The 72089-nt window shown below is 48.6% G+C and overlaps 1 pseudogene; it reads right to left on the minus strand.

Annotated features, from left to right (window-relative positions):
- Window positions 1–27239: 27239 nt before the first annotated feature.
- On the minus strand, window positions 27240–27359 carry LOC124790840 (annotated as a pseudogene).
- Window positions 27360–72089: the final 44730 nt, after the last annotated feature.

The raw sequence follows: 72089 nt of genomic DNA on the forward strand, positions 1-72089 counted from the left end.
CGGACTGGACACTAGTCCGTCCACCGTCGCACTTTTTCCAGGTACTGATGTGCAGACGGGCGCGCCGCCGTCGTTCCCTATGCAAATGATGAAGCGACAAAGGTTCGCCAATCACAACCCCCGCAGGCTGGCTGCGTACGACGACAACGTCACTAACAGCACGCAAATCGGCGAGAAGCTTAAGCTGCAATTGCTTAAAAGCGGGCAGCAAGGCGGGCTGTGACGTCACGCGCAGCGCGAGGTCTTGTAAACACGCCTGATGGAAGCGGGCCGTAGCGCGACGCCACCGAGCCGCCTCGCGGCTAAAATCCGGCTTGGCCTCCCCGACCCACCACTCCAGCCATCTAGCTTAGTCCGGATTAATTTGTGCCACAGATTGGTAAAACGCGTCACAAAATGGGTGTCGTTTAATAAAGCACAATTAAATTTCCACAGATTCTTTTGTCTGGGAACACAAAACCTAGGCAAAAAAAGCTGACAAAGGTAACCGGAATGATCAGAAAACAGCACGGGAAACATTTCCGTGCGGCAAATACGGGCAGAAAGCGGGGCAGAAACGTAAATTCTGTCCAGGCGGCTGTGCCCCGTGGGATAAAAATAAGTAAAGTGCGTAACGTCAGGGTTTAAAACACGCCACGTATCAACGAGCTGAAAACCGCGAATCAAGTCGCCGAGCTTGCGACAAATGTTAGGACGAGGCACCTGATCGACAACATCTAAAACGCAATTAAAATCGCCGCCTACAACTGAAGCATCCACATTCCGGTGTAACAGCGCACACAATTCCTGCCCATAAAAAGCAGCCCTCGCCGGCTTATCGTTCCCAGACGGAGCATAGATATTAACGAATACAACGCCCAGTATAGTGCAACTAACAGCACGGAGCCGGAAGGCTGAGGCGGCCGTAGCTCCACGTCGAGGTCGCGCCGCGCGGCACGGCGTTGCGACGCCCAAGAAGAAGCGGGGGAGCGCCCTACCGGGGACGGACTACGGTCACCTCGCGTTAAATCCCCGTCGTAAGAAGGGGAGCTACTGGCAATGAGGAAGCGTTGCCTACTGGAACTCCGAGAACGAGCTTCATCCCGTTGCGGTTTTGGTTCCACAAAAACATCGCGTGATTCCGCAACAGGAATAGGCTCAGAAACGTCAGAGGTTACAACGACGGGCGCAGGCACAGAAGGAGAGGGTGCCGACGGCGACACGGTAGGTGCAACAGAGTCCGAAATAGGGCGCGAAACAACATCAGTTACCGACTGCGGCACGGAGTCAGAGACTGTCTCCGACACAACAGCACCCACAACCGGTTGAATAACAGCAGGCACGTTTTCCGAAACGGCGGACAATGATTCCTGGCCGGTAGTCGCAAGAGCAGAGACAAGGTCATAAGCAGACACATCCATCGCTTCCGCGGCGGCAGCAAGATGAACATGACCGTAGCGGCGACGGAAGCAAAACTAGCTCCTTGCAAATTGGCCTCAAGTGGTAGCTGAACAGGCCGTTTTCGCTTCGGACAATCCTGCCGATAATGTCCTACACCATTACAACAGGAGCAAGTCTGTGGCTGGCCACTGTACGTGACAAACGCACGGTGACCGTTTACCAAAACGAAAGACGGAATATGCTGCCTAACCACCATCTTGACACTTCGCACACCGTTCTCTACTTGAAAAATGTACGCAGACGACCATTTCTCTTTCACAACAGATAACACAGTGCCATATGGCCGCAAGTGGCGAGAAATAGTGTCGTTGCGAAATTCAAGCGGAAGGTTAAATATCCGTATTTGTCGAACACCAAAACCAGCATGAGACACAGTGACATTACTAATATTTCCGTTAAGGTGTCGAAATTTGCGAACACAGTCATTAACAGAAACAACAGCATCACACAGATCGCAAGATTTGAGTTTTAAGAACACAGAATTTAAAAACGTATCGAACTGAATACCGAGTACATCATTAGTAGACAACAACAAATCCTCAATTAACCAACGATGAATCTCAAAAGCCGGGGTGTGGCAGTGTCGTGCTGTAGGGCGCCTCTGCTGGCGATGTGAGCTTCCTCGCCTCGCCTCACACGAGATGTCAGGTAGAAATACAAGCCACGAGGCAGAGGAAGCAGACGAACGCCGTGGCGCCGCCGGCCCAGTCGCACGAGGTAAACACTGCACGCGAGGCACCGAGGTGTTGCCAGACGGGCAGCCAGCCAAGTACTAACCGGGCCCGATGTTGCTTAACTTCGGTGATCGGACGAGAACCGGTGTTTTTTTTATATATATATTAGGCAATAAGTTCGCCAAGCTTCAAAAAAAAAATGAGTACGTAAGTACCCGGCGTTATCATGCCGCAGAAAAATTAGGTAAACACATATGCAGGATCACCGCCACAAAATATAAAAGTGAAATATTAGGCAATAAGCTCGCCACGCTTAAAAAAAATAAAAAAATAAAAATAAACGAAATTACCTGGCATTATCATGCCACAGAATAATAGTTGAAATGCATATGCAGCATAACCGCCACAAAAAATAAATGTGAAATAATAGGCTGTAAGTTCGCCACGCTTCAAAAAAAAAAGGAAATGAATACGAAAGTACCTGGCATTATTATGCCGCAGAAAAATAGCTAAACACATATGCAGGATCATCAAACAAAAAGTAAAATTAAAATATTGGGCAATAAGCTCGCCACGCTGCAAGAAAAAATGAAAACTAAAGTACCTGGCAATAACATGCAGCAGAAAAACAGCTAAACACATAAGCAGGCGACAATGCACGCCTAAAACAAAGCGACTGAGAAAAACAGGCACGTAAGCTAAACATAATAGTCATGACAGTAATAAGCATTTACACATTGAGGTAACACACGGCCCGAATTGCGTCACCATAAATGGAGAAAGAAAATGTGTATGGCAGTACCACAAACAAGACGCCAACGCGTCCAAAGTTGGAAAAAAATTGATAAAGAATCAAATTCATGAATAAATGAAAGAAAGAAAATTCAAAGTCGCTGAACTTTTGTATAAGCGTGAGAGATCGCTACATTCAAATAGTTCGCGAAATCTGCACGGTATGTCTTTTTACGTTTCGCCCCCCCCCCCCCCCCCTGCAGGTTCGGGGGTTAGAATAGGCCCGCGGTATTCCTGCCTGTCGTAAGAGGCGACTAAAAGGAGTCTCAAACGTTTCGGCCTTATGTGATGGTCCCCTCTCGGGTTTGACCTCCATCTATCTAAATTATTCCGAAGAGCGAGCCAATTGGGGAAGGGCACCTTACATGGTGCACTGTATCCTTCGTGCAATTAGACCTATAGCCGTCTTTCTCGTCGTTGCAATGGTGTCCCGCTCGTTTTCGATCTCTTGGGCGATTACCACGCTGCACTCTGCAGTGTTTCTTTTAACTGTGACGACGACCTTGGCCGTTTTTGCACCTAAGATCCAGCACGGTAGCCAGTCCATTGTGGTGGGGTCGCCATGTACCCTCTTGGTTGTAGCCCCCTGACAACACAGGGATCGCTCTACTGATGCCTGCGCCGTTCACTCCCCACGTATGCCAAGGAGTAGATGCCCATCTCCCTGGGGCATCAGGACTCCCGGCAATGGCCATCCTGCCAGGTGGCCTTTGCTGTGGCTGGGTGGCGCCCGTGGGGAGGGCCCTTGGTCGGAGTAGGTGGCATCAGGGCGGATGACCCGCAATGAAGCGTGGTACATCATCTCTCGCTGGCGGCCAGCCGTCAGCAGTCTCTAAGCGTTCGAGAGCCCATTTTAAAGGTAACGTTCATGACCCCAAATCGTTCCCCTCCCTCGCCACACCATGGGAGGAACGACAGGTATTGCGTGACACTGAGACGTATTCGCCCAGATATCTTGTCTGTACCAGAGCTGATGGGGAATCTTTTCTATCCGTGAAGCCTCAGTTCTTTGTAGAGCATTTAGAGGACAAGTTCGGTGAGGTGGAGGGCTTGTCCAAGATGCGGTCTGGATCGGTGTTGATAAAAACGGCATCCTCTGCCCAGTCACGGAGGTTGCTCAATTGTGACAAGTTGGGGGATGTTTCCGTTAGCATCACGCCGCATAAGAGTCTGAACATGGTCCAGGGTATTATATTCCACCGGGATCTTCTTCTGCAGTCCGACGATGAATTACGCGCCAACCTCGAACGACGAGGTGTTCACTTCGTCCGGCGCGTCCATCGGGGTCCGAGGGATAATCAGGTCGCCACTGGTGCCTTCATCTTGGCCTTTGAGGGTGATGTCTTACCCGAAAAGGTTAAGGTGATGGTTTACCGTTGTGATGTGAAACCATATATCCCTCCTCCGATGCGGTGTTTTAAATGTTGGAAGTTCGGGCACATGTCATCTCGCTGTACTTCCAGCATGACGTGTCGGGATTGCGGACGTCCTTCACATCCCGATATTACATGTGCCCCACCTCCTATCTGTGTTAACTGTGGAGAACACCATTCCCCCTGCTCGCCGGACTGTAGGATATTGCAGAAAGAACGGAAGATAATGGAATATAAGACCTTGGACCGGCTGACCTACCCCGAGGCTAGACGGAAATATGAGAGGCTCCATCCTGTGGCAATGCCGTCAACCTACGCCGCTGCTGCAACGACGGTTCTCCCGTCATCACGAATCGGCTCTAAGATCGGTCAGCATCCACCGGCCCCCTTGCTTGTGGGGGGCACTTCACACCCTGTTGCTCCTGCTCCATCTTCTTCAGGAGCAACACCCTCCCAACCTTCGGGGACATCAGCTCCCCCTTCCCAGCCGGAGAAGCGTAAGACTTCTTCGGCTGCTCTCGCCAGGAAGGGATCAGTTGGGGACCTCCCTTCGCAAGTTCCGACCATTGGAAAAGTGGACGCCCGCAAGTGGTTGAAACAACCGGCAGTCCCTGGTCGTCGGGCCTCGCGGTCGTCGTCTGTCCCTGAGACTGACCCAGTGAAGCCCATGCAGCCTGAAGCGCCGAAGGCACAGCGTGACAAGCAGAAAAAGAAGAAAGTCCCCAAGACCAACGGTAATGCGGTGGCACCGATCCCGCCGCTTCCTACAAGCTCTGCCTCTGAGGAGGAGGTGGAGATTCTGGCGTCCGCTGAGGACCTCGCTCTTGCCGGTCCCGCGGACGCAATGGATGGCATTTGCACGGATGCTCCATCGGAGGCAGCAGGTGACCCAGTGGCGTAATCTGCCTTCCCAGTCCCGTCACGCCTCTCCCAGCCATGGACAACACCATCCTCCAGTGGAACTGCAGCGGTTTCATCCACCATCTAGCTGAGCTCCGCCACCTTATCAGCCTTCACCCTTTCTTCTGCATTGCTCTCCAGGAAACTTGGTTTCCAGCAATGCGAACCCCCGCCCTCCGTGGCTATCGGGGTTATTATAAGAACCGAGCAGCTTATGAAAGGGTGTCTGGTGGCGTCTGCATATATGTCCTTCACACTCTGCACAGCGAGTCTGTCCCTCTCCAGACGCCTTTAGAGGCTGTCGCTGTACGCGTGTGGACACCACAGGCTGTTACCGTCTGCTGTCTTTACATTCCACCGGATGGTGATGTCTCGCAGCATGTCCTGGCTGCGCTGGTCGCCCAATTGCCGCCACCTTTCTTGCTATTGGGCGACTTCAACGCTCATAACCCTCTGTGGGGTGGGTCAGTGGCAACAGGTCGAGGCGCCATCGTTGAACATTTATTGTCACAGCTCGATCTCTCGCTGTTAAATGATGGTGCCTTCACACACTTCAGTGTGGTGCATGGCACCTACTCCGCCATTGACCTTTCAATCTGTAGCCATAGCCGCTTACCGTCTGTCCAATGGAGTGTGCATGACGACCTGTGTGGTAGTGACCATTTTCCGATCATTTTGTCACTACCACAGCGCCACTCTTCTGGGCGCCCTAGCAGAAGGGCTATGAATAAGGCTGACTGGGACTTGTTCTCCTCCACTGCCGCTTTTGAGCCTCTCTCTACCGATGACATTGATGCGGTGGTTCAATCGGTCACCACCGGCATCGTTACTGCCGCCGAATCTGCCATTCCCCATTCCTGTGGGTCCCCTCGGCGGAAGGCTGTGCCTTGGTGGTCGCCTGAGATCGCTGAAGCGATTAAAGATCGCCGGCGGGCGCTCCAGCGTCACAAGCGACATCCCTCCCTCGACCACCTTATCGCCTTCAAACGGCTGCGTGCGCGGGCCCGCCTCCTTATCCGCCAAGGCAAGAAGGAGTGCTGGGAGCGGTATGTGTCCACAATTGGCCTCCATGTCACTCCATCGCAGCTCTGGGCCAAGATTCGACGCGTCTACGGCTATCGGCCACCTGTCAGCGTCCCTGCGCTCTCACTGAATGGAGCAGATTGTACTGACTCCGACGTCATTGCAAATCGCTTAGCAGAGCATTTTGCTATGAGTTCCGCTTCTGCGAATTACCCCCAGGCCTTCCGCTCCATTAACGAGCGGATGGAACGTCGGAGCCTTTCGTTTCGCACCAACCACCCAGAATCTTACAATGCTCCATTTAGTGAGTGGGAATTTCGCAGTGCCCTCGCTGCTTGCCCTGATACCGCTCCTGGGCCAGATGGCATCCACTGTCAGATGCTGAAACACCTTTCAGTGGACTGCCAGCGGCGCCTTCTCGATCTTTACAACCGTCTTTGGGTCGAGGGGGAGTTTCCGTCGCAATGGCGGGAAGGCATTGTCATCCCCGTTTTGAAACCTGGAAATAACCCTCTGGAGGCGGACAGCTACCGTCCCATTAGCCTCACCAACGTTCTTTGCAAGTTGCTTGAACGGATGGTGAGCCGGCGCTTGCATTGGGTACTGGAGTCTCGGGGCCTTCTGGCTCCATCTCAGGGTGGGTTCCGTAAAGGCCGCTCCGCCGCCGACAATCTGGTGAGCCTGGAGTCGGCCATCCGTACTGCCTTTTCCCGCCGTCAGCACCTGGTCGCTGTCTTTTTCGACATGCGGAAGGCGTACGATACGACGTGGCGTCATCACATTCTTTCTACGCTTCATGGATGGGGTCTTCGGGGTCCTCTGCCGATTTTTATCCGCAATTTTCTGTCGTGTCGTACCTTCCGCGTGCAAGTCGCGGCCTCGTATAGTTCCTCCCACGTCCAGGAGAACGGTGTGCCACAGGGTTCCGTTTTGAGTGTCTATCTGTTTTTAATAGCTATTAACGGTCTTGCTGGGGCCGTGGGAAACTCTGTCTCCGCTTCCCTGTATGCTGACGACTTCTGCCTTTATTACAGCTCTCCCGGCATTGCAGCTGTTGAACGTCAGCTACAGGGCGCTATCTGTAGGGCGCAGTCTTGGGCTGTAGCGCATGGGTTTCAGTTTTCGGCAGCCAAGACCTGCGTTATGCATTTCTGCCGGCGACGTACTGTCCACCCGGAGCCGCAGCTTTCTCTTAACGGCGAACTTCTTTCGGTGGTGGAATCACACAGGTTTTTGGGGGTGGTTTTCGATGCCCGGTTGACTTGGCTGCCTCATATCCGGCAGCTCAAACAGACGTGTTGGCGGCATCTCAATTCACTGCTATGTTTGAGCCACACCCGCTGGGGAGCCGACCGCTCTACCCTGTTACGGCTCTACCAGGCGTTAATCCAGTCCCGTCTGGATTATGGGTGCCTGGCATATGGCTCAGCATCCCCGTCTGCGTTGCGGGTGCTGGACCCAATTCTCCACAGCGGGATACGCCTTGCCACTGGTGCTTTCCGCACCAGCCCTGTGGACAGCTTACTCGTGGAGGCAGGTGTCCCTCCACTGCGGTTCCGACGCCAACGTTTGCTAGCCGCTTATGCTGCCCATGTTCTAAGCTCGCCTGGGCATCCTAACTATCGTCTCCTGTTCCCGCCGTCAGTCGTCCATCTGTCGGAACGTCGGCCCCGGTCGGGTTGTCCGATCGCCATTCGCGTCAAGGAGCTTCTCTGCGGGCTTGGATTTTTCCCTATTCCGCCTCCTTTCCAGACGCCTCTGCGTACACCCCCGTGGTGTGTTCCTCGCCCTTGCCTTCGGCTCGACTTGGCACAGGGCTCGAAGGACTCGGTCCCTCCAGAGGCCTTCCGCCGCCGCTTTTATTCCATCCTGGCCACGTATCAGGGCTCTGGCATTGTTTACACCGACGGCTCGATGGTTGCTGGTCGAGTCGGTTATGCGCTCACTCTAGGGGACCATTCCGTCAACGTTCCTTGCCGGCTGGCTGCAGCGTTTACACTGCTGAGCTGGTCGCCATCTTTCGAGCCCTAGAGTATATCCACTCCTGCTCAGGTGAGTCCTTCGTTATCTGTAGCGATTCCCTGAGCAGTTTACGAGCACCCGACCAGTGTTTTCCTCGTTTCCGTCTGGTGATGGCTATCCATGAGTCCCTGCATACTCTTGCGCGTTGCGGCCGCTCTGCGGTCTTCGTGTGGACCCCAGGCCATGTTGGGATCCCCGGCAACGAGAATGTTGACCGGCTGGAGAAAGCGGCGACTAGTGCACCATCTCTGGACGTTGTCCTCCCGGAGACAGATTTGCGAGCGTTCCTACGCCGCAAAATTCTGGACCTTTGGGACACTGAATGGCGCGCCCTGCCTTCACGCAACAAACTTCGGGCCATCAAGGGGGCTACCGGTGTGTGGCGCTCCTCCTTGCGGGTCTCTCGCAAGGAGTCTGTTGTCCTCTGCCGGCTGCGCATTGAGCACACTCGGCTTACGCACGGCCACTTATTGCGCCGTGAGGACGCGCCTCTATGTCGCTGCGGCTCCGTTTTATCCGTGGTTCATGTTTTATTGGAGTGTCCGTTTTTAGCTGCGCTCAGGCAGTCGTTCGCACTGCCTGACTCGCTCCCTGCCCTTTTAACTGATGACTCGGCTATGGCTGACTTAGTTTTACGTTTTATTCGGGCAGGGGGTTTTTATTCTTTAATCTGAGTGTTTCTGTTTTTATCTTCTTGTTTTGTGTTGATTCTGGCCTTTGGCCTCCGGTTTTAAACTGATTTTTTAATGTGTTTCAAGTGGTTGGCTTTTCCTTTTTTATTTCCATGGTCGGCCAACCACCGTCACACTCTGTGTGCTTTTAGTTCGTATTGTCTGGTCTTTGTCTCAGTTTCTCTTGTTCAGTGTCGTCTGTGCTCTATTCTGTTACTCGTATTTTATTCTCTGTGGGTGTTTTTTTTAGTACTTGGACAAAGGGACCGATGACCGTAGCAGTCTGGTCCCTTTAATCCCCCCAAACCAACCTTTACGTTTCGCAGTCACAAAACAATCCCAGATATACGCCAAATATGAAAATCCATCAGACAGTTGCAGATAAATCAGGGCGTAAACCGTATGTCCAAATAACCATAAAGTAGTTGTATGCCTTGCACGTGGAAAATACTTAAAATCAGGGGTAATAACGGAATCGACGGTCACATTTGCCGGTACATTTCTGTGAGTAAGTGCGAGCATGATCTGACAAAGCGACCACACGTCTGCGACAGCCCGACACTGCAGTCGGTGCTCCCTGGTGTCAGGCGCGCCACACCTGCCACAGTTGGGCGAGGCGAGGAGGTGGATGTCGGCGAGGCGTTGGTTGGTCGGTAAGGTGCTGTTCACCAACTTGAACCACAACGCCGAAGTGTCGGTTGGCAACACGCTGTCATTGATGTTCGCCCACATCTGTTTCCAGTTCACAGTAGGGCAGCTAACCTCCAACTTGTGAACCAGCGGCCGTCCCATCAGGTCGGCGTAGAGACGCCGAGCCGTACGGTGTGGATCGGTAGCCGTTCGTAAAACGTAACTGCAAGTGAGATAATATTCTCGCACGAACGACAAACGATACGGGATGTCGGCGACGGAAACGGGGGAGCACTCAGACGCCGGCCGACAGATCTCCAACAAAGCAGCTGTGGTGCCACCCGGACAGCTGGTTTGCAACGCAGCCGTGCGGTTTACAAGCAAAGCCGCACATTTACGTCCAGAATCAACAAGTCCTAGGCCTCCCAAGGATCTGTCAAGGACACAAACCGACGTCCGCACTTTAAACATTTCATGACGCCACAGTAACCAATATACAACACGTGAGATGGAACGTGCAATCAATTTCGGGACGCTGAGCAGCTGCGCAACGTACCATGCCCGCGACAGAATAAACGTGTTAATGAGGTCGACTTTTTGTAGCAAACCGAGCCGTCGGGAAGCATGTGTGCGACAAAGAATGCGAATACCAGTAAGGAGTAACCGCCACTTCCGAGCCTGCATGTTCTGCGGCGACGCAGTAACATCGAGACCCAAAATGGTTTGGTGTGAAACAACGCGGAACCATGGCCTTCGGTCGTCAACACCATGCAATCCCAGTGGAAGGAGCACAGTTCTCCGTGCATTTATCCGGGCTCCAGAAGCCCGTTCGTAACGGTCCAATAAAGCTCGAGTTGCATCAATATCCGCCGTATGCGCCACAAAAACGCCCACATCATCAGCATAAGCTGAACATCGCAACGACACATTGCCAATTCGTACCCCATGGAGTGTACGGTCGAGAGCTCGCAGCAGTGGATCGATGGCAATCACAAAGTAAAACATCGACAACGGGCAACCTTGCCGAACAGAACGACGTATCGGAAGAGGCACGGTCGACCAGCCATTTACTATGACAACCGACCGAGCACTTCCAGAAATTGGAGACCAAAACCCATGCGCGACATGACCTGAAGGAGGTAGTCGTGTCTGACACGATCAAAGGCGTTGGCGAAGTCAATGGATAAGATTCCCGCGGAGGTACCAGGAGCCGCTGCTGAACAGACGACGTCCCTGTATGCAGAAGCCGCAGTAAAGATGTTACGACGCCGTACTCCACACGACTGAGGAGCAGCAATAACCTTATCCATGACAGATTTCAACTTGTCAGCCACGCACCTCGCAACGATCTTATAGTCGGCATTTAATAAGGTGATAGGCCGCAAGCCTTGGACGCGACAATCTCCTTCCTTCTTAGGAATAAGCACCACCCTACCGTCCATAAAACGGCTGGGTACTGCCACACCACGAAGGACTTCGTTAATCAATGAAGTGAACATGCCCCCAATAATGTCCCAGACGGCGAGATAAAATTCCGTCGGTAAACCATCGGGCCCTGGAAACTTCCCTTTGGGACACGCCTTCAACATCGAAAAAACATCGTGTGGCAACAACGCTGCAGTTAAGTCGGCGCGATCGTCGTCCGTTAAAAAACAACGTAGCTCGTCTAAACAGGCGGCAGTGGCGATGCCATCACCATCATAGTTGGAAAACAACTCGGAATAATAAGCAGTGACGTGAGCAACCATATCCCGTCTGCCACTGAGGCGATCACCATCATCCGTTAACAAACTCCGAACTCGTTTCGTAGACGCCAAGCGTCTCTCATTCGCCAAATAAAAGGTCGGATGCTCCTCATCAGCGGCGACCGAAAAACGACTACGGACTACGTGACCTTTCGCCCTTGCGCGATGAATACCCAGAATCTTGCTCTTAATGCGATTGAGCCGCAGACGGAGGTTACCACATTGGTCAATAGGGGCGTCGAAGGCATCCCTAAGACACAGCTGGTAAAAATCGAGCGTACGGTTCCTCCAGTACGACTCCGCGACTGAACGCTTGCGCGGCACGACGTAGCTGAGGCTTAGCTAACGCCAACCACCAATCAAGCGACGACGGGTAATTGCCAACTTTTTGAACGCAAGATTCCCACACAGCCGTAATAGTCAGTCGGAAACCGTCCTTCGGCAAGTGAGTGACATTTAGCTTCCAAACGCGCGGGACAGGAGCTGCAGCTCCACCCTGCAGCCGCACATCACAAACGTAGCTACGGTGATCACCGAACGCCACGGGGAGCACGTCAACACGACGGAGAGCATCCTAGAGGGCGCGAGAAACATAAATACGGTCAGGGCGACTGCCCCCCGGTGTTGTAGATGTGCGTGAATACAGTGCGACGTGGGTGGAAATGTCGCCAAGTATCACACAAATCAGCAGCAGTAATCAGCGCGGCAAGTTCTTGACACAGTGTGGGAGCGGTACTCATATCTGCAGCATCAACAACGCGTATGGCCTGTGCGGGAGGGCGCCACTGCTGGCGATGTGAGCTTCCTCGCCTCGCCTCACACGAGATGTTTGAGTAATTTGCAGTGCATTTGCGCCATTCCTATCCCTGTCCCCGACTTTGCTCGACTGCCGCTCGCTGCCGCTCGGGTCGTGGCCCATATAACAGCGCAAGCACGATAAACGTCTGCAGGAGGAGATGAGACGAGTAAAGAATAAATTTATGATTACATATCGAACTAGGAATTGTACACCACTACAGAGCAACAGGCGCTGACGTATTTCAGAACATATCTGCCGATTCGTACTGTTTTGTCGTTTTCAAAGACTTCCTGGCGAATTTGGTTAGCACATTCTCCCCCAAACTGAGATAATTACTAGAATTTCGTACCTTATGGTCATTACAGTAGTTCAAAACGCTTAACAAAGTATCTTTGTCACAACAGAAAGGTGGTATGGAAACAGGGCTGGCAGGGGTGGCGCCAAAAAAAGAAACAAATGTGAAGGGGAGCCAACAGCACCTTTTTTTTCTTTTTGTTTTTAATGGCCTCCCATCTCCCCTTATAGCCCGGCCTTGCCGCTCTCCACAAAACGCCTTCTATTGGCGAGCTTCATGAGCTATAAAGGTGCTGTTGATTCCATGTCCCACGACGAACGAACGAAAAAGAAACAGTATCCCCCGTTGGTATCCATGAGATTGTCGACGTCCGTCGGGAAAATGCGACAGGGGCAAAGAAAAAAAACCATAATCCATGAAATCCTCTAATTGGAGATAATTATTCGATCAGAAAAAAACAAAGATCCAGTATAGGAAATTATATGAAGAGAAAAAAATCCACTTCCTCAGTTGCACTATTACCGGGAAAGTTCCACACCAGGGAAGCTGAGGAGTAAACTCCATCAAGTGGAGAAGTAAAACTAAAAGGAGAAAGGAAAGTCACTGCATGGCAATACGAGAAAAACACTAAAAATATCACTGCCGCCACATGGGAGACGTACATGAGAAAGGCAGTACTGCTGAAAGGAAATTGCTGACGCCCACAGCAGAAATATAATCAGAAACAAGGAGAAGGTAAACTATACCGGAAATGAAAAAGAACACAAAAAATAAAAAGGAGAGTTCCTCTGACTACACGTACTTCTATAATTGTTCGTTCCTTGAAAACACAGCTTGAGCAGTCAGCGTAGAAAAGTATACCAGAACATCAAAACATGTTAAGTAGCCACCGACATCCGCGTAAAAGCATGAGCAAGGGCAACCTTCAAAAAATTCGCGAAATTAGCACAATAGCCAGGCATAGCTTCAGTTTGTTCATGCTGAGTCCATAAGTAGGTAAGATAGTCCAAATCGGTTGTCAATTTCAGGGTAAATAATGCAAAAACGGTATGACCCAGGAGCCACACTGTGGCATTCTTCTTAGTATTCGGGTAGGCGGCGCACTGAGGGATTAAGGCGTCGGTCGGCAAGACAGAACGCGTATCCACCAGATTGATAAGGCGAACCATATCTCTGGCGGTATTCCAAACACCGCAATAATGGCCACACACAAAACGGTGTTCAAGTGTATCTTCCACAGCACACAATTCACAAGCTCCAGACGAGATGAGGTTAATGGAGTGGAGCTTCGTATTCGTAGGGAAGGTACGATGCACAACCTTGTACCACACGGCGTGTACAGACGGAGGAAGAACATTGCTGGCAAGATTTTTCCATACCGTGACCCAGTTATACCACGGTAGCCGATACTCCCACTTACAAAGCACAGTAGAGCCACGGAGAGCAGAAACGATGTCGCAGACTCGAAGACTGGGAACGTCCCAGAGCTCCAGCTAGCTGTATTCCATATAGTAGCGACGCACATAATTAAGAAAAAAGGTAATGTGCGAGACATTCACCGGCGCCGCCGCAGATGGAGGACGATACATATTGAAGATCGCCGCAGTGGTACCGTTCGGGGCCCTCTCCATAACAACGGTGGTCCGTTTCCAAAGGAGAGCAGAGCACTTCGCGCGAAGATCTACTAGACCCCAAACCACCATCTCTTGGGCTTAGATTACAGATGTCATACGAGACCTTAAAAATGTCACCTCGCCATAAAAACCAATACACCGCCTGCTTGAGGGCACGTTCCAATTGCCGAGGCAGTGGAAGGACCTGCGCGAGATACCACGCCCTGGCCAGAATGTTAGTATTGATCAAGGCCACCTCATCACGAAGCGCCAACGTGCGAGCCGCATAGATCTTGGCAACGGCACGCACCTTATGCAGCGTGGACCGCCAATTAAGCGCTTCCATCCGTTGCGAGTGAGAAGAAAAAAGCACGCCCAGGACTTTTTGCTGTTCGCGGACACAGAGCCAGTTCCGCTGTAAGGACCGTGCGCGGGGCAAACAAACAGTTTTAGCAGGGTTGACAATGGCACCTGTGGCTTTTTCAAAGCGTTGCAGTGCGCCATATAAATTGTCAACGTCATCAGAATGGCCAAGAAAAATACCAAGGTCGTCGGCGTATCGCTTGCAAATGAGGCGGTCCGTTCCTATCTGAATGCCGCGGCATTCGCGGCCGATAATTCGCAGCAATGGATCTAAGGCTACAGAGAAAAGGGCCACCGAAAGGGGACACCCCTGCCGCACCGAGCGCCCAACACGGAAAGCCGGCGTCAAGCGGCCATTGACACTAACTGGTGACGTCGCATTCTGTAAAAGATGCTTTACCACAGTCGTAAACTTAAGACCGAATCCCATCCGCACAACAACATGACGGAGGTATACATGGCTAATGCGATCGAAAGCATTTTTGAAATCAATTAATAATATTGCTGCCATCGGTATTCGCGCACTTTTAACAAAGCCGATACAATCGCGATAGGCGAGAACGGCGTCAAAAATGTTTCTACCCTGCACCGCACATGATTGACTGTCACTGAGAACCGACGGTAAAACAACTTTAAGGCGTTGAGCTACACAGCGCGTCACAATCTTAAAGTCAGCGTAAGTAATGTGATCGGCCGAACAGCTTCAATACACGGCGACGCAGTCGATTTAGGTACTAAGGTCACTACCCCCTCCTCAAACGCAGCAAGGATAACAGCACCATCCCGTATTTCATTTAAAAGAGCCACAAAAACATCACGAAAAAGAGCATTAAATTTCAAATAAAAGTCAGCAGGAATGCCGTCGGCACCAGGCGATTTACACTTAGGGCTTCGTCGGATAGCGTCGTACAGTTCTTCAGGTACATAAGCGGCATTTAAATGCGTCCTATCCGTACGAGTTAAAACACGAGATATGACTAGTAAAAAAATCCCGCAACGCATCACAATCAACATCCAACGCACGGAAAAGGGAACTAAAATGACTGAAAATATCTCGCTCAATGTCGGACTGGACAGTAGTCCGTCCGCCGTCGCACTTTTTCCAGGTACTGATGTGCAGACGGGCGCGCCGCCGTCGTTCCCTATGCAAATGATGAAGCGACAAAGGTTCGCCAATCACAACCCCCGCAGGCTGGCTGCGTACGACGACAACGTCACTAACAGCACGCAAATCGGCGAGAAGCTTAAGCTGCAATTGCTTAAAAGCGGGCAGCAAGGCAGGCTGTGACGTCACGCGCAGCGCGAGGTCTTGTAAACACGCCTGATGGAAGCGGGTCGTAGCGCGACGCCACCGAGCCGCCTCGCGGCTAAAATCCATTAAAAACCGCCTGATCACCGGCTTGGCCTCCCCGACCCACCACTCCAGCACACTACAGTCATCTAGCTTAGTCCGGATTAATTTGTGCCACACATTGGTAAAACACGTCACAAAATGGGCGTCGTTTAATAAAGCACAATTAAATTTCCACAGATTCTTTCGTCTGGGAACACAAAATCTAGGCAAAAAAAGCTGACAAAGGTAACCGGAATGATCAGAAAACAGCACGGGAAACATATCCGTGCGGCAAATACGGGCAGAAAGCGGGGCAGAAACGTAAATTCTGTCCAGGCGGCTGTGCCCCGTGGGATAAAAATAAGTAAAGTGCGTAACGTCAGGGTTTAAAACACGCCACGTATCAACGAGCTGAAAACCGCGAATCAAGTCGCCGAACTTGCGACAAATGTTAGGACGAGGCACCTGATCGACAACATCTAAAACGCAATTAAAATCGCCGCCTACAACTAAAGCGTCCACATTCCAGCGTAACAGCGCACACAATTCCTGACCATAAAAAGCAGCCCTCGCCAGCTTATCGTTCCCAGACGGAGCATAAACGTTAACAAATACAACGCCCAGTATAGTGCAACTAATAGCACGACCATTAGGTAAAATAGCAACATTTGAAATAGCAAGGTCAGAACGTACTAAAATGGCAGTCCCTGTACTGTGATCTGTAAAATATTGTCAATAACAGTAAAGTCACTAAAATCGTGTAGAAAGACAATTGCATCGCGCGTCACCTCTTGTAAAAAGGCAACATGGCAGTGGTGATCTCGTAAAAAGTCCTTAAAAGCCAGTATCTTACAAGGGTGACTCGACCCCAGGGGCTCAGCATTCATTTGCTGAGTACGAGCTTGGCGACCCCGGGGTCCTGAGCTGGGGACTGGTCGGCGCCGCCAGTCTCCTGTTCACCGTAACCCCCGGACATGCTTCAGCGACCACCGTATGGTGCGGCGGTGGAATGTTGTGTGCTGCGGGGAATGGTAATCTTGGCTTGACCGCCTGGATTGCGAGGAAGGCCAACCTCTATAAAATCCCCTCAATCTTCCGGTGTGCTCCGCGCCTATGCGATGCATGGCTGTTGAGGTGGAACAGTCGCAAGCGGGCAACCGCTGGGGCACCTGCCGCACACCAGTTGTACAAGGCTTACTCAGGCACGCGGGGCTCTGTCTGAGCGGACCTTTAGTTCCCTAGCTGCTCGTGGGACCGCAATGGACCCTTCGACCTCTACATTTCCCCCTACCAGTGGCTTGGGTGGGCCACTGGTAGGAAAACACACCCCATCGAAGAAGCGACTTCGTGCTGCGAGTCCTCCAGCGCCTAGTGTTGATCGACATTTATCAGACTGTCATAACAGAGCACATGCTGATAATCAGAATGTGTTTTTGATTATTAAACGGAAGGAGGGTAACTTTGAGAGGGTTTCTCCCTTTTACATCCACAAGGGTCTTGAGGGAATTGCAGGAACACTTAAATCTGTGAAGCGACTGCGCAATGCGACTCTGTTAGTTGAGACATCTAGTTCCCGTCAAGTCGCTTCTCTTCGGAAAGCAACCTGTCTCGGTGAGTACGCTATCGAGACCGAGCTCCACTCCACTCTGAACTACAGTAAGGGTGTTGTGACATGTAGGGACTTGGTGGATATCCCCACAGACGAGTTAAAATCTGAATGGGCTGATGAAGGTATTGTTGATGTGCAGCATATTATGAAACGAGTCGACGGGGACCTAGTCAAATCCGACTCGTTTATTCTCACGTTCAGTTGCCCACGACTCCCAGAGCATGTTTAAGCGGGGTTCTTACGTTTGCCAGTAAGGCCATATTTCCCCAACCCAATGCGCTGTTTTAAATGTCAGTGCTTTGGGCATACTACGTTGGGGTGCAATCGTATAGCCACTTGTGGTAAATGTGGTCAGCCTGCCCATGAAGGAGCTGATTGTTCATCGCCTGTGAAGTGCGTGAATTGCTCTGGGAGTCACCCTGTCCGGAGCCGGGTCTGCTCCATCTGTCTCGACGAACGGAAGATACAGGAGATTAAAACATCTAAGCGCATCCCCTATGGTGAGGCCAAGAAGCTCTTTAAGGCCATGCAACCTCCTGTGTTTACTACAACTTTCGCTTCCGCTGTGAAAAAACCTGTACAACTGGCCACTGTTGCTACGCAAACGGAGGTTGCTAGTGTTAGCACTAATACCTGCGTTTGCCAGTGAACTTGTGCTGCTGCGGTTGTTTTGCAACCTGCGGCTCTCCCCGCAACGTCGGACAAGGCTGTGGTTGCTGACATTGGGGTACTTCCTCCCTCTCCCCATATGGGGCCTTCTGCCCAGGCGAATAATGCTCCACCTGTTGACAAGGCTCTGCATTCTAAGCCCCCCAAGACAAAGACGCCGAAGCTGAAGGTTTTGCCACCTGAGGAGACTAGTCAAGGTTGGTCCAGGAATAAATCTCCGGCCAGTAGGGGCTCTCATCCAAAGCACAGAGGCAGGGTGAGAGTTCAGCCCCCCCTGATCACTGGCTCCCATATTACAGTGGAACCTGAATGGGTTCAGGACGCATGTGGCCGAATTACAACTCCTTGTACGAGAGTGCCGTTTGTGCTTATGTCTCCAAGAGACACATTTTCGGGCTACTGATGCTCCTTCTGTACGGGGCTGTACCGTCTATTGGAAAGATGATCTGACGGGGGAAAGGGCAAAGGGTGGTGTTGAGGTTTTTGTCCGTGACATGCACCCCTCATCTGAGCTCCCTCTCGTAACAGACTTGCAAGCAGTTGCAGTTGCCCTTCTTGTGGGTCGGAGGCTCACAGTCTGTTCACTTACCACCTCACGATGCGATAGACTGAGGCTCTCGCAGACCTTATTAGCTAACTCCCCCACCCATTTATTCTTCTGGGGGACTTCAATTCTCATAATGTCTTATGGGGCTCTTCGACTACTTGCCCCAGGGGTCGCATTCTGGAAAGCCTCATGATGTCTGAAGAACAGTGCATCCTCAACTCTGGTGTTCCCACTCATTTCTGTACTGCTTCTGGGTCGTCATCAGCTATTGACCTTTCCTTTTGCTCTCCAGCACTCACGGATTCTGCTGTGTGGGAGGTTGCTGCTGACCTCCATTCTAGTGCCCCCCCTGCGGGTTCGGGGGTTAGAATAGGCCCGCGGTATTCCTGCCTGTCGTAAGAGGCGACTAAATGGAGTCTCAAACGTTTCGGCCTTCTGTGATGGTCCCCTCTTGGGTTTGACCTATATTTTTCCAAATTTCCGTTGTTAGTGCGTGCCATTTGGGGAAGGACACCTTACGTGGTGTTTTTCTATTGGTCCCTCATGCTCCACCATCTTGGATGTTACCTATTGTCGTGTGGGGGGGGACTACACCCACCATCTTCTGGGTTGTCTCCTTCTCGCCTTGTGCGCACTCTTCTTCTTAGTGCCTACGACAACTGTGGACCCTTTCAACACCTAAAATCCAGCACGGTAGCCAGTCCGTTGTGGTGGGGTCGTCATGTACCCTCTTGGTGGTAGCCCCCTGACCACGCAGGGATCGCACTACAGATGCCAGAGCTGTTTCCTCCCCATGCATGCTAAGGAGGATGTGCCCATCTTGTCTGGGGCACAGGGACTCCAGGCAACGGGATATCGGCCAGGTACCCGTTGCTTTGGCTGGGTGGCGCCCTTGGGGAGAGCCCTCGTTCAGAGTAGGTGGCATCTGGGCGGATGTGGCGCAATGAAGCGCAATAAATCACACCAAGCTGGTGGTCGCACGGCCACCAGCGTCTCTAAGCGTGGTAGAGTCGACTTTGATGCTGCACAATATGACCCTCAGTCGTTCCCCCCGTTGGCTGCGCCATGGGAGGGGCGCCGATCTAGTGCCAAGGGGGAGCCTTACGTACCGCAATACCTTGTTTGCAGCAGGACTGATGGTGACTCCTTTCTTATGACGAAGCCTCTGTTTTTTGTGAAACACCTGGAGCATAAGTTTGGGGAAGTGGCGGGGTTGTCTAAAATGAGGAATGGGTCCATCCTCCTCAAGACGTCCTCCCCAGCCCAGTCACGAGCGTTGCTCTTGTGCGATAAGCTGGGTGACGTCCCTGTTACCGTCACTCCCCACAGTAGCTTAAATATGGTCCAGGGGATTATTTACCATCGTGACCTCTTGTTACAATCCGATGACGAGCTGAGAGCCGACTTGGAACGACGTGGCGTCCATTTTGTCCGTCGTGTGCGTAGAGGGCCCAAGGCTAACAGGGTGGCCACCGGTGCCTTTATCTTGGCCTTCAAGGGAGATGTATTGCCCGAGAAGGTCAAGGTAATGGTTTACCGTTGCGACGTGAAGCCATACATCCCTCCCCCGGTGCGGTGCTTCCAGTGCTGGAAGTTTGGGCATATGTCCTCTCGTTGCCCATCCAGCGCTACATGTCGAGATTGCGGACGCCCCTCTCATCCCGATTCTCCATGTGCGCCTCCGCCTGTATGTGTCAACTGTGGGGAGCACCACTCTCCATGCTCGCCGGATTGCCCCGTTCTTCATAAGGAGCGGAAGATCATGGAATTTATGACCCTGGACCGGCTTACTTATCGAGAAGCAAAACTGAAATATGAAAGGTTGTATCCTGCTTCCCTTCGACCATCTTATGCTGCAGCCATGTTATCGTTGCCCACGCGAGCGACGGTTGTCGCCTCATCTGTGCCGCCTTCAGTGGGCCCTCAGGGCCGTGTATCTCTGTCTGCCCCCTTCGTGCCTGGGGGCAAGCCTTCCTCTGTTGCCCCCTTAGCAGTTGGGGGCAAACCCTCTTCTGTCGCTCCCCCCAAGCTTACTTCGGGAGTGACATCTGCTCCACAACCGGGAGGGTCGATTCCTCCCCCTCCTACTCCGGCGGCGTTGCCTCCGCCGGTTCCTCTCTCGCGGAAGGGGTCCCTTGGGGCTCTCCCTTCCTCCGCTTCTTCTCCTTCCCAGCCAGATGTCAGCCAGTGGCTGAAGGTTCCGCCACCTGCTGGTCGTAGGGCTTCTGCGTCGTCGTCAGCCTCCGACGCTCCTTCAGAGAAGCTCTCCCAGCCCTCTCACCCTAAGGGCAGACGCGAGAAGAAGGAACGGAATGTGTCCAAGAAGAAGGATGTTCCGGCGGTTTCAGCACCGCCTGCTGTACATAGTCCTGGCTCCGGGGATGAGGTGGAGATCCTCGCCTCTGCCGCGGATCTCGCCCTCACGGAACCCTTGGGGGCCTCTCCTATGGACTCAGTTGACTCTCGCCCAGTGGCGGCAGTTGGCTCTGAAGCGCTGTCTGCCTCTTAGTCGCATTCACGCCCTCCCAGTCCCTTCCTGCTTCCATTCTCCAATGGAACTGCGGCGGTTATTTCCGCCACCTGCCTGAGCTCCGGATGCTTCTGAGTGATTCCCCTGATCTCTGCATTGCTCTGCAGGAAACTTGGTTTCCGGCACTGCGGACCCCCGCCCTTCGCGGTTATCGGGGATACTATAAGAACCGTGCTGCCTGTCATCGAGCATCAGGTGGGGTTTGCCTCTTTGTTCACCACTCTGTCTGTAGTTCGCCAGTACTCCTTCAGACGCCTTTAGAGGCAGTTGCTGCCAGGGTTGAGCTCTCGCCGGCTATTACTGTTTGCTCTGTTTACATTACTCCGGATGGGGAGCTCCCCCGACATGTCTTGGCTGCGCTGCTGGCTCAACTCCCGCCACCATTGCTGCTTCTGGGCGATTTCAATGCCCACAACCCTCTATGGGGTGGGACTGTCTCTGATGACCGCGGTCGGGCCGTGGGGCATTTGTTGGCTCAGCTCGACCTTAGCCTCTTCAACACCGGTGCTCCCACGCATTTCAGTGTTGCCCATGGCTCGTTCTCGGCCATCGATCTCTCTCTTTGCAACCCCTCCACTGGAGGGTGCACCCCGACCTGTGCGGTAGTGACCATTTTCCCATCTATTTGTCACTACCCCAGAGTCGTTCTTCTGGGCGCCTGCCCCGCTGGGCTCTCCACAGGGCAGACTGGCCGGCTTTTACTTCTGCTGCTGCCATTGAGTCTCCCCCACAGGGTGACATTGACGAGGTGGACCGTGTTTTAACCACATCCATCATTTCAGCGGCCGAGGCTGCCATTCCCCGATCTTCTGGCCTCCCTCGGAGGAAGGCTGTACCCTGGTGGTCGCCGGAGATTGCTGAGGCTATTCGCGACCGTCGGCGGGCTCTCCAGCGTCATAGGCGGCACCCGTCTCTCGAGACCCTCATCGCCTTTAAGAGGCTCCGTGCCTTGGCACGTCGTCTTATTGCACGGCGTAAGCGAGAGGGAATTCCTCACTGCCCTCGCCGATTGCCCTGATACAGCACCAGTTCCAGACTGCATCCACGCACAGATGCTGAAGCATCTCTCCAGGGACAGCCAGCGACACATTCTCGCGATCTTTAATCGCATTTGGAGCGAAGGCGTGTTCCCGTCGCAATGGCGAGAGGGTGTTATTGTCCCCATCTTGAAGCCCGGTGCAGACCCGCTGGCAGTGGACAGCTATCGTTCCATTACCCTCACCAACGTTTTGTGCGAATTGCTCGAACGTATGGTCGGGCGGCGTTTGTGTTGGGTCCTTGAGTCGCGCGGTCTCCTCGCTCCATCCCAGGGTGGCTTCCGTCGGGGCCGGTCTGCAGTGGACAATTTGGTGCGGCTGGAATCTGCTGTCCGTACGGCCTTTGCCCGACGTCAGCATCTCGTTGCTGTATTTTTCGATCTGCGGAAGGCGTATGACACCACATGGAGGCATCACATCCTTGCTACATTGCATGAGTGGGGTCTTCGTGGTCGGCTCCCGGCTTTTCTTCAAACCTTTCTATTGCACCGCTCTTTCCAGGTGCAAGTCGGTGCCGCCTCTAGTTCTTCTTATACACAGGAAAATGGGGTCCTGCAGGGCTCGGTGTTGAGTGTGTCCTTATTTCTAGTGGCCATTAATGGTCTGGCTGCAGCCGTGGGGTCGTCAGTGTCTCCTTCTTTGTATGCCGACGACTTCAGCATCTCATTTAGCTCCACGACTACGGGAGTCGCCGAACGCAGGCTATAGGTAGCCGTTCGGAAGGCAGCATCATGGGCTCTGACTCACGGTTTTCAGTTCTCTGCAGCCAAGACACGAGTTATGCACTTCTGCAGGCGTCGGACGGTCCACCCTCATCCTGAACTTTACCTCGACGGCCACCTGCTTGACGTGGTGGACACTTGCCGCTTCTTGGGACTCGTGTTTGATGCCCGGCTCACATGGGTTCCTCATGTTACTCAGCTGAAGCAAAAATGCTGGAGGCACCTCAACGCCCTCCGCTGCCTTAGCCACACGTCTTGGCGTGCGGATCGCTGCACGCTGCTGCGATTGTACAGAGCCCTTGTGCAGTCTCGGCTTGATTATGGGAGCCTGGCCTATGGGTCTGCATCACCCTCAGTGTTGAAGTTGTTAGACCCCATACACCACTGTGGGGTCTGGCTTGCAACTGGCGCTTTTCGTACGAGCCCCGTGGATAGTCTCCTGGTAGAGGCCGGGGTTCCTCCACTGCGGATTCGCCGCCATCGACTGCTCGCCGACTATGCTGTCCACGTTCATTGCTCGCCAGGCCATCCCAATCGTCGCCTGCTTTTCCCTGCCATGGTCCTCCATCTGTCCGAACGGCGACCTAGGTCTGGGCTTACCGTCACTGTGTGCGTTCAGTCCCTGCTGTCGGAATTGGGTTCATTCCCTCTTCCGCCTCCCTTCCGGGTCCGTGCACCTACGCCTCCCTGGTGTTTGTCCCGGCCGTCCGTCCGTCTGGACTTGGCACAGGGACCCTAGGACTTGGTTCCGCCTGTGGCGCTCCGTCACCGTTTTCTTGCGCTCCTCGCCTCATTTTCGGACTGTGAGCCTGTCTACACTGATGGTTCCCTGGTTGATGGTCGCACTGCCTACTCTTTTGCTCATGCTGCCCATGTTGAGCAGCGCTCCTTGATGGCTGGCTGCAGTATTTTTACTGCAGAGCTGATGGCCATATTGCGCGCTCTTGAGCATATGCGTTTCTGCTCAGGTAGGTCCATAGTGATCTGCAGTGACTCCCTGAGCAGCCTTCAGGCCATCAACCGCTGCTATCCCTCCTCTCCTCTGGTGTCCTCCATTCAGGAGTCTGTTTCCACCATTGCCCGTTCTGGTCGTTCGGTGGTCTTGGTTTGGACGCCCGGTCATGTTGGCATCCCAGGGAACGAACGTGTAGACAGGCTGGCCAAAGGGGCGATCGACGCCCCGGCTTTGGAGATCGGCCTTACGGCTCGCGACCAGCAGCAGGTGTTGCGCCGTAAGCTGATTGGGATGTGGGCTGCTGAGTGGCGTGGCATGACAGCCCCGAATAAACTGCGGGCTATCAAGGGGACGACCGATGTCTGGCGTTCCTCCCTGCGGACTTCTCGCAGGGACTCGGTAGTCCTGTGTCAGCTGCGCATCGGCCATACATACCTGACACACGGCCATCTATTGCGTCAGGAGGATCCCCCTTGTGTCGGTGTGGGTCCCAGCTGACGGTTGGCCACATTTTGCTGGGGTGTCCTCGACTGCGCACCCTCCGGCAATGTTTTAATCTCCCGGGCACTTTGGCTTTGGTTTTATCCGACGATGCCTCCATGGCTGACAATGTTTTACATTTTATCCGTAGTAGGCCTTTTTATGGTTCGATTTAGGGAGGTCCTGCGCCTTTCCCTTTCTGTGTCTTTTGTCCTTGTGTCTGTTGCTGTTCTGGTGTGCCGTTAGATGGTTGACTCTTTCCCTTTTTTTTTCTCATGGTCAGTCAACCAGTCTCCGGCCATCCTCCTTTCTTCTGTTTCTTTCTGTCTGGTGTTCCTCTGTCCTGCTCTTGTGTGTCGTGTTTGTTGCTGCATTTGTGTTCTTTTAGCGCCTGGGGGGACGTCTCCTCCCCCTTTGGTTTTTACCTGCTCCGTCGATTTTCGGCTCGCCTGATTTTGGAATACGGGACTGATGACCTTCGCTGTTTAGTCCCCCTTAAACATCCCAACAACCACCACCACCACCACCGCCGCTCGCCATCCGGCGGAAACTCCTCATGGTGCGACGGGTGTGTCAATTCCTTGCCTGTCGTACCTCCCCTGAGTACCCTACCGTTGCCCGACCGCCTATGGAACGTCTCTTTTCCAGTCGTCCCAGGGCAACGAGACCATTTGGGATTCGTGCCAAGCATTTGCTTGAGTCCCTTGGTGTGGAGCGTGTGGCCCCCCACCGATAAGGTTTTACTCGCCTGCCTCCCTGGTTGCTCCAGAGGCCCAGCGTCCTTTTAGCCTTGTCGGAGTACCGGAGGAGCTGCACTCCTGCGTTTGTTTTTACCTCCTTATTTTATGATATTTTACACCAGCATCCCGACCATGTACCAGTATTTACGGATGGCTCTAAACAGGGGGACTCTGTTGGTTGTGCTGTTGTTTTCCGTGATCGAGTCGTCAAGTTACGGCTTCCTGCAGCGTTTACCATCTTTGATGCCGAATTGTTTGCGATCTTGCGGGCATTGGAGCAGATAAGATGTGTTCCCAGTCTTAAGTTCCTCATCTGTTCTGACTCCATGAGTGCCCTTCAGACCATGCAACACTTGTACCCAGCGGATACGGTCGTCCAGAACATCCATAATGCCCTACTCCACCTGCAACGGCAGGGGAAGGTGGTTTCCTTCTGCTGGGTGCCGGGGCACGTGGGTATTAGGGGAAACGAACTGGCGGATGTGGCTGCCAAAGATGCATGTTCCCTCCCTCACGTTGTTGCATGTGCGGTCCCCCTCCATGCTGTTACCTCCCTCCTGCGTTTTCGCGTTCTGCGTCAGTGGGAAGAGGAGTGGCTGGCAGTCGGTGAAAATAAGCTAGGTCTGGTCAAGGCCAACACGCGGCCATGGCGTACGTCCTACCAGTCATGCAGGCGGGATGAGGTTCTCCTCACTCGCCTCCGCATCGGGCACAGTCCCTTAACGCATGGATTTTTACTCCGTCGGGAGGACCCCCCCAATCTGCAGTGCTTGTGACGTCCAGATTACTGTCCGCCACATTTTACTTGACTGTCTTATTCTCTGACCAGAGGGAGGTGGTTTCTTTGCCACCGGATTTGCCCTGTATTTTGCAAGATGACATAACGACTGCAGTTAAGGTCTTACGGTTTTGTGTCCTGTCCAATTTGTTGCCTCGGATTTTAGGGAGGGGTTTTTAATGTGCTGCTGGGTGACTGGCTCACCCAGGTTTTAGGTAAGAGGTCAGCCAGTCACGATTACCTCCTTGTTTCCCTTCGGTTTCTGTTCTCTTTTCCTTGTTTCCTTTCCTTTTCAGTGTGTTCCTTCTCCTCTTGTTTTGCCTCTGTATGTGACGATTTGGAACTGCGTCTGGTCTGTGTCTTTTAGCCGTTCTCCTTGTTCGCTGTTCGTCTTAGTCCCTTCACTGCATGTGTTCCTGTTTTTATGCGTTTGGACGCTGATGACCACGCTGTTTAGCGCCCGTAAACCTCAAACACACACACACACACACACACACACACACACACACACACACACACACACACACACACACTCTACACGGGTGACTCAACTTGTTAAGATTAATAGTGACAACATTCCACTGGCTAAAATCGTAAGTCATAGACTCACGCAATTAAAAGACACACACAAAAGTAAAAACACACATAAAACACGGAATGTGCATGTGCACGAAAGAGGAGAGGGCACATGACACACACTACGTCTCCTCACCATCCTCACCCTCCACAACATCCTTCGCCCACTCCGAAGGTTCGAAGGGGGAGAGGGGTGGCAGGGTGGCAGGAGCTGTCACGTCAGAAACGACCGACACAGAATCCCTGACGGGCATCCCCACGTCGGAGGAAGGCACCGACACGCGGTCGTGAAGAGAAGGACCAGCGCGACGTCGGTGTACATCCTCAGCCTTCCGCTTGGTCGACATAGGTGCCGCAGTCACAGCCGAGACGGTGTCGGGCGCTAAAACAGGCACGTCTACAGAGGCGGGTTGACTTAACACAGTCCGCAGATGGCGAACAGCAACGTCACGTTGCTGCGCTGCAACACTCAGATCAGCTGACTGTGCGTGGCGTGAGGAGGCACGCTGCGGGTGTTGTTGTTGTTGTTGTTGTTGTTGTTGTTGTGTACGCGGCAGCTGACGCCCGGAGCCGGAAGGCTGAGGGGGCCGTAGCTCCACGTCTAGTTCGCGCCGCTCGGCACAGCATCACACAGATCGATAAGTTTTTAAATTCTGTGTTCTTAAAACTCAAATCTTCCGAACTGAATACCGAGTACATCATTAGCAGACAACAACAAATCCTCAATTAACCAACGATGAATCTCAAAAGCCGGAGGTTTCTCTATGGAACGATCAAACTCGCACTGAACATTGTTCTGTCGCTCTTCACTGTCATCGTAAAGTATATCCATTACTTACAGTTCAGTAGAAAGAAAGCCACGTGGCAAAGTAAGCAGACGAACGCCGTGGCGCCGCCGGCCCAGTCGCACGAGGTAAACACTGCACTCGAGGCACCGAGGTGTTGCCAGGCGGGCAGCCAGCCAAGTACTAACCGGGCCCGATGTTGCTTAACTTCGGTGATCGGACGAGAACCGGTGTATTCAACATGGTATGGCCGTTGGCGCCCATATCATGTAGGCGCACGAAATTCGCATTCGGTTCTTATCCCAACACACAAAATCATAGTTTTCGGTCGAAATCAGCCGCATTTTTTAAAAAAATTTTTATTGATAATTCGTCAGGTTAGCGCGAACGCAACCCTGACTTCCAAAAATTCTGCGCCGGAAGAACGCACTTCATTTTCTTTTTTTTCTGGTGAAATTTATACATTTATTTATTAACATTACATTGTTACAACATAACATCCTTACAACAAAACATGAACAGAATTGAAATTGTAAGCACCTCCCGCAATCCGACGTGCCCGCTTGGCGCGTGTAACCTTCGACACTTGTGGAAGACGCATCTTGTCCCTGGTGTCCAGCGGACGACTGGCGCGCGGCCGACCGGTGGATGGCCTGTGCGGGGTGTGGCAGCGTCGTGCTGTAGGGCGCCACTGCTGGCGATGTGAGCTTCCTCGCCTCGCCTCGCACGAGATGTTTGCGTCATTTGCAGTGCATTCCCTATCCCTGTCCCAGATCCGACTTGTCCCGACTTTGCTCGACTGCCGCTCGGGTCGTGGCCCATATAACAGCGCAAGGACGAGAAACGTCTGCAGGAGGAGATGAGACGAGTAAAGAATAAATTTATGATTACATATCGAACTAGGAATTGTACACCACTACAGAGCAACAGGCGCTGACGTATTTCAGAACATATCTGCCGATTCGTACTGTTTTGTCGTTTTCAAAGACTTCCTGGCGAATTTGGTTAGCACAGTCTCCCCCAAACTGAGATAATTACTAGAATTTCGTACCTTATGGTCATTACAGTAGTTCAAAACGCTTAACAAAGTATCTTCGTCACAACAGAAAGGTGGTATGGAAACAAGGCTGGCAGGGGTGGCGCCAAAAAAAGAAACAAATGTGAAGGGGAGCCAACAGCACCTTTTTTTCTTTTTGTTTTTAATGGCCTCCCATCTCCCCTTATAGCCCGGCCTTGCCGCTCTCCACAAAACGCCTTCTATTGGCGAGCTTCATGAGCTATAAAGGTGCTGTTGACTCCATGTCCCACGACGAACGAACGAAAAAGAAACAGTATCCCCCGTTGGTATCCATGAGATTGTCGACGTCCGTCGGGAAAATGCGGCAGAGGCAAAGAAAAAAACCATAATCCATGAAATCCTCTAATTGGAGATAATTATTCGATCAGAAAAAAACAAGGAAACCAGTATAGGAAATTATATGAAGAGAAAAAAATCCACTTCCTCAGTTGCACTATTACCGGGAAAGTTCCACACCAGGGAAGCTGAGGAGTAAACTCCATCAAGTGGAGAAGTAAAACTAAAAGGAGAAAGGAAAGTCACTGCATGGCAATACGAGAAAAAGACTAAAAATATCACTGCCGCCACATGGGAGACGTACATGAGAAAGGCAGTACTGCTGAAAGGATATTGCTGACGCCCACAGCAGAAATATAATCAGAAACAAGGAGAAGGTAAACTATACCGGAAATGAAAAAGAACACAAAAAATAAAAAGGAGAGTTCCTCTGACTACACGTACTTCTATAATTGTTCGTTCCTTGAAAACACAGCTTGAGTAGTCAGCGTAGAAAAGTATACCAGAACATCAAAACATGTTAAGTAGCCACCGACATCCGCGTAAAAGCATGAGCAAGGGCATCCTTCAAAAAATTCGCGAAATTAGCACGATAGCCAGGCATAGCTTCAGTTTGTTCATGCTGAGTCCATAAGTAGGTAAGATAGTCCAAATCGGTTGACAATTTCAGGGTAAATAATGCAAAAACGGTATGACCCAGGAGCCACACCGTGGCATTCTTCTTAGTATTCGGGTAGGCGGCGCACTGAGGGATTAAGGCGTCGGTGGGCAAGACAGAACGCGTATCCACCAGATTGATAAGGCGAACCATATCTCTGGCGGTATTCCAAACACTGCAATAATGGCCACACACAAAACGGTGTTCAAGCGTATCTTCCACAGCACACAATTCACAAGCTCCAGACGAGATGAGGTTAATGGAGTGGAGCTTCGTATTCGTAGGGAAGGTACGATGCACAACCTTGTACCACACGGCGTGTACAGACGGAGGAAGAACATTGCTGGCAAGATTTTTCCATACCGCAACCCAGTTATACCACGGTAGTCGATACTCCCACTTACAACGCACAGTAGAGGCACGGAAAGCAGAAACGATGTCGCAGACGCGAAGGCTGGGAACGTCACAGAGCTCCAGGTAGCTGTTTTCCATATAGTAGCGACGCACATAATTAAGAAAAAAGGTAATGTGCGAGACATTCACCGGCGCCGCCGCAGATGGAGGACGATACATATTGAAGATCGCCGCAGTGGTACCGTTCGGGGCCCTCTCCATAACAACGGTGGTCCGTTTCCAAAGGAGAGCAGAGCACTTCGCGCGAAGATCTACTAGACCCCAAACCACCATCTCTTGGGCTTAGATTACAGGTGTCATACGAGACCTTAAAAATGTCACCTCGCCATAAAAACCAATACACCGCCTGCTTTAGGGCACGTTCCAATTGCCGAGGCAGTGGAAGGACCTGCGCGAGATACCACGCCCTGGCCAGAATGTTAGTATTGATCAAGGCCACCTTATCACGAAGCGCCAACGTGCGAGCCGCATAGATCTTGGCAACGGCACGCACCTTATGCAGCGTGGACCGCCAATTAAGCGCTTCCATCCGTTGCGAGTGAGAAGAAAAAAGCACGCCCAGGACTTTTTGCTGTTCGCGGACACAGAGCCAGTTCCGCTGTAAGGACCGTGCGCGGGGCAAACAAACAGTCTTAGCAGAGTTGACAATGGCACCTGTGGCTTTTTCAAAGCGTTGCAGTGCGCCATATAAATTGTCAACGTCATCAGAATGGCCAAGAAAAATACCAAGGTCGTCGGCGTATCGCTTGCAAATGAGGCGGTCCGTTCCTATCTGAATGCCGCGGCATTCGCGGCCGATAATTCGCAGCAATGGATCTAAGGCTACAGAAAAAAGGGCCATCGAAAGGGGACACCCCTGCCGCCCCGAGCGCCCAACACGGAAAGCCGGCGTCAAGCGGCCATTGACACTAACTGGTGACGTCGCATTCTGTAAAAGATGCTTTACCACAGTCGTAAACATAAGACCGAAACCCATCCGCACAACAACATGACGGAGGTATACATGGCTAATGCGATCGAAAGCATTTTTGAAATCAATTAATAATATTGCTGCCATCGGTATTCGCGCACTTTTAACAAAGCCGATACAATCGCGATAGGCGAGAACGGCGTCAAAAATGTTTCTACCCTGCACCGCACATGATTGACTGTCACTGAGGACCGACGGTAAAACAACTTTAAGGCGTTGAGCCACACAGCGCGTCACAATCTTAGTCAGCGTAAGTAATGTGATCGGCCGAACAGCTTCAATACACGGCGACGCAGTCGATTTAGGTACTAAGGTCACTACCCCCTCCTCAAACGCAGCAGGGATAACAGCACCATCCCGTATTTCAATTAAAAGAGCCACAAAAACATCACGAAAAAGAGCATAAAATTTCAAATAAAAGTCAGCAGGAATGCCGTCGGCACCAGGCGATTTACACTTAGGGCTTCGTCGGATAGCGTCGTACAGTTCTTCAGGTACACTCTTTGACATAAAACTTGACCGGCGGCCGGCCGCTTCAGAGGCTAAGTCCGCGCCGATCGCGACATGGGACAAAAAAACTGGCCAACTCGCTAATTCTCTAAGTCCGGTTATCTGCACAATCTGGCAACACTGTAGACAGCGGCACTTCCTGGAGGAAAACTTGTCCCATGATAGAGAAACTCTAGTCTGATTACGCCTGTGGTCTAGCGGTAGCGTGCGTTGTTTCTGTTCATAATGTCAGTGGATCGAGAGCAGCTGGTATAAAATCTTTTTATAGCCTCTTCTGTCTGAATGCTGAAGACGTGAATGTAATGGTAGCGCAGATTCAATCTATTTCGCTTTGTGACACACCGATATCAAAATTTTATCCAGTAACGATTTTGCGGCAGATTTCCTGCAGACTGTCCTCCTCTGGACGCCGTATGCGGCAAAGCTCCGGGATCCATTTGCTGGCTACTGGCAGCGGCCGTGGCGACAGCAGCGGCGCTGCACTCCCCCGTTCTTTATCGAAAGCGCCTGCTACCGCTCATCGCTTTTGATGATTTAAAACGCTTTATTATTAAATGTTGCTCCACAGAAAATTTGTACAATTTCCATTCACGCTCAAAAGCAACGGAGACAGACGCCCTGATTAGTAGGCGGGTATTATATTACATTAATCGGCAAGAGCTGAGTATGGCCCGAAATTAATTTCATAGACTGGGACGAAATGAAACCACCTCACTACATTCGATGAATTTATAAACGCTTCATACATCGTTTCTTTTCCTTTCAAACTCAATTATTTGTGCAACTGTTGGTCAATGTTTGGATGTTTTCGTCAAGCCAGAGTGAGCGTCTGTGGTGTAAAGTGTATTACAGTTCTTGTTTCATTCCTTATGGTAAGTCTATGCGATAAACTGTGTGAATACCTTGCAATGCATGCTCTGTAGCAGTGCAGGAACACTGCACATTTGGAGTTCCATGTATGGGTTCATGAAGTATTTATTGTTGATCGAAAGTGATAGTTAAGGTCATCAGATTTAAACCAGAAAAATTTGTCGTTTTGAAGGTTTCAGAGAACGGAAAGGAATTGCTAACGCCGGTGTTAGAAAACATCTACAGTTAAATGCTATTGCAAAAATTTAGAAGAAGGGAACTACATTAATGAACATGTGCACTTCATAAACAAACTTCTGACATGTTAGACCTATATGACGAACAAAGCTCAAATTTATATCGTTGACAGTCGGTTTGAATCTTTTCAGGGTCTATTTTACAGTGAAGTACCTTGGAATTCGCAAAGCAGAAATCCATGATATTAACTTAATTTACTAAGTCGAAATCGGATGAAGATTGATGTTTAAAGGCATTCTTCAGATTTCGCATAAGAAATTTTTACTAGCAGTTTGCAACTCCATTAATTAAAATGGAAAATAAAAGGTTGTACTCAGCGGCTTCTACCGTGATTCGAACTGCTATGTCTTATAGTACAAGCACTGCAACGCACAAGGGAACCTCTGAGCTAACGACACACTGGCGGCCAGAGGCGGAATATAGTCACTGCGATGTTGCCTGAGCCTCAAAACGCAACCTTAAACACACGAACAGAGGAGGTGGAGATTACTGTTTTAACGTCCCGTCGACAACGATGTCATTAGAGACGGAGCACAAGCTCGGATTAGGGAAGGATGGGGAAGGAAATCGGCCGTGCCCTTCCTAAGGAACCATCCCGGCATTTGCCTGAAGCGATTTAGGGAAATCATTGAAAACCTAAATCAGGATGGCCGGGCGCGGGATTGCACCGTCGTCCTCCCGAATGCACACACAAACAGGTGTTACTTATGTGAAGAACGCCATTCTTGGAGTCCAGAAATTAAATATACTTTCTAATTGTGTCATCTTGCAGTGGATTATATCGTACGAGTCTTCGATGTGGAAAACGAATGTCAAGTGAATTTAGCGAGGTAACGCCGTCCTACACCCGGGAGTAAATGCACTATCAGAGTGTTGACAAATACTTGCTACGACGCTGCCATTTCTAGGCTCTCTGACGAGGCAGCTCTTCAGCGAAATGCTTGCCGTGATTCTCCGATACGGTTCTTCAGAGTGGAGACGCGCGCGCACGTTTGGTTTTTATGCGGCGTTCTCCCCTGATGGTTTCTGACGTCGCCTTCTGGGCTATGTATACATATGAGACATTCAATTATCATTAATCCAGAATGATACAAGTTTCAGCTTCCGGTGTGGAAGAAGGCTGTTGACGCCGACATTATATCATTTCAACGTAGGGAAAGCAAAACGGATCATTCAATGTTTCTCATTCAACAAAGCATGTGAGATAATTTTCCGTAACGTTCATAATCATCTAAAAATACAAACGAAGTAAAAATACACCGGAAGCTTATTCGAATTGAATATAACGCTTTGCACCTCGATGTCGAATTTGTCCACTTGCAATCTTTTGCAGCATACACATAGAATGTCATGATTACCACGAGAATGAAGAAATATGTTGGTAAGGATGGAAGCAAGAAGAGACGCAGTCAACAAATATTCTATTCCTCATGGCATTCATTTCATTTGACACGTAAGAAGAGGTAAAGCGGGAATTTACTTTCGTTAACACGAAAGATATGCCGCACATATTGATAACGAGGAAGTCTGCGTCTTCATACGTTTCCTCCTTGAAATCTGTATGCTCTATTATATACTAAGTAGCCCGATCATTGTTTCAGTAATGTTACCCTCTTGTTTGACCCCGTAACGATGAACAGATTCCAAATGCATGTCTCCCTTCCTGGGTTGTTTTTTGTGTTTTATTGCTTGGAATTCCTGAAGCAGACCACTGTGCCTTCCCCCCTCGTGGGTTAGGTCTCAAAACTAAACCGCTTTGTATCCAATGGCATAATTTATTCAGACAGCATCAGCATAAGACTATCAAACAAAGCCTTCCATTTACAGTTGCAGCACTCTAACCAGCACTGACCAAAGTGTAATCCACGGTCATGGTCCTAAATTACCAGCTGTCTGCTACTGTGGCAAAGTCCGTACTACACTGTCGATTCCGCAGCACCATTTTATCTGGTAACACTGTGTAGTTGCACAGTTGTGCTACCAGGTCTGTCCTCACACTGTCACTTTATGTATCTCACTTCTCCTGTAGCGTAGATCACGAGGAGCCGAAGTAAATGAGTGTATTCTGCATGACGTAACATTCCGTATTCCCTTCTTTCATAGCCACTCTTCATGTGCATCGATACCAAATAGGAATGCGAAAACTCTTGCGAGTGAGAGAATGACAATAACAATCGTAACAAGAACAAGCAAATAATGAATGATGTTTATTCCAACGCAGAACGAGAATGGCTTTAAATATAAAAATCTGTATCTATATCTATATCCATATCTATTGATCTTTGAGTTGGCACAATGCAAATATATTCTTAGCATTTAGTTACTGAATTTAGTTCTGGATGTTTGCAGAGAAAAGGAAAAGTCGGTACTTCTCGCTAGTGTAATATAATGTGAACCAGCAACTACCCTTTCCTTAGAACACGACTCAAGCAGGTAGCAAGGCACTGCTGCATTCTGTTCCCTGACATTGCTCTGATGACGGTTAATGCAGATAGTTCCGATTATGAAATACAAAACGTATTGCAGGTTAGTTCCTAGGATAGTAACATTAAATTTGCGTTGTAGACGGCACATGAACGTGACGACTATCCATATTACTCATCAATATAAAAAGACAATATTTAGGGAATTTAGCAGGATTACTCAAAATGAATTCTGAAATTGGGTGACTGACTGCACAGGTGCTAAACGTCGTCAAGAGTATACGATGTCCTAATCGCATTAGGAATATGAAGATCGTCTTCGACAGCTCGCAACTTTCACATTGCTATCTCCACCCTACTCCAGACAGCCCTCGGTGGAGTTGCACGACGTTGCCGATGTTATGGAAGGCCTTCAAACGACAACAGACCACATATTGAAAAATACAAGCGAATTCTCTTGCAGCGTAAGCTTATTGTAACTAATCTAAAAATTATTGGAGAGGAACATTGTCCTATTCAAAAAAAGTAAAATGTTACACACTGTTGACGTCAAACGGACATTATCTATGTCCTGTCTTGTGTCCTACTCATCTATAACATCAAGTGTACTATGAAAATGATTATATATAATGGATGATAGGGTAATGCATTGATACCAGATGGTGGGGGCCGGCCGGTGTGGCCGTGCGGTTCTAGGCGCTTCAGTCTGGAACCGCGTGACCGCTACGGTCACAGGTTCGAATCCTGCCTCGGGCATGGATGTGAGTGATGTCCTTAGGTTAGTTAGGTTTAAGTAGTTCTGAGTTCTAGGGGACTAATGACCTTAGAAGTTAAGTCCCATAGTGCTCAGAGCCATTTGAACCATTTGAACTATTTAACACAAAATGACATTAAAAATTAAAGTTATTCACGAGCAGCTAGTTGAGAATATGTATGAACATTAAATGACACGACGAACTGAAATAATATGACGAAGAGTTCAGCGCTCACTGGGATTAGAGCCCCACACATATCGTGTTGACTACACACAAAGAGACGTCAGCTACCGAATTTTTCTCCACCAGCTGCTCAGAATAGCATCTTGAACTTACAGTCATCTCGCAAATAGTTCTGTGTCTCACTGGGAGTTAAAAACGTCAGATATCGTTAGTGTTGACAACGAATGAAAATACATTAAAAATCAAAATTATTATCCACCAGCAGATAGGTGTTGTCATGATAGAGCTTGATAATACATAATTAAATCTTTAGTGCCGGGCCAGGATTCGATCCCATTCACGCGTAATATGTGAAGGTGTTGAGGAATCTGCAGTTTTGAACAAACAACAAATTGTAGCAGAGCTGTATTGCCACGAAGGGATCAAATTCCGCGTTAAGGGCGGTCTGAGTTGCATTCCCAGTTTAGAACCAATTTTATCGACATACAGAAGCTCAAATAAAAAATGGAATAAGTGTCCTGTGACCATACATAGCGTTTGTGTCGTCACTTGAAATAAATAACTAGTATAAGAAAGGTTACTGGTGATAGAGTTTCTACATGTCGCCACTCCAGACTTTATTGTGGTTCAACCTACCGCCTACTTGGTAAAGAAGGAATATCATCTTTAATGTGAATTTTCAGACCACGCAGCCATTATATCTCCTCACTTGGTGTAGCCAGGAGAGAATGGAATCTGTCTCTCCCTATCTAAAATCATTGACGGAAGTGGGAATCGAACCCAGACCATAGGTATAACAACCTACCATCCGTCCAACAGACCACGAAATCCTCTTCTCTGCGAGTCATTTTTTTATCGTAACGCAGTTGCGCCACACTGGATGAGAATTCTGACACACAGGCTCCCTGTAGTAATTTGCAGCATGTTCAGTTAATTCATTTACTTGGTTGTTCGAATCACCATGAACTAGCTGCCTCGGCTACCCAGTGCATACATTCGACTATTTTGTAATCACAGAAATAAAATCACGTAACTGCCACCTACACACAACTGCCAACAGTGTAGGATGCAGAAGTTTAAATAGGAAGTGTTCCTTTCTACTTGAGCTATTCTATTGCGCTATCTGTTACTAGAAAACGTCGTTCAGTCCAAAAGAAAAGCTGTAACTGTTTGTCTCTCAGAAGTCAAGACCTGGCCATATGCATAATCTCACAGTGCTGTGGAATCCAAAAGTTCTGGAGGAATAGTTACCGAGCTCTGGAGCTGCTGTAGCTACGTGTCAGCTTGTAGCATAGATAAGATGTCGCGAGTTCGAATACATTCAGTGCTACATTTTTTAAAACGCAATTCTGCTCTCTGCTGAAGGTATCAATCTAATGGAACTTTGAACATAATTCCCTTCACTTCTCAACCCAAAGTAGTCGCATGTGGAAAAAGGGCTAACTATTGTGACATTTTGTTCTATTCAGGTTTAATAGACGGCAGGCAGCAGATGCATCTCGAAGATGTGCAGGGAGAGCGCATCGTGCCATAATATGTCAGAAAAGTATTTTCTATATTAGCCGTCGTGTGGTAGTGATATTTTATTCTTCTTCAAACTTTGTTTGACAGCTTTAACTCAGAACAAGTTTTCAACATGCATGTAATCAATAAACTGCATGTGCATTGTCAGACTGTCATAGGTAACATCTGAGAATTCGCATATATCGTTGATGATTAATTTCTCTCTCATGTTTACTATTGTTTTAACAACACTAAAGGAAACCTTACGAAAATTGTGCACTGTATTATAAGAAATGAAATAAAACTAACCATGGTAACCTTACGACGAAAGTATCTGTAAACAAGCATGCCTCTATCGACACGAATTAGTAAAATACTACTCACTTGGAGCCCCCTGCGGGTTCGGGGGTAAGAATAGGCCCGCGGTACTCCTGCCTGTCGTAAGAGGCGACTAAAAGGAGTCTCACATGTTTCGGCCTTATGTGATGGTCCCCTCTCGGGTTTGACCTCCATCTTTCTAAATTATTCCGAAGAGCGAGCCAATTGGGGAAGGGCGCCTTACATGGTGCACTGTATCCGTCGTGCAATTAGACCTTTAGCCGTCTTTCTCGTCGTTGCACTGTTGTCCCGCTCGTTTTCGATCTCTTGGGCGATTACCACGGTGCACTCTGCAGTGTTTCTTTTATCTGCGACGACGACCTTGGCCGTTTTTGCACCTAAGATCCAGCACGGTAGCCAGTCCGTTGTGGTGGGGCCGCCATGTACCCTCTTGGTTGTAGCCCCCTGACAACACAGGGATCGCTCTACTGATGCCTGAGCCGTTAACTCCCCACGTATGCCAAGGAGTAGATGCCCATCGCCCTGGGGCATCGGGACTCCCGGCAATGGCCATCCTGCCAGGTGGCTATTGCTGTGGCTGGGTGGCGCCCGTGGGGAGGGCCCTTGGTCGGAGTAGGTGGCATCAGGGCGGATGACCCGCAATGAAGCGTGGTACATCATCTCTCGCTGGCGGCCAGCCGTCAGCAGTCTCTAAGCGTTCCAAAGCTCACTTTAAGGCTAATGTGTATGACCCCAAATCGTTCCCCTTGTAACCTCCCCCCTCACTTATCGACCTTAATGACAGTGAAAAATTAAACCGCGTGTACCTAATGGAAATTTGGGAAAAGCAATCGTCACCGAAGTTAATCTATCGGTAAAGAGGGAGGAAAGGGTTACATCTAAATAAAAGGAAAAATGCAAATGAAACTGGTGGAAACTAATTTTGAAAAGGGGTAAAGTCAATAAAGAAAGTAAATGTGCGGCCGTTACGTTAACAATTAACTAGCGGTAATTAGATATTTGAGATTTGGGGGAAATCACGGTCGCCAGTCCTAAGGACAATTACTATAGTAACTGAAAAAGAAAGGTTATTACACATATAATTAACACTAGAAGCGTGGCAACTGAAGGTTGACACGTGTAGTGTGAAAACCGAAAGTTTGTCAGAAGTAATAAATTTCGCTACACTCTGACTTAATTTAGCAAAAGAATTAATAAAACCGGAAAATCGAAAGTTAATTTAGTGACTGAAGTTAATAGTGAGCTTTCTTTCTGAAGCACATCGAAATCCAGTAAAATACGGTTAGTCTTGGACTACCTCAACAATCATTTCAAAAGCAACTTGACTCTACGCAATTTAGAAACAAGAGATTTTACTTTGAACTTGAATTAAATGATTCTGAACTATTAACAATAGTAAAATTTAGTACGTACCAAGCTGAGCTGCAGTCACAGGTAAGCTAAAATATGCTAACAAAACTCGCACTCTAAATTTGTGCTCGTGTAACCTAAATATTGTAGCCAGCTACTGAACTTTGAAATTAAAGAAGTGAAATCTAATTATATTATTTTAATGCTGGCGTTTGAATTTCAACGACACTCGGGTTCATTTCGGAAAAGGAAGGGACCCTGCTTGGCAATGCAATTGGGACAATGAGCAACAAAGGTTCATGCTAAGTTGCTGTAATTTTGCGAGGCAAACGGAACAATTTGAAAAGCTGAGGTCTGCCATACAGTTCTGAAACTTTACGTGCTTTTAGTCTTCCTTGTTGGTTGATTGAAGGTTTGAAGCCGTCGATCGAGGAGGTGGCGACAGTCACTCATTGTCGGCCGTCGCTGTTGCAGAAGCTGGATGTTGGCGCGCCTTCTTCTCGACACGGTCACCAGGCGAAACGGGCTCTTGATGTGCGCCAGCTAATGCTTCCCGTCCGCGACACCATGTCAGAAACTATTATCGCGAGTCGAGCGCAATTACTTGCTGCCAAACCCCGAAAGCGCGGCAACTCGCGGGAGCGTCACACGACACCTGCTCCACTCGCTACTCCCGCCAGACTCTCACTGCCCGCGCTCCACGCGGCAGAGTTCACACTACCCAAAGATCCTACACACTTTGATTCTTCACACGACCTATCGATGTAATCGTTCGATAGCAATTTTCCCTAGGCAAGACCCAGCGTAAAAATACAAATAATATTTACGAAACAAACCAATTATACATCGACATAAGTGCATAAATATATATATATATATATATACAAACAGTAAAACAATTACAATATATAAAGAGACATGACATTTCTATCTTGAGGTAACAAAACAAGGAAAAAAAATAATAGTACAATAGATGGAAATAGGAGGATATGCATTTCCGGCGTTACACGTGCCCCACATTGTCTGAGGATGTTCGTGTAACGTATACAGACTCAGAAAATGTCCCAAAAAAGAAACAGCGGAAATGCATATGCTCAAAACATCAACAAAATTTAGCATTCGTCTAATTAAGCATAAATAAATTTTTTAGACCATAATAATTGAGTGGAGACACTCCTAATCTTATTCCACTCTGTCATCTTGCACAACATAAAACAGGTTGACAACATATTAAAATTCGTAGAAAACATAGAAAATGGTTTAGCTATTCTAAAATTGTCAAAATTCCTAACAGTATCAAGAAATGGAATACTATTTACAAAATTAATCAGAGTACATGGTCATAAAAACAGGTAGATCAAAATACGCAAATTAATAATTAATTACATAGAATACACATTTTTATGTAACCTTTTCATAATTAATTTTCTCGTCATGTCCAATTAACGCTAAACAAGAAAATAATATACATCAGATCGAAAAAAACAAATATTGACAGTAGAATTCTTTCAGCTGTCCAGGAAGAAAAACAATTCCGCCTTCCGTACTCGCAAGTACAAAGAATGCCGACAGCGGCCCAAGAGCCAACAGCGGCACAAGAGCCGACAGCGGCTCGCCTCGCCAGTATTGTTGCGCCCGCGTGTGCGGCACGCTTGATCTCACTCGCCCTTGTGACGGCGTTTCCAGAACGTCCGTTTCACTGAATTCTTTAGGAAAAACTCACTCCCGAGTAATCTCAAGGAGTCCCTTAATACTATCACAGTGGATAACTCAACACTGTCCATCATCACACGCATGTACTAGCCCGAAACTTAAAACAGCGTCTAAGTACATCGGCAATGACTAGTAAAACACATATTCATGAAATCTTACTGCTAGTTACAAAATCATATTTACGTTGCTTAATCTACTGTGACTCAGCTGAAAACTTAAATTAGCAGCTTGGATTTTTCAGTTTATTAGATCATGATTAAATTGATTAAAATTAAATTGATTAATCAAAACGCGCTTTAGTGTCATGACGACGTATGCGAGCATCGGCTTTTAGCTTTATTACTTCTCGCAAACGATCCTTTTTCACTCCAATACTAATGTCAATCCGTGGAGGGAATTTGATTATTTCTTCCAATTCACTTTCTACACTTTTGTCAATGCCGAAATTCCTCATGTTATGGCAGTTCAAACTCATTCCTACGTCAATGTCATCCGGCCAGTTAACAATGTGTATAGGCTGGTATTGCCTATGCACACCGTCTCCTGCCTCGTCAAAACCAACTACCATTGTTTTATCTAGTGACATACATGTCAAAGTTTTGCTTTCGCAGTTAATCACTGCACGGTACTTTAATAGCCAATCTAACCCGATAATTACTTCCGTAGTTAAGTCTGGCACGACGACAAACTCTTGTTCAAATCGTGCCCCACATATCTCGAAGTTGACAAAAATCTGTTTTGTGACCGGTTTACTGGCCTTCCCAGTAGCACCGATAATTTTCACTCCTGTTACTGGCATAACTACGATGCCAGGTCTGTCTTTCAGTAACTCAAATATTTTCCCAGATACAGCACTCAATTCTGCACCGGTGTCAATCAACGCGTTTAGTTGTAGGTCGTGCATATTAACAGACACTACTATCTGTCTACACTTGCCCTCGACTGTTTCTTTATTTTCCCACAGTAAATCCTCGTCTATATCCAGGTCATTCCAGAAAAAACCATCCGGCTTTGATCCCAAATCCGGTTTATCTGGCGGCTTTTTCAGCCTCTGTTCACATACAGTTTTAATTTCAACACGTTTGTCCTGAGGCTTATTCTGTAGCTTCGCCTCCAGTACCGAAACCTTTTCCTGTAACTCGTCAACTAGTGAGTGTTGCTTTGCTATCAATTCACTAATCGTCACCTTCGTTGATTCCACTTTGGTCAGATTAATCTCATCCGCCAATCTACCTGGAGAAATGTGCCCAGTAGTATCTGCAATTACTTCCTCTGGATCTGCGCAACCCACACTGCTACCGTCTGACCGTATAACGTCAGCTCTAACCTCGTACACGCTGTAATCTACGTGCTTTTCTACCAATCGTGTCCGGCTATCACTAAAATTTTCGTAATCTTTCTCCTTAATACTCTCGCAATGTTTAAACTGGAGGTTTGCGTCGGATGGGTCGGCTACTTCTACCACTATAACTTTCGGTAAAGTCTGCCGGTTAGGGCCAGAACTTTCCGTTACTACTTCAACATCTAACTCCTGCGGGACGAAACACGACGAATCTTGCTCGTGCTCCCCCTTAACATCAACTATTTCTAGTAAAGTCTGCCGGTTAGGGCCAGAACTTTCTATCATTTCACAAACACTATCTTCTTGCGGGACGAGACGTAGCAAATCCTGCACGCGCTCCCCATAAACACTTCTCCCATACAGACCCCTATAATCTCTTAGTTCGTCGTATAAGCGACCGAACTGCCTTAACCAGACCTCATCCCTCTCTGCATTCCCTCGCTCGATGACGGACGTTTTATCCGACATCTGATCTTCTCTCAACAATTGCGAATCATTCTTAAACTCAATCTCCAGTTCCGCTGTGGGTATTACAGCTGCCACTTTATAATCGATTTCCGGAACACTACTTAAATTGTTCTCACTGACAGTGAATGTATTTTCTACTGCCGTGTCTACAGCTGATCTACTACTTGTGGGCGCACTCCTTTCTCCTAACACTGGCACACTCTCCCGCCGTTGATTATTCCATGCGGAATTTTCATAACGACGACACCTGGGTTTTCTCCTGTTATTGGGCCGCCAAAATTTCTCCACGCCCGGTCGGCCCCTCACCGGCGCGGCTAATGGTTTCCCTGTCTCGTCCCAGCAGATACGCTCCCCGGATACTGCTGAGGCGGCTGGTCACACCCTCTGGCGTTATTACTATTCTGCGCAGCCCGTATCACGCTAGTATGATACTGGTTTCCGTCATTCCGGTTATTATTTGCATTGTACCGATTGTTATTACGGTCCGAACCATTATTGTTATTGCTGCCATGGTTGCGGTATGCATTATTCCCATGGTTATCGTTGGTGTGGTTGCTGTGGTACCCGTTGTTGTTACCACGGCCTCTACCACTGTCGCGATTATTGCGCCAATTGTCCTCGTCCTCCACTCTTTCCAGGAAATCATTTATTGTCCTGTAATTGCTTCCTACGTAGCGATTTGTATCATCTGGAAGCTTTTTGTAGAGTTCCCAGACTATTTCGAATTCCGTGCGGCGACCACGCAAATATTCCAACTTGCGGATCCAGCCCTCACAAAACTCCTTCATCGAGCCGCGCGAATTCGCATCGAAAGGCCTCGATACGACAAATTCGCGCCAGACACTTTGCTGTTTTTGCTCTGACCAGTATTCAGCCAGAAACAAATTTTTAAACTCGTCAAAAGTCAGGTTCGTAATGTTGAGGTTTAGGCCCCAACGCTTGGCATCACCAGCCAACACATCAATAACCGCATTAATTTTTCTCTCATTAGTCCATGATCTGGGTAAAACTCTTTCACAATTTTTAATGAAATCCGTCGGGTGTATACCGCCTTTTTTCAAGGGGTCGAACCGCTCCTCTTTCGTCAACAACTCCGAACTATGGGCACAGATTGGCATATAGCTCTGTTTTTCGTCAAATTTCCTTTCTAATTCCGACACCCTCGTAATCACTTGGCAAGTGGTTGTCGCAAGCGTTTCCACTTCCCTCTTTTTCTCTTCGCAGGTGTTAGCCTGCTTCGTCACTTTGGTATCTACTTCGGATACTAAAGCCTTTAAAGTTTCCACCTTCTGTTGATCCTCTTTTCTCACTAATTGAATTTGTTCCGTCACCTTATTCTCGATGATCGGAGCAACTGATTCTCCTACACTTTTCTCGATTCTGCTAATTTCGGAATCAAAACGAGTATTTATGCTCGTAATTTCCGCCTGAACGCCTATCATTTCCTGTTTAAGGTTACCGATTTCGGTATTAATCACGACAATATCGTCTTTGATTTTATCAATTTTTGTGTTAACAACTTCAACATTGTTGTTAACAACATTAATAGCTTTGTTCTGATTGTCTAGCATTCGTTCAATTTTTTCAGACTGAGCTACTTGCTTGGCAGCCTGAGCTGCTTGCTCGGCAGCCTGAGCTTCTTGCTTGGCAGCCTGATCTTTAATTTCTGCCGATTGACTCTTGATTTCGTTAATCAAAACATTCAATAAATCAGTTAAATTCCCGGAAACCACCGGTTTTACTTCCATAGCGGCTTCCTCTTTCATTGTCCCCCGTATTCGTCATCAAGGGATTCAGATTTGATTTTCACTTCCGATTCCGAAACATTTTCTAAAGTCTGGAATTCCATTTCTGCTCTTTGTTGCGTTTCGGCGGTCGCATCTTTCATGCTAGCCGCCTGCCCCGGAACAATGGGTACCGCTGTGCGCGTTTCCCACTGTTCGACCGATTGTTCCGTATCTAAGTCTACCAAATTTTGGTAATTGTTGCCTTCACTCATTTTAATAATTTTCAATATAAATGCAAAATCTCAACTCTAATTAGGATTCCGCACACGAATATTCTCGCTGACGTATCGACCATTTCGTAACCAGTACTTTGTTACGAGATTTGCACAATGCAAAATTCGTGTCCAGAACAACCTCAAATTTGAAGATTGTCCTGTCACCAGGTCGCCACGTGTAACCTCCCCCCTCACTTATCGACCTTAATGACAGTGAAAAATTAAACCGCGTGTACCTAATGGAAATTTGGGAAAAGCAATCGTCACCGAAGTTAATCTATCGGTAAAGGGGGAGGAAAGGGTTACATCTAAATAAAAGGAAAAATGCAAATGAAACTGGTGGAAATTAATTTTGAAAAGGGGTAAAGTCAATAAAGAAAGTAAATGTGCGGCCGTTACGTTAACAATTAACTAGCGGTAATTAGATATTTGAGATTTGGGGGAAATCACGGTCGCCAGTCCTAAGGACAATTACTATAGTAACTGAAAAAGAAAGGTTATTACACATATAATTAACACTAGAAGCGTGGCAACTGAAGGTTGACACGTGTAGTGTGAAAACTGAAAGTTTGTCAGAAGTAATAAATTTCGCTACACTCTGACTTAATTTAGCAAAAGAATTAATAAAACCGGAAAATCGAAAGTTAATTTAGTGACTGAAGTTAATGGTGAGCTTTCTTTCTGAAGCACATCGAAATCCAGTAAAATACGGTTAGTCTTGGACTACCTCAACAATCATTTCAAAAGCAACTTGACTCTACGCAATTTAGAAACAAGAGATTTTACTTTGAACTTGAATTAAATGATTCTGAACTATTAACAATAGTAAAATTTAGTACGTACCAAGCTGAGCTGCAGTCACAGGTAAGCTAAAATATGCTAACAAAACTCGCACTCTAAATTTGTGCTCGTGTAACCTAAATATTGTAGCCAGCTACTGAACTTTGAAATTAAAGCAGTGAAATCTAATTATATTATTTTAATGCTGGCGTTTGAATTTCAACGACACTCGGGTTCATTTCGGAAAAGGAAGGGACCCTGCTTGGCAATGCAATTGGGACAATGAGCAACAAAGGTTCATGCTAAGTTGCTGTAATTTTGCGAGGCAAACGGAACAATTTGAAAAGCTGAGGTCTGCCATACAGTTCTGAAACTTTACGTGCTTTTAGTCTTCCTTGTTGGTTGATTGAAGGTTTGAAGCCGTCGATCGAGGAGGTGGCGACAGTCACTCATTGTCGGCCGTCGCTGTTGCAGAAGCTGGATGTTGGCGCGCCTTCTTCTCGACACGGTCACCAGGCGAAACGGGCTCTTGATGTGCGCCAGCTAATGCTTCCCGTCCGCGACACCATGTCAGAAACTATTATCGCGAGTCGAGCGCAATTACTTGCTGCCAAACCCCGAAAGCGCGGCAACTCGCGGGAGCGTCACACGACACCTGCTCCACTCGCTACTCCCGCCAGACTCTCACTGCCCGCGCTCCACGCGGCAGAGTTCACACTACCCAAAGATCCTACACACTTTGATTCTTCACACGACCTATCGATGTAATCGTTCGATAGCAATTTTCCCTAGGCAAGACCCAGCGTAAAAATACAAATAATATTTACGAAACAAACCAATTATACATCGACATAAGTGCATAAATATATATATATATACAAACAGTAAAACAATTACAATATATAAAGAGACAGAAATGTCATATCTTGAGGTAACAAAACAAGGAAAAAAAATAATAGTACAATAGATGGAAATAGGAGGATATGCATTTCCGGCGTTACACCCTCCCTGGCCACACCATGGGAGGAACGAAGGGCTATGAATGAGAGCGAAAGATACTCGCCCCGGTATCTCGTCTGTACCAGAGCTGACGGGGAATCTTTTATGTCCGTGAAGCCTCAGTTGTTTGTAGAGCATTTAGAGGACAAGTTTGGGGAGGTGGAGGGCTTGTCCAAGATGCGGTCCGGATCAGTGTTGATCAAAACGGCATCCTCCGCCCAGTCGCGGGCCTTGCTCGCTTGTACTAAGCTGGGGGATGTCTCTGTCACTATCACGCCCCATAAGAGTCTGAACATGGTCCAGGGCATTATCTTTCACAGGGATCTCATTTTACAGTCCGACGACGAGCTGCGCGCCAACTTGGAGCGCCGAGGTGTCCATTTCGTCCGGCGCGTCCACCGGGGTCCGAGGGATCGTCAAGTTGCCACCGGTGTCTTCATCTTGGCCTTCGACGGTGACACGTTACCTGAGAAGGTCAAGCTGATGGTGTACCGTCGTGATGTCAAGTCGTATATCCCTCCCCCGATGCGGTGCTTCAAGTGTTGGAAGTTCGGCCACATGTCTTCACGCTGTGCGTCCGACCTCGTCTGTCGCGATTGCGGTCGACCTTCCCATCCTGATCATCCCTGTGCGCCGCCTCCAATCTGTGTGAACTGTGGTGCGCACCATCCGCCTTGCTCGCCAGACTGTCCGATTCTGCAGAAGGAGCGGAAGATCATGGAAATAAAGACTCTCGACCGCCTGACGTACACTGAGGCGAAGCGGAAATATGATCGGCTTCATCCGGTGCGCATGACAACTTCTTATGCCGCAACTGTCACTCCTTCTACAATTCCCTCCGCTCCCGGCAGCTCTCAGAGTCGAAGTCCCACACCTGCCCCCTTGATGGTGGGGGGCACTAAACCTCCTGTTGCTCCTGCTCCATCTACTTCAGGAGCAACACCCCCCCAACCATCGGGGACATCAGTCCCCCCCTTCCCAGCCGGAGAAGCGTAAGACTTCTTCGGCTACTCTCGTAAGGAAGGGGTCCCTTGGGGACCTTCCTTCGCACGCTCCGACCGGTTCCAAAGCCGACGGCCGCAAGTGGCTCAAACAGCCGCCAGTCCCTGGTCGTCGGGACACACGGTCATCGTCTGTCCCTGAGACTGACCCGGTGACGCCCTCTCAGCCTGAACCACCCAAGGCGCAGCGCGAGAAGCAGAAGAAGAAGAAGAAGAAACTTCCCAAGGCTACCGACATTGCGGTGGCACCCATTCCACCGCTTCCTACAAGCTCTGCGTCTGAGGATGAGGTGGAGATTCTGGCGTCCGCTGAGGACATGAATCTCGCCGGTCCCTCGGATGCAGTAGATGGCTGTTGTCCAGGTGGTGCCTCAGTAGCAGCAGGGGCCCCGGAGGCGTAATCTGCCTCCCCAATCCCTTCACGCCTTTCCCATCCATGGCTCATACCATCCTCCAGTGGAACTGCAGCGGTTTTTTCCACCATCTAGATGAGCTCCGCCAACTTATCAGCCGTCATCCTTTCCTTTGCATTGCTCTGCAGGAAACTTGGTTTCCAGCAATGCGAACCCCTGCCCTCCGTGGCTATCGGGGTTATTTTAAGAACCGGGCAGCTTATGAAAGGGTGTCTGGTGGCGTCTGCATATATGTCCTTAACTCTCTTCACAGCGAGTTTGTCCCTCTACAAACAGCTTTAGAGGCTGTCGCTGTTAGGGTGTGGACGCCACAGGCTATTACCGTCTGCAGTATTTACCTTCCACCTGATGGTGCTGTCGCGCAGCATGTCCTGGCTGCTCTGATAAACCAACTGCCGCCGCATTTTTTGCTGCTGGGCGATTTCAATGCCCACAACCCTCTATGGGGTGGGACTGTCTCCGATGGCCGTGGTCGGGCCGTGGAGCATGTGTTGGCTCAGCTTGACCTTAGCCTCTTGAACACCGGTGCTCCCACGCATTTCAGTGTGGCCCATGGCTCGTTCTCGGCCATCGATCTCTCTATTTGCAGCCCTGGACTTGTCCCATCCCTCCACTGGCGAGTGCATCCTGACCTGTGTGGTAGTGACCATTTTCCCATATATTTGTCACTGCCCCAGTGTCATTCTTCTGGGCGCCTGCCCCACTGGGCTCTCCACAGGGCTGACTGGCCGGCTTTTACTTCTGCTGCAACCATTGAGTCTCCCCCCCAAGGTGACATTGACGGGGTGGTCCGTGTCTTAACCACATCCATCATTTCGGCGGCCGAGGCTACCATCCCCCATTCTTCTGGCCTCCCTCGGAGGAAGGTTGTCCCCTGGTGGTCGCCAGAGATTGCTGAGGCTATTCGCGACCGTAGGCGGGCTCTCCAGCGTCATAGGCGGCACCCGTCTCTGGAGGCCCTCATCGCCTTTAAGAGGCTCCGTGCCTTCGCCCGTCGGCTTATTGCACGGCGTAAGCAGGAGTGCTGGGAGAGGTACGTCTCCTCCCTGGAATCCTGTGTCTCCTCCTCGCTCGTGTGGTCCCGGATCCGGCGGATTTATGGATCCCAGACCCCTATGGGTGTCCCTGGGCTCTCCTTGGACGGCGCTGTCTGCACGGACGCTGCCGCCATTGCTGAACGGCTAGCCGCGCACTTTGCTCAGAGCTCTGCGACTGCATCCTATCCCCCTGCCTTTCGCTCTCTAAAGGAGCGAGCCGAGCGGACGCCATTCTCATTCCACACACGTCATTATGAAACATACAATGCTCCTTTCAGCGAGAGGGAATTCCTCGCTGCCCTCGCCGATTGCCCTGATACAGCACCAGGACCGGACTGCATCCACGCGCAGATGCTGAAGCATCTCTCCAGGGACTGCCAGAGACACATTCTCACCATCTTCAACCGCATTTGGAGCGAGGGCGTGTTCCCGTCGCAATGGCGAGAGGGTCTTATTGTCCCCATCGTGAAGCCCGGTGCGGACCCACTGGCGGTGGAGAGCTATCGTCCCATTACCCTCACCAACGTTTTGTGCAAATTGCTCGAACGTATGGTGGGGCGGCGTTTGTGTTGGGTCCTTGAGTCGCGCGGTCTCCTCGCTCCATCCCAGGGTGGCTTCCGTCGGGGCCGGTCTGCAGTGGACAATTTGGTGCGGCTGGAATCTGCTGTCCGTACGGCTTTTGCCCGACGTCAGCATCTTGTTGCTGTATTTTTCGATCTGCGGAAGGCGTATGACACCACATGGCGGCATCACATCCTCACCACGTTGCATGGGTGGGGTCTTCGTGGTCGGCTCCCGGCTTTTCTTCAAAACTTTTTATTGCGCCGCTCTTTCCGGGTGCAAGTCGGTGCCACCTCTAGTTATTCTTATATACAGGAAAATGGGGTCCTGCAGGGCTCGGTGTTGAGCGTCTCCTTATTTTTAGTGGCCATTAATGGCTGGCAGCAGCAGTGGGGTCGTCGGTGTCTCCTTCTTTGTATGCCGACGACTTCTGCATCTCATTTAGCTCCACGACTACGGGAGTCGCCGAACGCAGGCTGCAAGTCGCCGTTCGCAAGGCAGCATCATGGGCTCTGACTCATGGCTTTCAGTTCTCTGCTGCCAAGACTCGAGTAATGCACTTCTGCAGGCGTCGGACGGTCCACCCTCATCCTGCACTTTACCTCGACGGCCACCTGCTTGAAGTGGTGGACACTTGCCGCTTCCTGGGACTTGTGTTTGATGCCCGGCTGACATGGGTTCCTCATGTTACTCAGCTGAAGCAAAAATGCTGGCGGCACCTCAACGCCCTCCGCTGCCTTAGCCACACGTCTTGGGGTGCAGATCGCTGCACGCTACTGCAATTGTATAGAGCCCTTGTCCAGTCCCGGCTTGATTATGGGAGCCTGGCCTATGGGTCTGCGTCACCCTCAGTGTTGAAGTTGTTAGACCCCGTACATCACTGTGGGGTTCGGCTTGCAACTGGCGCTTTTCGCACCAGCCCCGTGGATAGTCTACTGGTGGAGGCCGGGGTTCCCCCGCTGCGGATTCGCCGCCATCGTCTGCTCGCCGACTATGCTGTCCACGTACATTGCTCGCCAGGCCATCCCAATCGTCGCCTGCTTTTCCCTGCCATGGCCCTCCATCTGCCCGAACGGCGACCTAGGTCTGGGCTTTCCGTTGCTGTCCGCGTTCAGTCCCTGCTGTCGGAATTGGGTTCATTCCCTCTTCCGCCTCCCTTCCGGGTCCGTGCACCTATGCCTCCCTGGTGTTTGTCCCGGCCGTCCGTTCGTCTGGACTTGGCACAGGGACCCAAGGACTCGGTTCCGCCTGTGGCCCTCCGTCGCCGTTTTCTTGCTCTCCTCGCCTCATTTTCGGACTGTGAGACTGTCTACACTGATGGTTCCCTGGTTGATGGTCGCACTGCCTACTCTTTTGCTCATGCTGCACATGTTGAGCAACGCTCCTTGCCGGCTGGCTGCAGTATTTTTACTGCAGAGCTGGTGGCCATATTGCGCGCTCTTGAGCATATGCGTTTCTGCTCAGGTAGGTCCGTCGTGATCTGCAGTGACTCCCTGAGCAGCCTTCAGGCCATCGACCGCTGCTATCCCTCCTCTCCTCTGGTGTCCTCCATTCAGGAGACTGTTTCCGCCATTGCCCGTTCTGGTCGTTCGGTGGTCTTGGTTTGGACGCCCGGTCATGTTGGCATCCCAGGGAACGAACGTGTAGACAGGCTGGCCAAAGGGGCGATCGACGCCCCGGCTTTGGAGATCGGCCTTACGGCTCGCGACCAGCAGCTGGTGTTGCGCCGTAGGCTGATTGGGATGTGGGCTGCTGAGTGGCGTGGCATGACAGCCCCGAATAAACTACGGGCTGTCAAGGGGACGACCGATGTGTGGCGTTCCTCCCTGCGGGCTTCTCGCAGGGACTCGGTAGTCCTGTGTCGGCTGCGCATCGGCCATACATACCTGACGCACGGCTATATGTTACGTCAGGAGGATCCCCCCTTGTGTCAGTGTGGGTCCTGGCTGACGGTCGGCCACATTTTGCTGGAGTGTCCTCGACTGCGCACACTCCGGCAATCTTTTAATCTCCCGGGCAATTTGGCTTTGGTTTTATCCGACAATGCCTCCATGGCTGATGACGTTTTAAATTTTATCCGTGGTAGTCCGTTCTATGGTTCGATATAGGGAGGTCCTGCGCCTTTCGCTTTCTGTGTCTTTTGTCCTTGTGTCTGTCGCTGTTCTGGTGTGCCGTCAGATGGTTGACTCTTTCCCTTTTTTTTTCTCATGGTCAGTCAACCAGTCTCCGGCCATCCTCCTTTCTCCTGTTTCTTTCTGTCTGGTGTTCCTCTGTCCTGTTCTTGTCTGTAGTGTTTGTTGCTGCATTTGTGTTCTTTTAGCGCCTGGGGGGACGTTTCCTCCCCCTTTGGTTTTTCCCTGCTCCGTCGATTTTCGGCTCGTCTGATTTTGGAATGGGGGACTGATGACCTTCGCTGTTTAGTCCCCCATAAACATCCCAACAACCACCACCACCACTCACTTAGATTTTGATTGGGTCTGTGTTTAATTGGTATGCTGTGTCATACTCAAGAGGTATGCAAATGTGGCATTTCATAAATATAGTTACGTATTCCTAGAAACCCAAAATTCGCTTGTCAGCAGCGGAAAGAGGCCTTACCTGTTGTGCAGCATTGTAAGTTTTTCAACATTGCACTATGAGCTGAAAGCATTTTCTTGCGATTTCCTTATTGATGTTTGATCTGACTGCTTGTAGCTCTTTCACAGAAGGGATAAAAACGTTACAGTCAGTGAGACTGGAACTGTGAACCGTAACAGACGCTTTTTCACAGCTCAGCACGTTACCACAGAGCTGGCGAGCAGGTATGGGTCTTAGCTTCCTATTATGAGGGCAACAGTAACTAGAACTCGTAAACCGCTATTTGAACGTCGAGATTAGTTGCGGTTTCCACCTGCAACGACTTTCCTGGGCTGGAAACCGTAAATTTTCAATCTTTTGTTACCCTGCAAGCGATAATAACTCGGATTATTCAATGGAAATGACAGGTAAAATCAAGTGAACTTTGAGGCTTAATTCCGTGCACACCAGGAAGTAACTCGTCGATCACAGAGTTGCCAAACATACGTTGCCTTGTTGCCAAATCTCAGTTACAGTACCAGTAGGAAGAAGACGAACCGATGTGATCCTACAGCGGTCTGGGAAGTGACCATAGCTGGTGTCTCCAAGTCACGGCTGCTACGGCCTGGAATACGTAATGCGTCTGATTCGCTTTCTGTAACTAGGTTTAGGGACTGGAGCGTAGTTACTAATAATACTCAGAACTGACTGCAAACTGAGCATCATAAATCAGTAACTCTCATTGTTGTTTTTATATTTCTTTCGTAAGTGTACTCAAAACTAAGAAAGTCATTCACAGGCGTTTTCGTGCCTCGCCGATAGTCGAGCACAACATACAAATAAAAATAAAAAAGAATGTGTGTGTGTGTGTGTGTGTGTGTGTGTGTGTGTGTGTGTGTGTGTGTGAGAGAGAGAGAGAGAGAGAGAAATAAAAAGCAATGAGAGAGAGCGTAAAAAATTGTTGTAAAGAAATTGAATCATGGTATTTAAAGAAATCTTTCATTAAAATGACACGTTCCATATCATTACGAAATGTTGTATTCATGATCTATGGGACAAGAGTTAATCTAGTGTAATCTAATCTAATCTAATCACATCATATTGATGATTAGCCATGAAGAGTCATGAATTACCGAAATTTTGGCCAATACCAGTAACCAAATCTAAACTTGAAAATAAAAGACGACAATTTTTGTAATAAACCGTGACTCCTATCAACACCCTTTCGTCCCTGTTATCGAACCACGAAAGATGTCTGATATACCTCCATTCTGAAGTAACAAAGTGTGCATGCATTTAAAAATGAAGTGCATGATGTGAAGTTCTGTGACGGAGATATGAACGCAACACGTAATCCGATTGTTAACTAAGAAAAATCAAATGTTACGTATCGGTTTTTCTTATGAGCCGCTAGGTGTCTGAATATAAAATAAGGATACAAACTTTTGTGCCTAAGCGACAATCGAACTGCACACCTACCGTGCATCCACGAATATAGCTTAAGTTTCAGTTGCTTACTCATGAACAGTAAGATGTGTGCGTGTTTGACCAGAAATAACGACACCTGTTGCCATTGTTGGAAACACATGAACAGACATTGAAATTGCGCGTTAATTTTCACTAGCAGGTGGGTGTGCACTTGATAAAGCTAGAAATGAAATTATGAATATTTTTGTACTGGATCAGGTTTCAGACCCACATACTTACCTTTGGAGGAGACCTAGAGAAGATTGCAGTCTTGGGAAAAGGAACGAAATGACTGAACTATACTGTTCCGAGAGATTCAGATCCTCGAAAGAGGAGATACGAATTCGAATCACAGTCCAGCACCAAATTTTTAAACGTCTCTAGTTCAATCAAGTACAAGTAAAATAAGAGCCCTGTCCCTTTAAACGGCTATCGGTTCATCAAATAAAATAAAATTTTCTAATGTAAGTAAGCTTACTGGCGACTGTATTTCTGTTTACCATGACTTCCGCTGTGTCATTTCCCAACGTAAACCGGCTCTGCCCAGTTGGTAATGAAGGAACGTGATGTTTAATGCGGATTCTGGATTATAACGTCTTTCTCTTGAGGTTACCAGAGGTAAAATAAATCTGTTTGTGCCTCTTAAAAGTAAATGCCTGAACCCACGCATTGCACCTGTGATAGCTCGTTCCACCATACCATTGTGGCCACATTACCCAGCCCCAAGAGTGTGCTGTAACGGATGATATGCTTAGCTTACAAAATTAGTCACGGTGGAAAAAATGCGAGTCTATTAAATGGTCGAGTAGAAGCAAGCTTCTGACGCAGAGATTATGCTATTCTCATGTCATCAGGATGTAAAGACTCTTCTAGGCATCATAGGCTGGATGTGAAGCCATTTTGATTTTTCACAAATTCAGCAAATTTCTTAGTTCGAGAAAATCCACTGTGAAGTGTGAAGTTGCCGGATAATTCGATTATTACTGTTATTATTACTATCATTTTATTCAAACCCCTGCTGGAACACGACCGTAGTCGTAACAGTAATAATCGAATTATCCGGCAACTTCACACTTCACAGTGGATTTTCTCGAACTAAGAAATTTGCTGAATTTGTGAAAAATCAAAATGGCTTCACATCCAGCCTATGATGCCTAGAAGAGTCTTTACATCCTGATGACATGAGAATAGCATAATCTCTGCGTCAGAAGCTTGCTTCTACTCGACCATTTAATAGACTCGCATTTTTTCCACCGTGACTAATTTTGTAAGCTAAGCATATCATCCGTTACAGCACACTCTTGGGGCTGGGTAATGTGGCCACAATGGTATGGTGGAACGAGCTATCACAGGTGCAATGCGTGGGTTCAGGCATTTACTTTTAAGAGGCACAAACAGATTTATTTTACCTCTGGTAACCTCAAGAGAAAGACGTTATAATCCAGAATCCGCATTAAACATCACGTTCCTTCATTACCAACTGGGCAGAGCCGGTTTACGTTGGGAAATGACACAGCGGAAGTCATGGTAAACAGAAATACAGTCGCCAGTAAGCTTACTTACATTAGAAAATTTTATTTTATTTGATGAACCGATAGCCGTTTAAAGGGACAGGGCTCTTATTTTACTTGTACTTGATTGAACTAGAGACGTTTAAAAATTTGGTGCTGGACTGTGATTCGAATTCGTATCTCCTCTTTCGAGGATCTGAATCTCTCGGAACAGTATAGTTCAGTCATTTCGTTCCTTTTCCCAAGACTGCAATCTTCTCTAGGTCTCCTCCAAAGGTAAGTATGTGGGTCTGAAACCTGATCCAGTACAAAAATATTCATAATTTCATTTCTAGCTTTATCAAGTGCACACCCACCTGCTGGTGAAAATTAACGCGCAATTTCAATGTCTGTTCATGTGTTTCCAACAATGGCAACAGGTGTCGTTATTTCTGGTCAAACACGCACACATCTTACTGTTCATGAGTAAGCAACTGAAACTTAAGCTATATTCGTAGATGCACGGTAGGTGTGCAGTTCGATTGTCGCTTAGGCACAAAAGTTTGTATCCTTATTTTATATTCAGACACCTAGCGGCTCATAAGAAAAACCGATACGTAACATTTGATTTTTCTTAGTTAACAATCGGATTACGTGTTGCGTTCATATCTCCGTCACAGAACTTCACATCATGCACTTCATTTTTAAATGCATGCACACTTTGTTACTTCAGAATGGAGGTATATCAGACATCTTTCGTGGTTCGATAACAGGGACGAAAGGGTGTTGATAGGAGTCACGGTTTATTACAAAAATTGTCGTCTTTTATTTTCAAGTTTAGATTTGGTTAATGGTATTGGCCAAAATTTCGGTAATTCATGACTCTTCATGGCTAATCATCAATATGATGTGATTAGATTAGATTAGATTACACTAGATTAACTCTTGTCCCATAGATCATGAATACAACATTTCGTAATGATATGGAACGTGTCATTTTAATGAAAGATTTCTTTAAATACCATGATTCAATTTCTTTACAACAATTTTTTACGCTCTCTCTCATTGCTTTTTATTTCTCTCTCTCTCTCTCTCTCACACACACACACACACACACACACACACACACACACACACACATTCTTTTTTATTTTTATTTGTATGTTGTGCTCGACTATCGGCGAGGCACGAAAACGCCTGTGAATGACTTTCTTAGTTTTGAGTACACTTACGAAAGAAATATAAAAACAACAATGAGAGTTACTGATTTATGATGCTCAGTTTGCAGTCAGTTCTGAGTATTATTAGTAACTACGCTCCAGTCCCTAAACCTAGTTACAGAAAGCGAATCAGACGCATTACGTATTCCAGGCCGTAGCAGCCGTGACTTGGAGACACCAGCTATGGTCACTTCCCAGACCGCTGCAGGATCACATCGGTTCGTCTTCTTCCTGCTGGTACTGTAACTGAGATTTGGCAACAAGGCAACGTATGTTTGGCAACTCTGTGATCGACGAGTTACTTCCTGGTGTGCACGGAATTTAGCCTCAAAGTTCACTTGATTTTACCTGTCATTTCCATTGAATAATCCGAGTTATTATCGCTTGCAGGGTAACAAAAGATTGAAAATTTACGGTTTCCAGCCCAGGAAAGTCGTTGCAGGTGGAAACCGCAACTAATCTCGACATTCAAATAGCGGTTTACGAGTTCTAGTTACTATTGCCCTCATAATAGGAAGCTAAGACCCATACCTCCTCGCCAGCTCTGTGGTAACGTGCTGAGCTGTGAAAAAGCGTCTGTTACGGTTCGCAGTTCCAGTCTCACTGATTGTAACGTTTTTATCCCTTCTGTGAAAGAGCTACAAGCAGTCAGATCAAACATCAATAAGGAAATCGCAAGAAAATGCTTTCAGCTCATAGTGCAATGTTGAAAAACTTACAATGCTGCACAACAGGTAAGGCCTCTTTCCGCTGCTGACAAGCGAATTTTGGGTTTCTAGGAATACGTAACTATATTTATGAAATGCCACATTTGCATACCTCTTGAGTATGACACAGCATACCAATTAAACACAGACCCAATCAAAATCTAAGTGAGTAGTATTTTACTAATTCGTGTCGATAGAGGCATGCTTGTTTGCAGATACTTTCGTCGTAAGGTTACCATGGTTAGTTTTATTTCATTTCTTATAATACAGTGCACAATTTTCGTAAGGTTTCCTTTAGTGTTGTTAAAACAATAGTAAACATGAGAGAGAAATTAATCATCAACGATATATGCGAATTCTCAGATGTTACCTATGACAGTCTGACAATGCACATGCAGTTTATTGATTACATGCATGTAGAAAACTTGTTCTGAGTTAAAGCTGTCAAACAAAGTTTGAAGAAGAATAAAATATCACTACCACACGACGGCTAATATAGAAAATACTTTTCTGACATATTATGGCACGATGCGCTCTCCCTGCACATCTTCGAGATGCATCTGCTGCCTGCTGTCTATTAAACCTGAATAGAACAAAATGTCACAGTAGTTAGCCCTTTTTCCACATGCGACTACTTTGGGTTGAGAAGTGAAGGGAATTATGTTCAAAGTTCCATTAGATTGATACCTTCAGCAGAGAGCAGAATTGCGTTTTAAAAAATGTAGCACTGAATGTATTCGAACTCGCGACATCTTATCTATGCTACAAGCTGACACGTAGCTACAGCAGCTCCAGAGCTCGGTAACTATTCCTCCAGAACTTTTGGATTCCACAGCACTGTGAGATTATGCATATGGCCAGGTCTTGACTTCTGAGAGACAAACAGTTACAGCTTTTCTTTTGGACTGAACGACGTTTTCTAGTAACAGATAGCGCAATAGAATAGCTCAAGTAGAAAGGAACACTTCCTATTTAAACTTCTGCATCCTACACTGTTGGCAGTTGTGTGTAGGTGGCAGTTACGTGATTTTATTTCTGTGATTACAAAATAGTCGAATGTATGCACTGGGTAGCCGAGGCAGCTAGTTCATGGTGATTCGAACAACCAAGTAAATGAATTAACTGAACATGCTGCAAATTACTACAGGGAGCCTGTGTGTCAGAATTCTCATCCAGTGTGGCGCAACTGCGTTACGATAAAAAAATGACTCGCAGAGAAGAGGATTTCGTGGTCTGTTGGACGGATGGTAGGTTGTTATACCTATGGTCTGGGTTCGATTCCCACTTCCGTCAATGATTTTAGATAGGGAGAGACAGATTCCATTCTCTCCTGGCTACACCAAGTGAGGAGATATAATGGCTGCGTGGTCTGAAAATTCACATTAAAGATGATATTCCTTCTTTACCAAGTAGGCGGTAGGTTGAACCACAATAAAGTCTGGAGTGGCAACATGTAGAAACTCTATCACCAGTAACCTTTCTTATACTAGTTATTTATTTCAAGTGACGACACAAACGCTATGTATGGTCACAGGACACTTATTCCATCTTTTATTTGAGCTTCTGTATGTCGATAAAATTGGTTCTAAACTGGGAATGCAACTCAGACCGCCCTTAACGCGGAATTTGATCCCTTCGTGGCAATACAGCTCTGCTACAATTTGTTGTTTGTTCAAAACTGCAGATTCCTCAACACCTTCACATATTACGCGTGAATGGGATCGAATCCTGGCCCGGCACTAAAGATTTAATTATGTATTATCAAGCTCTATCATGACAACACCTATCTGCTGGTGGATAATAATTTTGATTTTTAATGTATTTTCATTCGTTGTCAACACTAACGATATCTGACATTTTTAACTCCCAGTGAGACACAGAACTATTTGCGAGATGACTGCAAGTTCAAGATGCTATTCTGAGCAGCTGGTGGAGAAAAATTCGGTAGCTGACGTCTCTTTGTGTGTAGTCAACAACGATATGTGTGGGGCTCTATTCCCAGTGAGCGCTGAACTCTTCGTCATATTATTTCAGTTCGTCGTGTCATTTAATGTTCATACATATTCTCAACTAGCTGCTCGTGAATAACTTTAATTTTTAATGTCATTTTGTGTTAAATAGTTCAAATGGTTCAAATGGCTCTGAGCACTATGGGACTTAACTTCTAAGGTCATCAGTCCCCTAGAACTTAGAACTACTTAAACCTAACTAACCTAAGGACATCACTCACATCCATGCCCGAGGCAGGATTCGAACCTGCGACCGTAGCGGTCACGCGGTTCCAGACTGAAGCGCCTAGAACCGCACGGCCACACCGGCCGGCCCCCACCATCTGGTATCAATGCATTACCCTATCATCCATTATATATAATCATTTTCATAGTACACTTGATGTTATAGATGAGTAGGACACAAGACAGGACATAGATAATGTCCGTTTGACGTCAACAGTGTGTAACATTTTACTTTTTTTGAATAGGACAATGTTCCTCTCCAATAATTTTTAGATTAGTTACAATAAGCTTACGCTGCAAGAGAATTCGCTTGTATTTTTCAATATGTGGTCTGTTGTCGTTTGAAGGCCTTCCATAACATCGGCAACGTCGTGCAACTCCACCGAGGGCTGTCTGGTGTAGGGTGGAGATAGCAATGTGAAAGTTGCGAGCTGTCGAAGACGATCTTCATATTCCTAATGCGATTAGGACATCGTATACTCTTGACGACGTTTAGCACCTGTGCAGTCAGTCACCCAATTTCAGAATTCATTTTGAGTAATCCTGCTAAATTCCCTAAATATTGTCTTTTTATATTGATGAGTAATATGGATAGTCGTCACGTTCATGTGCCGTCTACAACGCAAATTTAATGTTACTATCCTAGGAACTAACCTGCAATACGTTTTGTATTTCATAATCGGAACTATCTGCATTAACCGTCATCAGAGCAATGTCAGGGAACAGAATGCAGCAGTGCCTTGCTACCTGCTTGAGTCGTGTTCTAAGGAAAGGGTAGTTGCTGGTTCACATTATATTACACTAGCGAGAAGTACCGACTTTTCCTTTTCTCTGCAAACATCCAGAACTAAATTCAGTAACTAAATGCTAAGAATATATTTGCATTGTGCCAACTCAAAGATCAATAGATATGGATATAGATATAGATACAGATTTTTATATTTAAAGCCATTCTCTTTCTGCGTTGGAATAAACATCATTCATTATTTGCTTGTTCTTGTTACGATTGTTATTGTCATTCTCTCATTCGCAAGAGTTTTCGCATTCCTATTTGGTATCGATGCACATGAAGAGTGGCTATGAAAGAAGGGAATACTGAATGTTACGTCATGCAGAATACACTCATTTACTTCGGCTCCTCGTGATCTACGCTACAGGAGAAGTGAGATACATAAAGTTGACAGTGTGAGGACAGACCTGGTAGCACAACTGTGCAACTACACAGTGTTACCAGATAAAATGGTGCTGCGGAATCGACAGTGTAGTACGGACTTTGCCACAGTAGCAGACAGCTGGTAATTTAGGACCATGACCGTGGATTACACTTTGGTCAGTGCTGGTTAGAGTGCTGCAACTGTAAATGGAAGGCTTTGTTTGATAGTCTTATGCTGATGCTGTCTGAATAAATTATGCCATTGGATACAAAGCGGTTTAGTTTTGAGACCTAACCCACGAGGGGGGAAGGCACAGTGGTCTGCTTCAGGAATTCCAAGCAATAAAACACAAAAAACAACCCAGGAAGGGAGACATGCATTTGGAATCTGTTCATCGTTACGGGGTCAAACAAGAGGGTAACATTACTGAAACAATGATCGGGCTACTTAGTATATAATAGAGCATACAGATTTCAAGGAGGAAACGTATGAAGACGCAGACTTCCTCGTTATCAATATGTGCGGCATATCTTTCGTGTTAACGAAAGTAAATTCCCGCTTTACCTCTTCTTACGTGTCAAATGAAATGAATGCCATGAGGAATAGAATATTTGTTGACTGCGTCTCTTCTTGCTTCCATCCTTACCAACATATTTCTTCATTCTCGTGGTAATCATGACATTCTATGTGTATGCTGCAAAAGATTGCAAGTGGACAAATTCGACATCGAGGTGCAAAGCGTTATATTCAATTCGAATAAGCTTCCGGTGTATTTTTACTTCGTTTGTATTTTTAGATGATTATGAACGTTACGGAAAATTATCTCACATGCTTTGTTGAATGAGAAACATTGAATGATCCGTTTTGCTTTCCCTACGTTGAAATGATATAATGTCGGCGTCAACAGCCTTCTTCCACACCGGAAGCTGAAACTTGTATCATTCTGGATTAATGATAATTGAATGTCTCATATGTATACATAGCCCAGAAGGCGACGTCAGAAACCATCAGGGGAGAACGCCGCATAAAAACCAAACGTGCGCGCGCGTCTCCACTCTGAAGAACCGTATCGGAGAATCACGGCAAGCATTTCGCTGAAGAGCTGCCTCGTCAGAGAGCCTAGAAATGGCAGCGTCGTAGCAAGTATTTGTCAAACTCTGATAGTGCATTTACTCCCGGGTGTAGGACGGCGTTACCTCGCTAAATTCACTTGACATTCGTTTTCCACATCGAAGACTCGTACGATATAATCCACTGCAAGATGACACAATTAGAAAGTATATTTAATTTCTGGACTCCAAGAATGGCGTTCTTCACATAAGTAACACCTGTTTGTGTGTGCATTCGGGAGGACGACGGTGCAATCCCGCGCCCGGCCATCCTGATTTAGGTTTTCAATGATTTCCCTAAATCGCTTCAGGCAAATGCCGGGATGGTTCCTTAGGAAGGGCACGGCCGATTTCCTTCCCCATCCTTCCCTAATCCGAGCTTGTGCTCCGTCTCTAATGACATCGTTGTCGACGGGACGTTAAAACAGTAATCTCCACCTCCTCTGTTCGTGTGTTTAAGGTTGCGTTTTGAGGCTCAGGCAACATCGCAGTGACTATATTCCGCCTCTGGCCGCCAGTGTGTCGTTAGCTCAGAGGTTCCCTTGTGCGTTGCAGTGCTTGTACTATAAGACATAGCAGTTCGAATCACGGTAGAAGCCGCTGAGTACAACCTTTTATTTTCCATTTTAATTAATGGAGTTGCAAACTGCTAGTAAAAATTTCTTATGCGAAATCTGAAGAATGCCTTTAAACATCAATCTTCATCCGATTTCGACTTAGTAAATTAAGTTAATATCATGGATTTCTGCTTTGCGAATTCCAAGGTACTTCACTGTAAAATAGACCCTGAAAAGATTCAAACCGACTGTCAACGATATAAATTTGAGCTTTGTTCGTCATATAGGTCTAACATGTCAGAAGTTTGTTTATGAAGTGCACATGTTCATTAATGTAGTTCCCTTCTTCTAAATTTTTGCAATAGCATTTAACTGTAGATGTTTTCTAACACCGGCGTTAGCAATTCCTTTCTGTTCTCTGAAACCTTCAAAACGACAAATTTTTCTGGTTTAAATCTGATGACCTTAACTATCACTTTCGATCAACAATAAATACTTCATGAACCCATACATGGAACTCCAAATGTGCAGTGTTCCTGCACTGCTACAGAGCATGCATTGCAAGGTATTCACACAGTTTATCGCATAGACTTACCATAAGGAATGAAACAAGAATTGTAATACACTTTACACCACAGACGCTCACTCTGGCTTGACGAAAACATCCAAACATTGACCAACAGTTGCACAAATAATTGAGTTTGAAAGGAAAAGAAACGATGTATGAAGCATTTATAAATTCATCGAATGTAGTGAGGTGGTTTAATTTCGTCCCAGTCTATTAAATTAATTTCGGGCCATACTCAGCTCTTGCCGATTAATGTAATATAATACCCGCCTACTAATCAGGGCGTCTGTCTCCGTTGCTTTTGAGCGTGAATGGAAATTGTACAAATTTTCTGTGGAGCAACATTTAATAATAAAGCGTTTTAAATCATCAAAAGCGATGAGCGGTAGCAGGCGCTTTCGATAAAGAACGGGGGAGTGCAGCGCCGCTGCTGTCGCCACGGCCGCTGCCAGTAGCCAGCAAATGGATCCCGGAGCTTTGCCGCATACGGCGTCCAGAGGAGGACAGTCTGCAGGAAATCTGCCGCAAAATCGTTACTGGATAAAATTTTGATATCGGTGTGTCACAAAGCGAAATAGATTGAATCTGCGCTACCATTACATTCACGTCTTCAGCATTCAGACAGAAGAGGCTATAAAAAAATTTTATACCAGCTGCTCTCGATCCACTGACATTATGAACAGAAACAACGCACGCTACCGCTAGACCACAGGCGTAATCAGACTAGAGTTTCTCTATCATGGGACAAGTTTTCCTCCAGGAAGTGCCGCTGTCTACAGTGTTGCCAGATTGTGCAGATAACCGGACTTAGAGAATTAGCGAGTTGGCCAGTTTTTTTGTCCCATGTCGCGATCGGCGCGGACTTAGCCTCTGAAGCGGCCGGCCGCCGGTCAAGTTTTATGTCAAAGAGTGTACATAAGCGGCATTTAAATGCGTCCTATCCGTACGAGTTAAAACACGAGGTATGACTTGTAAAAAAATCCCGCAACGCATCACAATCAACATCCAGCGCACGGAAAAGGGAACTAAAATGACTGAAAATATCTCGCTCAATGTCGGACTGGACAGTAGTCCGTCCGCCGTCGCACTTTTTCCAGGTACTGATGTGCAGACGGGCGCGCCGCCGTCGTTCCCTATGCAAATGATGAAGCGACAAAGGTTCGCCAATCACAACCCCCGCAGGCTGGCTGCGTACGACGACAACGTCACTAACAGCACGCAAATCGGCGAGAAGCTTAAGCTGCAATTGCTTAAAAGCGGGCAGCAAGGCAGGCTGTGATGTCACGCGCAGCGCGAGGTCTTGTAAACACGCCTGATGGAAGCGGGCCGTAGCGCGACGCCACCGAGCCGCCTCGCGGCTAAAATCCATTAAAAACCGCCTGATCACCGGCTTGGCCTCCCCGACCCACCACTCCAGCACACTACAGTCATGTAGCTTAGTCCGGATTAATTTGTGCCACACATTAGTAAAACACGTCACAAAATGGGCGTCGTTTAATAAAGCACAATTAAATTTCCACAGATTCTTTCGTCTGGGAACACAAAATCTAGGCAAAAAAAGCTTACAAAGGTAACCGGAATGATCAGAAAACAGCACGGGAAACATATCCGTGCGGCAAATACGGGCAGAAAGCGGGGCAGAAACGTAAATTCTGTCCAGGCGGCTGTGCCCCGTGGGATAAAAATAAGTAAAGTGCGTAACGTCAGGGTTTAAAACACGCCACGTATCAACGAGCTGAAAACCGCGAATCAAGTCGCCGAACTTGCGACAAATGTTAGGACGAGGCACCTGATCGACAACATCTAAAACGCAATTAAAATCGCCGCCTACAACTAAAGCGTCCACATTCCAGCGTAACAGCGCACACAATTCCTGACCATATAAAGCAGCCCTCGCCGGCTTATCGTTCCCAGACGGAGCATAAACGTTAACAAATACAACGCCCAGTATAGTGCAACTAACAGCACGACCATTAGGTAAAATAGCAGCATTTGAAATAGCAAGGTCAGAACGTACTAAAATGGCAGTTCCTGTACTGTGATCCGGTAAAATATTGTCAATAACAGTAAAGTCACTAAAATCGTGTAGAAAGACAAGTGCATCGCGCGTCACCTCTTGTAAAAAGACAACATGGCAGTGGTGATCTCGTAAAAAGTCCTTAAAAGCCAGTATCTTACAAGGGTAATTCGCCGCCAGGGGCTCAGCATTCATTTGCTGAGTACGGGCTTGGCGACCCCGGAGTCCTGAGCTGGGGACTGGTCGGCGCCGCCAGTCTCCTGTTCACCGTAACCCCCGGACATGCTTCAGCGACCACCGTATGGTGCGGCGGTGGAATGTTGTGTGCTGCGGGAAATGGTAATCTTGGCTTGACCGCCTGGATTGCGAGGAAGGCCAACCTCTATAAAAACCCCTCAATCTTCCGGTGTGCTCCGCGCCTATGAGATGCATGGCTGTTGAGGTGGAACAGTCGCAAGCGGGCAACCTCTGGGGCACCTGCCGCACACCAGTTGTATAAGGCTTACTCAGGCACGCGGGGCTCTGTCTGAGCGGACCTTTAGTTCCCTAGCTGCTCGTGGGACCGCAATGGACCCTTCGACCTCTACATTTCCCCCTACCAGTGGCTTGGGTGGGCCACTGGTAGGAAAACACACCCCATCGAAGAAGCGACTTCCTGCTGCGAGTCCTCCAGCGCCTAGTGTTGATCGAGATTTATCAGACTGTCGTAACAGAGCACATGCTGATAATCAGAATGTGTTTTTGATTATTAAACGGAAGGAGGGTAGCTTTGAGAGGGTTTCTCCCTTTTACATCCACAAGGGTCTTGAGGGAATTGCAGGAACACTTAAATCTGTGAAGAGACTGCGCAATGCGACTCTGTTAGTTGAGACATCTAGTTCCCGTCAAGTCACTTCTCTTCGGAAAGCAACCTGTCTCGGTGAGTACGCTATCGAGACCGAGCTCCACTCCACTCTGAACTACAGTAAGGGTGTTGTGACATGTAGGGACTTGGTGGATATCCCCACAGACGAGTTAAAATCTGAATGGGCTGATGAAGGTATTGTTGACGTGCAGCATATTATGAAACGAGTCGACGGGGACCTAGTCAAATCCGACTCGTTTATTCTCACGTTCAGTTGCCCACGACTCCCAGAGCATGTTTAAGCGGGGTTCTTACGTTTGCCAGTAAGGCCATATTTCCCCAACCCAATGCGCTGTTTTAAATGTCAGTGCTTTGGGCATACTACGTTGGGGTGCAATCGTATAGCCACTTGTGGTAAATGTGGTCAGCCTGCCCATGAAGGAGCTGATTGTTCATCGCCTGTGAAGTGCGTGAATTGCTCTGGGAGTCACCCTGTCTGGAGCTGGGTCTGCCCCATCTATCTCGACGAACGGAAGATACAGGAGATTAAAACATCTAAGCGCATCCCCTATGGTGAGGCCAAGAAGCTCTTTAAGGCCATGCAACCTCCTATGTTTACTACAACTTTCGCTTCCGCTCTGAAAAAACCGGTACAACTGGCCACTGTTGCTACGCAAACGGAGGTTGCTAGTGTTAGCACTAATACCTGAGTTTGCCAGTGAACTTGTGCTGCTGCGGTTGTTTTGCAACCTGCGGCTCTCCCCGCAATGTCAGACAAGGCTGTGGTTGCTGACATTGGGGTACTTCCTCCCTCTCCCCATATGGGGCCTTCTGCCCAGGCGAGTAATGCTCCACCTGTTGACAAGGCTCTGCATTCTAAGCCCCCCAAGACAAAGACGCCGAAGCTGAAGGTCTTGCCACCTGAGGAGACTAGTCAAGGTCGGTCCATGAATAAATCTCCGGCCAGTAGGGGCTCTCCTCCAAAGCACAGAGGCAGGGTGAGAGTTCAGCCCCCCTGATTACTGGCTCCCATATTACAGTGGAACCTGAATGGGTTCAGGACGCATGTGGCCGAATTACAACTCCTTGTACGAGAGTGCCCTTTGTGCTTATGTCTCCAAGAGACACATTTTCGGGCTACTGATGCTCCTTCTGTACGGGGCTATACCATCTATTGGAAAGATGATCTGACGGGGGAAAGGGCAAAGGGTGGTGTTGAGGTTTTTGTCCGTGACATGCACCCCTCATCTGAGCTCCCTCTCGTAACAGACTTGCAAGCAGTTGCAGTTGACCTTCTTGTGGGTCGGAGGCTCACAGTCTGTTCACTTTACTTACCACCTCACGATGCGATAGACTGAGGCTCTCGCAGACCTTATTAGCTAACTCCCCCACCCATTTATTCTTCTGGGGGACTTCAATTCTCATAATGTCTTATGGGGCTCTTCGACTACTTGCCCCAGGGGTCGCATTCTGGAAAGCCTCATGATGTCTGAAGAACTGTGCATCCTCAACTCTGGTGTTCCCACTCATTTCTGTACTGCTTCTGGGTCGTCATCAGCTATTGACCTTTCCTTTTGCTCTCCAGCACTCACGGATTCTGCTGTGTGGGAGGTTGCTGCTGACCTCCATTCTAGTGACCACTTCCCCTTTGGATTCCCCTCCTGGATGAGGCTATGGCATTACCAGTGCCGCCCCAGTGGCACCTCTGCCGAGCTGACTGGACACTTTTCAGCCAACTGGCTGTTTTGGAACACTGTGCCAGCGTCCACGAATGGGTAGACCATGTTACAGCCGTGATCTCCTATGCTGCTGAATTGTCAATCCCACGGTCATCCGGTCATCCCAAGAGGCTTCCTGTCCCTTGGTCGACCACTGAGTGCCACTCAGCCATCCGAGCCCGCCGTGCAGCTATGCGCTGCTTCAAGTGCCGTCCCTCAGCTGACAATCTTGTGGCTTTCCGGGTGGCAAGGGCCAAAGCGCGGCGCGTGATTAAAGAGAGCAAACGACGGTCATGGCAATCGTTCTTGAACTCCATCTCCTGCTCCACTAATTCTACAAAAGTATGGGAAGCCATCAGGAGGATTTCCGGGAAACGCAGCCAACTACCTGTCACGGCGTTGCTGCATCAGGGAAGTCTTCTCACGGCGCCGACAGACATTGCCCAGACACTGGCCATGCATTTTGCGGCATCTACCGCCACTATTAACTATGATCCAGATTTCTGCCGCTACCGCACTGCCATCGAGAGGGGTCACTTGGACTTCCGGTCTCCAAATTCTGAGCCCTACAACTGCCCCTTCACAATGTGGAACTGGATTCGGCGCTGTGTGTGGCTCATGATACTGCGCCTGGTCATGATCAAATCCGGTATAGCATGCTTCAGCACTTGTTACTGCCCTCCAAGGAAGTTCTCCTGAATTGTTTTAATATGATATGGTTATCCGGCACGTACCCTGACTCGCGGCGGGAGGCGATTTTGATTCCCCTCCTCAAACCGGGGAAGGACCGAACGCATCCCAGTAGTTATCGGAGTATTGCTTTGACGAGCTGTGTCGGGAAGACATTGGAACGCATGGTCAACCGTCACCTGGTTTGGCTGCCCGAGACCAGGCAGCTCCTTAGCCCCTCTCAGTGAGGCTTTCGGAGGTCTCGTTCTACTGTAGACAACTTGACCCTGCTTGAGGCGGCCATCCAGCAGGCCTTCCTGCGTAACCAGCATTGTATAGGTGTATTCTTTGACATTCATAAGGCGTATGACACTACTTGGCGCCGCCATATCCTCAATCAACTCCATGAGTGGGGCTTTCGTGGCCGTATCCCCATCTTCATTCGGTCCTTTCTTTCCCACCGCCTCTTTCGATATAGGGTTGGTAATGTGCTATCTGATTTGTATGTGCAGGAGAATGGTGTTCCTCAGGGAAGCGTTTTAAGTGTCACCCTCTTTGCCATCGCCATTAACAGCATCACGTCCACTATCCGGAGTCCTGCCCAATGCTCCTTGTTTGTGGACGATTTTGCTGTTTTCTGTTCTTCCTCCAGTCTTGTCACTGCTAGTCGGCAGTTACAGCTTACGATACAGCGATTAGAGGCATGGACTGCGAAGACGGGTTTTACCTTTTCTGCAGACAAATGTGTGTGTGTTCATTTTAATCGTTCTCGATGTCTTTTTACCTCCCCTGAATTGCGTCTGGGGGACACCATTCTTCCTTTTAAAGACACTGTGAGGTTCCTGTGCTTCACTTTTGATCCCAAGTTGTCGTGGTTGCCTCACCTTAAAGACCTCAAGGTGCAGGCCCTGAAGGCACTGAATGTTTTGAAGTGTCTGAGCCATCGGTCCTGGGGAGCAGATCGGGCGCGTCTGCTGCAGTTTTATAGGGCTTTCGTCCGATCGCATCTTGACTATGGTTGCACCGTGTATGGGTCAGCAAGGCCTTCGTATCTGAAGATTCTTGACGCAGTACACCATGAGGGTATCAGGCTGGCTACTGGTGACTTCGGTACCAGTCCCAGTCCCATCCCCAGCCTGTGTGCTGAGGCAGGGGAACCGCCGCTCGCCATCCGGCGGAAACTCCTCATGGTGCGACGGGTGTGTCAATTCCTTACCTGTCCTACCTCCCCTGCGTACCCTACCGTTGCCCGACCGCCTATGGAACGTCTCTTTTCCAGTCGTCCCAGGGCAACGAGACCATTTGGGATTCGTGCCAAGCATTTGCTTGAGTCCCTTGGTGTGGAGCGTGTGGCCCCCCACCGATAAGGTTTTACTCGCCTGCCTCCCTGGTTGCTCCAGAGGCCCAGCGTCCTTTTAGCCTTGTCGGAGTACCGGAGGAGCTGCACTCCTGCGTTTGTTTTTACCTCCTTATTTTATGATATTTTACACCAGCATCCCGACCATGTACCAGTATTTACGGATGGCTCTAAACAGGGGGACTCTGTTGGTTGTGCTGTTGTTTTCCGTGATCGAGTCGTCAAGTTACTGCTTCCTGCGGCGTTTACCATCTTTGATGCCGAATTGTTTGCGATCTTGCGGGCATTGGAGCAGATAAGATGTGTTCCCAGTCTTAAGTTCCTCATCTGTTCTGACTCCATGAGTGCCCTTCAGACCATGCAACACTTGTACCCAGCGGATACGGTCGTCCAGAACATCCATAATGCCCTACTCCACCTGCAACGGCAGGGGAAGGTGGTTTCCTTCTGCTGGGTGCCGGGGCACGTGGGTATTAGGGAAAACGAACTGGCGGATGTGGCTGCCAAAGATGCATGTTCCCTCCCTCACGTTCTTGCATGTGCGGTCCCCCTCCATGCTGTTACCTCCCTCCTGCGTTTTCGCGTTCTGCGTCAGTGGGAAGAGGAGTGGCTGGCAGTCGGTGAAAATAAGCTAGGTCTGGTCAAGGCCAACACGCAGCCATGGCGTACGTCCTACCAGTCATGCAGGCGGGATGAGGTTCTCCTCACTCGCCTCCGCATCGGGCACAGTCCCTTAACGCATGGATTTTTACTCCGTCGGGAGGACCCCCCCAATCTGCAGTGCTTGTGACGTCCAGATTACTGTCCGCCACATTTTACTTGACTGTCTTATTCTCTGACCAGAGGGAGGTGGTTTCTTTGCCACCGGATTTGCCCTGTATTTTGCAAGATGACATAACGACTGCAGTTAAGGTCTTACGGTTTTGTGTCCTGTCCAATTTGTTGCCTCGGATTTTAGGGAGGGGTTTTTAATGTGCTGCTGGGTGACTGGCTCACCCAGGTTTTAGGTAAGAGGTCAGCCAGTAACGATTACCTCCTTGTTTCCCTTCGGTTTCTGTTCTCTTTTCCTTGTTTCCTTTCCTTTTCAGTGTGTTCCTTCTCCTCTTGTTTTGCCTCTGTATGTGACGATTTGGAACTGCGTCTGGTCTGTGTCTTTTAGCCGTTCTCCTTGTTCGCTGTTCGTCTTAGTCCCTTCACTGCATGTGTTCCTGTTTTTATGCGTTTGGACGCTGATGACCACGCTGTTTAGCGCCCGTAAACCTCAAACACACACACACACACACACACACACACACACACACACACACACTACACGGGTGACTCAACTTGTTAAGATTAAGTGTGACAACATTCCACTGGCTAAAATCGTAAGTCATAGACTCACACAATTAAAAGACACACACAAAAGTAAAAACACACATAAAAACACGGGAATGTGCATATGCACGACAGAAGAGGGGGCACACAGGACACACACTAAGTCGCCTCACACTCCACAACATCCTTCGCCCACTCCGAAGGTTCGAAGGGGGAGAGGGGTGGCAGGGTGACAGGAGCTGTCACGTCAGAAGCGACCGACACAGAATCCCTGACGGGCATCTCCACGTCGGAGGAAGGCACCGACACGCGGTCGTGAAGAGAAGGACCAGCGCGACGTCGGTGTACATCCTCAGCCTTCCGTTTAGTCGACATAGGTGCCGCAGTCACGGCCGAGACGGTGTCGGGCGCTAAAACAGGCACGTTTACAGAGGCGGGTTGACTTAACACAGTCCGCAGATGGCGAACAGCAACGTCTCGTTGCTGCGCTGCAACACTCAGATCAGCTGACTGTGCGTGGCGAGAGGAGGCACGCGGCGGTTGTTGTTTACGCGGCGTCTGACGCCCGGAGCCGGAAGCCTGAGGCGGCTGTAGCTCTAGGTCGCGCCGCGCGGCACGGCGTTGCGACGCCCAAGAAGAAGCGGCGGGGGGGGGGGGGCCCTACTGGGGACGGACTACGGTCACCTCGCGTTAAACCCCCGTCGTAAGAAGGGGAGCTACTGGCACTGCGAAAGCGTTGCCTACTGGAACTCCGAGAACGAGCTTCATCCCGTTGCGGTTTTGGTTCCACCAAAACATCGCGTGATTCCGCAACAGGAATAGGCTCAGAAACGTCAGAGGTTACAACGACGGGCGCAGGCACAGAAGGAGAGGGTGCCGACGGCGACACGGTAGGTGCAACAGAGTCCGAAATAGGGCGCGAAACAACATCAGTTACCGACTGCGGCACGGAGTCAGAGACTGTCTCCGACACAACAGCACCCACAACCGGTTGAATAACAGCAGGCACGTTTTCCGAAACGGCGGACAAAGATTCCTGGGCGGTAGTCGCAAGAGCAGAGACAGGGTCATAAGCAGACACATCCATCGCTTCTGCGGCGGCAGCAAGATGAACATCTGCCGCACGTCGTGCGGGTGGGCGCGGGGGGGGGGGGGGGGGGGGGGGCGGAACCCAAGACCGTAGCGGCGACGGAAGCAAAACTAGCTCCTTGCAAATTGGCCTCAAGTGGTAGCCGAACAGGCCGTTTTCGCTTCGGACAATCCTGCCGATAATGTCCTACACCATTACAAAAGGAGCAAGTTTGTGGCTGGCCACTGTACGTGACAAACGCACGGTGACCGTTTACCAAAACGAAAGACGGAATATGCTGCCTAACCACCATCTTGACACTTCGCACACCGTTCTCTACTTGAAAAATGTACGCAGACGACCATTTCTCTTTCACAACAGATAACACAGTGCCATGTGGCCGCAAGTGGCGAGAAATAGTGTCGTTGCGAATTTCAAACGGAAGGTTAAATATCCGTATTTGTCGAACACCAAAACCAGCATGAGACACAGTGACATTACTAATATTTCCGTTAAGGTGTCGAAATTTGCGAACACAGTCATGAACAAAACAACAGCATCACACAGATCGCAAGATTTGAGTTTTAAGAACACAGAATTTAAAAACGTATCGAACTGAATACCGAGTACATCATTAGTAGACAACAACAAATCCTCAATTAACCAACGATGAATCTCAAAAGCCGAAGGTTTCTCTACGGAACGATCAAACTCGCACTAAACGTTGTTCTGTCGCTCGTCACTGTCATCGTAAAGTATATCCATTACTTACAGTTCAGTAGAAAGAAAGCCACGTGGCAAAGTAAGCAAACGAACGCCGAGGCGCCGCCGGCCCAGTCGCACAAGGAAACACTGCACGCGAGGCACCGAGGTGTTGTCAGGCGGGCAGCCAGCGTGAGGCACCGAGGTGTTGCCAGGCGGGCAGCCAGCCAAGTACTAACCGGGCCGAATGTTGCTTAACTTCGGTGATCGGACGAGAACCGGTGTTTTTTTTATATATATTAGGCAATAAGTTCGCCACGCTTCAAAAAAAAAATGAGTACGAAAGTACCC

Source organism: Schistocerca piceifrons, chromosome 3 (genome assembly GCF_021461385.2).
Source record: "Schistocerca piceifrons isolate TAMUIC-IGC-003096 chromosome 3, iqSchPice1.1, whole genome shotgun sequence".
NCBI classification, from domain to species: Eukaryota; Metazoa; Arthropoda; class Insecta; order Orthoptera; family Acrididae; genus Schistocerca; species Schistocerca piceifrons.